This window comes from Mesoplodon densirostris, chromosome 2, assembly GCF_025265405.1.
Source record: "Mesoplodon densirostris isolate mMesDen1 chromosome 2, mMesDen1 primary haplotype, whole genome shotgun sequence".
Taxonomy (NCBI): Eukaryota; Metazoa; Chordata; class Mammalia; order Artiodactyla; family Ziphiidae; genus Mesoplodon; species Mesoplodon densirostris.
In genome coordinates, this window is record NC_082662.1 from 9,012,586 (window position 1) to 9,073,533 (window position 60,948).

The window sequence follows — 60,948 nt, forward strand, 5'->3', positions numbered from 1 at the left end:
CACTCCAGAGCCCCCTGATCCTAGGGCAGCGGGAAGGCAGAGGAGCCCGAGTGGACAGAGACAGCAGCCTTAACGGACTGCAGTTAACACCATCGACATCAGCAGATTTTATACACATGCTTGACTGTGGGGACACAATGCTCAGGGAAAGGACCTGCGCGGTAGAAAGACCCTGAGCCTTGAGTGCCAGAGCTTGGGGCACATTCACACTTGCTCCATTCAGGTAACTCAAAGCAGGCGTGGTGCTTGTGGCATAGAAGGCCTGCAGGAGTGGTGGGGGCGTGAGGAGGGCCAGGGGACTGGAGCCGGACCAGCCGGACCAGCCGGACCTTGAAGCTCAAAGCAGGACCTTGAACCCATCTGATCCCCCATTGGTGAGCAGGACAGTGAAGCTGCTGGGGGCAGAGTGGGCTGGAGGGGTGGGGAGCTGGACGCTGGGAAGGTTATTTCAAGAATCCCAGGAAGGGGCTTCCCTGGCGGTCCAGTGGTTAAGACTCCACGCTTCCACTGCAGGGGGCGCGGGTTCGATCCCTAGTGGGGGAATTAAGATCCCACATGCCACGTGGGCGGCCAGAATCCCAGGAAGAGGACGTGGACAATGGGGAGGGGAGAGGAATAGGGGGGCTGCGTTGGGAGAACCACTTAGAAACTAGCAGCCGCAAGACTTCAGGACAGATTGGAGGTGGGGCTTGAGGAAGGGGCAATGTCCGAGTGACTCCAAGCTTCTGGTTGAGGGATGGGAGGACTCAAGGAGGCGGGGCGGGGCGGGGCTGTGAGCAAGGAGAGGGGCCCCGAGTTCCTACCTCCCTTTTCCACCCCCGGCCCACGGGGCAGAGAAGGGAACACCTTCCTGACCTCCCCTGCAGCCACCAAAACACCACACTGGGAAGAAACTGAGAACTTTCCAACACGCTACCCCTACCTTGCGACCCAGCGCCTCAGCCCAGGAGGCGGAGCAAAAATCTTGCGAAATGAGAAACAGGGCTCGCTCGCCATGGACCACGCAGCCTCCCAGGCTCCCTCAGTACCCCACCCACTCCCCAGCCGCCACGTGCTCATCCCCACCTCTCAAGCCCCCGCCCCCAGCCCTCTTGGGGTCGCCATTCCCCAACCCCAACTCCCAAGCCAAACCCAGAGTTGTTGCTAGTGCTTATTAAGCCACTAATGAATTGAATTTTTCCCCCTCATTGCATGCTGTTAATTAGTTTCTTGTAGTAACAGAGACTATTATTCTTGGAAGTAATAACTTGGTTCAAGAGGATACGGGGAGGGGGAAGGGTAAGCTGTGACAAAGCGAGAGAGCGGCATGGACATGTATACACTACCAAACGTAAAATAGATAGCTAGTGGGAAGCAGCCACATAGCACAGGGAGATCAGCTCGGTGCTTTGTGACCACCTAGAGGGGTGGGAGGGAGGGAGACGCAAGAGGGAAGAGATATGGGGACATATGTATATGTATAACTGATTCACTTTGTTATAACGCAGAGACTAACACACCATTGTAAAGCAATTATACTCCAATAAAGATGTTAAAAAAAAAGAGAGAGAGAGGCAGTTTTAAGATTACTTATACTTGCTGGAGGAGGTGGGGGTTTGGGCTCAAGTGGGCGGGGCTAATTCAGGAAAGGAAGGGAGTAAAGCTGACACAATTCCCTTATCTAAAAGATGACTTTTCCTTTGTCTTAATATTCTGCATTTTCCAAATTTTCTCCAATGGAACGCATTATTTTTATCATATCAAAAGTAAAACAGAGGGCTTCCCTGGTGGCGCAGTGGTTGAGAGTCCACCTGCTGATGCAGGGGACGTGGGTTCGTGCCCCGGTCCGGGAAGATCCCACATGCCGCAGAGCGGCTGGGCCCGTGAGCCATGGCCGCTGAGCCTGCGCGTCTGGAGCCTGTGCTCTGCAATGGGAGAGGCCACAACAGTGAGAGGCCCGCGTACCGCACAAAAAAAAAGAAAAAGAAAAAGAAAAAAAAAAAGTAAAAAAGAAAAAGATTAAGTCAGGGAAGGCCTTAGAGTGTCTAGGAAAATTGTACCTGGGAGAATCAAGCCACAGAGTGCTGGGCTGGGGGCCAGAGGGCGGTGGGTTTCCTCTGCTCCCAGAGCTTCTGTTCCAGGCTGTCCTTTCCGTTCCTTCCCCATGAGTCCACAGCTAGTCAGCCCCAAAGCCGGGGTGCAAAATCAGGGCTCTGCCACCAAGCCCAGGGACCTAACGCGGATCCAAGCTAAGTTATGAAAACAGCTGGGAGTGGTGTCCACCCCAGATCAGGAATCAGGAGGCCACAGTGAGGAAATGCCGAATAAAATCATCCAAAACCGCTTGCCTCGGTTTCCCATCTTCAGAGAGCTTGCATTCTAGTGAAAGAAACAAAGAAAGAAGTAAACAGAAATTAAAACAGAAGATTTTGGGGGCAGAGAAATGTACTGTAGTTAGGATGGTCGGGGTCTCCTTGAGGAGAGGCCATTTAAGATGCAATCAAAAGGATAAAAGGCGGGGGAAAAACCCAGCCATAAAAAAAGGGTCTTCTAGAGGACGTGTCTGTGTTTACCTCTGAGGAGGGGCCTCAGTGCACTCCCCCCACCAGATTCCTGCTTTGTCCTCAGAGCCCTGCAAAAAGCTATCACTCACACCAATAAAAGCACCAGTTAACCTTGAGTCAGACCTCAATTAGCCGCAAGGTCTTAACTCCATCATTAGCCAGGGGGTTGGAGGGGAAGGTAGCGGGAACCGCATCTGATTCCCAAAACGACCTGTGATGTTGCAAAGCGGCCAGAGGCTGACAACTCCTTTCTCCTCAACGGGAGCTCATTTTGCACTTCCTCAGTTCTCCCAGGACGAAGCAGCCACTTACCGGCAGGAGGAACATCCTTGTCTGCTCCAATATGACCCCCATCCTTTGCTGCTGCTGCAGAGGACAGTATTGGGCAAAGCACTTAGGGGCAGTGGTGTGCTTACCAACCAGCTCTCCAAGGGGGAAAAGCCCTGATGTGCAGCATCTGCCAACTTCCATGCTATAAATAACCCCACCCTGGGCAGTTTCAAACTAGCAACCTGACGTCACCGAAGGCTGGGTTGAGAAGAGATGCAGGCTGGAGCGAGCCTGCCCAGCACACCACTGCTTTAGGTGTGACCCTGTGCAAGTTTCCCCATCTGCACAGTGAAGATTAAATGAGATCAGGTAGGTAACATCACCATCGGGAAGGGCCTGACAGAGGTTGGTGCTGATAAAGTAAGGGTGTCCTTCTCCCACCCAAGGAAGGCAGAGGTGTCCTGGCACAAAGCTGAGAAACATTACTGGAGCATTTAGGGACTGAATATCTTGTTTAACCATCTGAGCAGAGATGAGGTGGGGCGGGTTTGAAGGGGAGCAGCCAGGAAAGAGAACGGAGAATCACTTCCCACCCCCAGCCAGCCTCAGTACGGAGTCTTGCTTACAGCGTGGTAGCAGAGGAATGGGACATATAGCACTACTTAGGGTCCCCAGGACAGGCACCAAGCTTGGCTGGTTCACCCTCCATGCCCAGCCCCCAGTCCAGGGCACAGCAGGAAACACAGATGTCCAATAAATGTTTGCCAAATGAGTGAATGAATGAATCACAGGGTCCTCTCCAAGTGGAGGATGGTAGACTCCTCCCTCTCTCCGTCCACGCATGTGCACAACAGGCAGCCTGAATCCTGGATGGGGCTCTGGAACGGATCACCGGGCAAGACCCCCCGGGACTCTAGGGCCCGCGGATGGGCCTGTGGTGCCGTATGAGAGGAGGTTAGAGACAGCCCTCGGATTCCTTGCAGCAAACGCCCCAGAAATAAATATCATACTGCCCTAGCCCCTTCCCATTGCAGCCTCTACTATCCTTTCCGTGGGAAGAGGCCTTATTATTCAGTGCCTGCGGTGACAGCCAACGAGTAAATCAGTGGCCTGGAGATTGCTCCCTGGGGAAATTGGATGTGGCTTCTGGTGATATCCGCTCTGCAGATGCTTCGTGGGAGGAGGAGGGGTCACTTTGGGGCAGGAGTGGGGGCAGGTGTTGGGAATGGAGAGAAACTCCCTGCCCACCTTCCTGCTTCCCATGAAGCTCACCTGACTGGGGATACCACCCCACCCCCATGCTGTCACTTCCCAGGCTCTCACTGGATTGGAAGTACCCCCAACCCACCCCTGCGCTGTCACTTGCCTTCCTGGGACAGAACCAGCTCACAGGAAATAGAGGCACATTTCAAAGGAAGCACCATATGGTCTTCTGGGCACTAGTCCTTTCCAGAGCCTGCCCCCCCAGGCACTAAATCCTATACCAGTATCCACCCTTCTAGGCTGGAGTAGGTGGGAACCCAATCCACCAGGTACAGTGGTAAGAGATCACAACTGTTTTCCCAGCATTGACACCTAATTCTTTACTATTTGCCTGGTACATAATAGCCCCTCAATAAATATATGTTGAACGAATAGATGAATAAATGAAGGTGTGAAGAAATGGTTACAGAATAGAACACGCAGGGTGTGCATTTTTCATCTATTTCTCTGCCTTGTTATGTTCCTAATCTTTTCAAGGACACACCACCACATTTCATCACGGCAGCCATGTAATTCACTGAGACACGCTAATTTCTAGTCTCTGGCCTTAAGCGCTGCTTAGTTTTTCTTCCTTTCTTCCAGCTGTCAAAATGACACTACCCTGAGGGCTTCCCTGGCGGCGCAGTGGTCGGGAGTCCGCCTGCTGATGCAGGGGACACGGGTTCGTGCCCCGGTCCGGGAAGATCCCACATGCCGCGGAGCGGCTGGGCCCGTCAGCCATGGCCGCTGAGCCTGCGCGTCCGGAGCCTGTGCTCCGCAACGGGAGAGGCCACCGCAGTGAGAGGCCCGCGTACCGCAAAAAAAAAAAAAAAAAAAAAAAAATTTGACACTACCCTGAAGTCCTCTTCCCCCCTCCTGACGGGCATCATAAGCAAACTGGCCCCTGTGTCCACTGACCTCCTGGCCAGCAGCATGTCTTTCTACATTTAAGCAGGCCCCCACGGGATAGCCTTCACGGTCAGTCAGGATTCCAGATGCTAGGCCAGGCAAGGAGCTACTTTGATGGCAGAGGGCTTTCCCGTTGCCTTGAAACTTCATGGGGAAGTAAAGTTCTGGGTAGAGTGCCCATGGAGCCATGAACTTGGTGAGGATTAAAGGCCCAGTTCCAAACTCTCCCCAGGGTCAGCAGGATACAGCAGCACCAGCCCCGCTACCTGCCACTCTGGCAAGTCTTTCTCCTAATTATATCTGAATTATGCAAATCAATACCAATGTCGATATACGATTTCCTCTGACAAGTCAAGAACATGCAAGAAGTGAAGACCTGGGGAGATGGAAACGCATCTAATTAGGAGTGAGTTTCTCTGTTTTTCTCTTGGCTGAGGGAATAAATGGTCGCATGACAACCCCAGAGAAGAGGTCAGGGCGTAGAGCAGGGCAGAGGGCAGACAGAACGTGAAGGTGGGGGGTGGCCAGAGGGGATCGGGAGACTGGGGGCGTGCTGAGAGCATGACGGAGGTAGCATCAGTCACAGAACAAAAATGTGACCTTGGAGACTCTCTTTCCACTAAGCAGCTTAAAATCCCCCAAAGCTGGAAGTTGGGGGCCCAGGAACACAGATCGGGCATGGTCTCTTACCCCTGGACATGGACTAAGAGAGAGAGGGGGAGGGAGGGAGGAAGGAAGGAAGGAAGGAAGGAAGGGAAAAAGAAAAAAAAAGATAGGGAGGGAGGGAGGGAGGGCTATCATACATTGGACCTCTGCTACCTACCTCTGAGAAGCATTGTACCTCCAGGCTCTCATTTAATCCTCAACTATCTGAGTTAAGTACTGTTATGACCCCATTTCAAAGATGAAGACAGGGCTTCCCTGGTGGTGCAGTGGTTGAGAGTCCGCCTACTGATACAGGGGACGTGGGTTCGTGCCCCGGTCCGGGAGGATCCCATGTGCCGCGGAGCGGCTGGGCCCGTGAGCCATGGCCGCTGAGCCTGCGCGTCCGGAGCATGTGCTCCGCAACGGGAGAGGCCACAGCAGTGAGAGGCCCGCGTACCGCAAAAAAAAAAAAAAGATGAAGACAGTGAGGTCAGAGACATGAAATGTCCTGCCAAGTTTCTCTGGCTGTGAGCAGAAGGCTGGGACATCAACTCTGGTTGTCACACTGCACTTACTGCTTTGTTAAATGCAACTGGGGGTCATAGGCAGAGCGTGGGCAGGCAGAGAGCTGCCTTTGGAGGGGTGGAAGAGGGGACAAGGACACCCACCTTGAAGCCATAGGAGCCTTAGGCCCAAGGACCCCTTCCTGCAGGCCCCTCCTGCAAGGAGGAAGCACCAGGGCCTGAGCTTATCATGAGGGCTGGCTTAACTCCCTTTACACTTCATGCTTAATCATTTTATTATGGCTTGTCCTCCCCAGGTAGACTGGAACACACCTAATGAGCAATTTATGTACCCCGTGGTCAAACATGCTCCAAGCTGAGGGCCTGGCATGAGGCACTATGGCATAGTGGCTAAAATCTTGGCCTCTGGAAGCAGACTGCCTCCATCCAAGTCCCAGCTCTGCCACTGGTAGCTGTCTGGCTTATAACAAATGACTCTCCATGCCTTAGTTTTGCCATCTCTAAAATGGGACTGATAACAGTGCTTAATACATGGTAGGAGCTGAATAATGTTGGCTGTTGTGATTTCTCGGGGCAGGGCACCAGGTCTCAAGATGAACAAGGCACCATCTCTGTCCTTGAGGAGCTCATGGTACAAGGAGAATGGGGAAAAGACAGCACCGTGGTAAGTCTTTTTTTTTGGCTGTGCCCCCTGGAATGCAGGATCTTAGTTCCCCGACCAGGGATCTAACCTGTGCCCCCTGCAGTGGCAGCATGGAGTCCTAACCACTGGACTGCCAGGGAAGTCCCAGTGGTAAGTCAGTTACAGAGGTGAGCAAAGGGGCCATGGGAGACCAGGAAGGAAGGCCTTAACCTTGCCTGGCTTGGTGCTTTGGGGAAGCATGGTGTAGTCAGGGAAGGCTTCCTGGGGGTGGTGACACTAGGGCTGAGTCATGCATGCTAAGTGGTGTTCACCAGGTAGACAAGAGAAGCCACAGTTTTGCAGGCAGAGGGCTCAGCTTGTGCAAAGGCCTGGAGTCATTCAGGATGTCTGCAGCAAGCACTGGCAGGCGCTAAAGCTGGAAAAGTGGGCAGGGCCTCACCTTCCAGAGGCCACGAGTGCCAGGCTAAGGGGTTGGGATTTCATCCCAAAGTGCCAGGGAGACCCTGAAGAGGGACAAGAAGAGCCTTGCACTTTGGAAATGTCCTGCATTTGAGTGGAGGCTGGAGCAGAGGTGCCGAGGAGGCGAGGCAGGAGGCTGAGTCCTAGAGCCCCAGCCCCCAGCCCCCAGCCCACAGCCCCCAGCCCACAGCCCTCAGCCCCCAGCCCCCAGCTCCCAGCCCCCAGCCCCTAGTTCCCAGCTCCCAGCCCACAGCCCCCAGCTCCCAGCTCCCAGCCCACAGCCCCCAGCTCCCAGCTCCCAGCCCCCAGTTCCCAGCTCCCAGCCCCCAGCTCCCAGCCCACAGCCCACAGCTCCCAGTTCCCAGCCCCCAGCCCCCAGCCTCCAGCTCCCAGCCCCCAACCCCCAGCTCCCAGCTCCCAGCTCCCAGCCCACAGCTCCCAGCCCCCAGACCCCAGCCTCCAGCTCCCAGCCCCCAACCCCCAGCTCCCAGCTCCCAGCCCACAGCTCCCAGCTCCCATCCCCCAGCCCTAAGCCCCCAGCCCACAGCTCCCAGCCCACAGCCCCCAGCTCCCAGCCCACAGCCCACAGCCCCCAGCTCCCAGCCCCCAGCCCCCAGCCCCCAGCTCCCAGCTCCCAGCTCCCAGCTCCCAGCCAGACTTCCCTCTGTAGGGACCCCTGTGGGAGCCAGATCTCAGTGGGACTAGGGAAGTTATTAATTGCTCCAAGACGCCACAGGCCATGGTCCATTTGCTGCTTTTCTTAGTCTGTTTTGAAACTGTGAAATGAGCCCCAGTCATCAAGGCGGCCATAACAACCATCCTGATTCTGACATTTAAATTACAGATGGCATTTTCAATTAAACAGGCGCTCTCAGCAGGTTTAATTTAGCTATCAGTTCTGGTCTGTTTTTTAAGTGCTTTAAAAAAAAAAAAAAAAAAAAAAAAGGCCAGCAGTGAATTCTAGGTCTCCTTCCCAGGAGGAGGGAGTATCTCTGAAATATGACACAACTCTCATCTTCTAGCTCCCATGGGGATTCATGCAGCCTCCTGCAAACAGACACACCCCACTGAATAATTCACCCTCATGTACTCCCACAGGCACTCACAAAGCTACACATACATACACAGACCCAGACTCCCAGCTACAAATCCAGTGGCTTTGGGGTCATCATTGCCACAGGTGTGCAGAAGCCTGTGGCCTCTCCCATCTGATCAAAGAAACAGTAAGAGATTCTGGAACCATACAGACTTGGATTGAGGTCTGTGTTCTACTGCTAACACACTGTGTGACCTGGAGCAGCTTACTTAACTTTGCTGAGTCTCAGTTTTCTCAGCTGTAAAATGAGAATAAAGATGAGACCAAGCTGGAATTAGGTATTAAAGTGTCCAGCACTGGTGCTGGCTGATATAAGTGCCCAATAATCCTTGTGCCTCCCCTCTCTCCTTCCCTTACTTAGACTGTCACCTGTCAACTTGGAGCTTTCCCAAGTCCGTTGTTTGGGTCTCCAGGCCTAGATGGTGGTGAGGCGCTGTCCACGGGGCTGAACCACACCTAACACTTCCTTTCAGTTCCAGGTGAGTTATCTCCTTCCTCCAGCCTGGTCGGCTTGCTCTGAGAATCTCCCCCCACCCAAGGTCGCTACTGCAAGTGACCTGAGTGGCAAAGGTCCAGATCTTCTCCTAAGGTTCTGCCTCCCCAAATCCCAAAGTGGCTAAAATCCAGGTTGGGAAGCAGAGGCTCTCAAAGGAACAACATGTCTGGTCCCTGACCTCCAGCCCCCACTGACACAGAAACTCCTCAGCTTCAGCCAAGAAAAAGTCCAGCTGCTGGGCTCCATCACGTTGTAGCTGAGGTTTCTGTGTCCCAGGTTGATCCCTGTCTCCTTTTGGGCTCCGGACAGGGTGTAGACAGGCTGCCTTCTCTGGCCACAATGTGTGCCGGTTCCAGTATCGGGGGAAGCTGGCTTTGGAGAAGCTGCAAGTGGCCAGTGACTGTGTATCTGCATGCACTGCCTGTTCCCTCACCCTAGAACAACTTCTGATCAGGTGGAATTAGGGCTGAGGGAAGGATAAAACAGAGATTATCACCCCTAGTTTACAGTCCAGGTAACACAGGCCCAGAGAAAACCAGAAATCTACCCAGTGTATCAGGTCAGGTCTAATTCCCCAGTCAACACCAGGCCAGCAGAGCAAGTGAATGTTCGCCCAAAGAAGTAGAGAGAGATTGGGCGGGGAGGAGGGGATCATGAGGCTGCAGCCTAGAATCTGCTTAAAAAACAGTGTCCCCAAGGCTATGTGTTTGGGGCATGGCTGGATCTCCAAGGGAAGGTTTTATAAGAGAGAAAACTTTTTGGCTCTGGCAGAAATTTGTTTGCAGAACAGTTAAAGTTCACAAAGCACTTTCTCAACCACTCACCTCCTTGGCTCTGGCAGCAGGCCCATGTGCCAAGGACTATTCTCCCATTTCACAGGGAAGGAAGCTGAGGTTCAGAGAGGTGAAGTAACTTGCCCAAGGCCACCCTGGGAGAAAGCAGCAGCATGTGAACTTGAACTCTGGATGTGGGAAGCCCCATGCTCCTTGTTCTCACGCCCCAGGCCACCTTACTCAGAAGGGAAGAGGAGCTGGCAGAAGACAGGGGGGCCAGATGCCCTCTCGGGGCAAAAATGTGGGGGCCTGAGACTGAAGCTATAGGGATTCAGGCCGGACTCAAAGAAGGGAGATGGGTGTGTATACCCACACGCACACACCCCTAAGCCCTGCACACCTGCATTCGGTGCTTTCAAGACTGGGCATATCTGGCCTTATGTAAGGCTGCAGCACCATCTTCCCAGGCAATGCACCAACTCTTACCCTCTTGCCGTCCTTTCTACCATTTCTAACCGAAGCCTCTGCCCTCTGTCCTCCAAGCCTTCAGGGGCAGCTGTGACCAGCAAGGCCCCATATACAGGGAGACACCTCTCTACTATACGCTGGATCCAGTAGGGAATTGGAATGCCTCCCTGTGCACCTCAAAACCACATCAATACGTGGGGTACTGAGCACCTGTGGTGTGTCCGGTGCCTGGCACAGAATAAACTTAACTCTATGGAGTAGGCATTATTATGTCAATTTAAGGGAAAAAAAATATTTTTTTTTTTGGTTTGTGGGTTTGTTTCTTTTTTTTTTCTTTTTAAATTAATTAATTAATTAATTTTTGGCTGCATTGAGTCTTCGTTGCTGCGTGCAGGCTTTCTCTAGTTGTGGTGAGTTGTTCCGCGGCATGTGGGATCTTCCCAGAGCAGGGCTCGAACCTGTGTCCCCTGCATTGGCAGGTGCATTCTTAACCACTGCGCCACCAGGGAAGTCCCAGGAAAAAAATTTTATCAAGATTCAGAGAGGTCAATAACTTGCCCAAGGCCACCCAGCTTGCCAGTGGTAGAAACAGATTTAAACTCAGGTTCTGCCTGTACTTTTTCCAACCACGCCCACTGCTCCAGGCTGGTAGCTGTGAGATGGGGGTGGCCAGAGAGGACTGAAGGGATTCTGGAAAGGTACCCTGGAGGGAGAGCACTTCTGGATTGCCGTGGACCCAGCCTCTGCTCTGCCTTGGGTACCCCACCCTTCCTTAGGTCCATAAGCCCTGCAGGTGCTCCCAGCTCCCACATGCCTGCCGCCCCTTCCCCAAACCCCTGTGAGCCTCTCACCCTGACCCCTCTTCCAGAGGCCTGGAGTACCTTTTATGTATTAGGGGGAAATACTAATAAAATCTCATATTTCTTTTGAGTACTAACTGCCCAGAGTTACACTGAGTGCTTTACATACAGCATCCGATTTCATTCCCATGACTGCCCAACAAGCTGGCCCAAAGTTTCTTCCTATTTGACAGATGAGGCAACAAGTTCAGTGAGGTCTGGAGCCTTGCTCGGCATCATACAGCCAAGAAGGGATGGAGCTGGTCACTCTGCACCCAGGCCTGAGCTGCGGACCTTGATGCTCTGCTGTCTTCCAGAACCCAACTCCAAGTCCATTGCTCTGTTTATCATCACCTCTCCTTCTGGCTCCTGAGATCCCATGTCCCTGGTGGACAGGGGCCAGGCAGTCCAATCAGGCACTTGAGGACCCCTAGAACCCAGGTCTCTGTCAGCTCTGCCCACTTCCTACCTCATTTTCTTTCTGACTCCAGAGCCTTCCCACTGTTTCCACACTCCCTTCCCGGCCTAGGTCCTCCTCTTCCTCTCAGCCCTTCCTCTCCACCCAGAGGAAACAAGGCAGGGATGCTGACCTCCCTCCCCACACCTGCGCACACAGCTGATCCCAGAACCGAGCTGGCTGGACCCAGGAGGCTGACCCTCAAAGAGAAGCACATCCATCCCCTCCCCCAACATGGCCTCAGTTTCCTCATCTGTAACTGGAAAATTGCGAAGTGGGGGGATGACCTGAGTGCAAATCCCTAAGACAGAAGGAGCCAACACTGAGGTGGGTGTGAAACAGGACTCTCCTCCTCTCCATCCTCTTCCTCCTCCTCCTTTCTTGATCCCCAGGGCAGATGTTTGGTTGACAGAGTAGATCTCTCTGGATGAGCTTGGGGGTGGGGTTGTAATATAAAAAGGCAGCTGCAATATTATAACACGACCTTACATTGGGGGGAAATAAAACAGATACCCAGGGGCTTCCCTGGTGGCGCAGTGGTTGAGAGTCCGCCTGCCGATGCAGGGGACACGGGTTCGTGCCCGGTCCGGGAAGATCCCACATGCCGCGGAGCGGCTGGGCCCGTGAGCCATGGCCGCTGAGCCTGCGCGTCCGGAGCCTGTGCTCCGCAACGGGAGAGGCCACAACAGTGAGAGGCCCGTGTACCGCAAAAAAAAAAAAAAAAAGGAAAACAGATACCCAGTGTTCTCACAACACAGTCTACAGATAATCAAGCTTGGCAAAATTGTCTCGGCCATTGGTGGATCAGACTGTGGTGGGGCATGAGGCGGGTAGGGTTACCCGGGGAGTGGGCAGAGCTCCTGTGGGGTGAGAGCCCCCGTCGGCCCCCTCCCCAGGGCCCCACTTCCCTCTCCCCGGTCAGGCCTCCAGCCCCTGCAGAACCCCAGCCTGGACCAGACATGGTCCCCTCCTGGCAGCTCCCTTGGCCCCAGCTCATTAGCCCTGAAAAACCTGCTCAAATCCAGGGGGAGGGTTTTTCAGCTAAAATAGCTCCATCTCAGGCTAGTTTTTTCCTCTCTTCCCCACATCATTAGTGAAAGTGCAGCCTCTGCAGCTCCCGAGCTGTGTGGGGTAAGGAATGATCCCCCCCCCACTGCTCCCTGGGGACCCCTGGCCAGGCTGAGGACCAAAGGCTGGGATCTGGCCGGGGGGTGGGCTGCAGGAGCAGACAGAGCTGCAGACCATGAGGAAGCCAGAGGGAGTCCCTGCAGAGCCCGTCATATCCTGCCCAAAAGGACACTGGGTCCCCCTCAGTGAAAATTGGAAGCCATCGCTGTCAGCAGGGCTGTGGTCAGCTGAGTGCTTGCCCTGCACCAGACACTGAGCCACACACCCACTTGTCCCTGCCCGAGGCTGTTCAGGGTGGGGCTCCAAGTTAGACTTTCATCCCAGCGCCCCGTCCCCCTTCTTCGAGCCCCACAGCGTCTGCCCCTCCTCTCAGCCCTGTGGTTCTCAGTGGGTGACTCCACTCCAGGCCTTTCCCACCAGGATGCCATCCCTCTCGCCATGGTAACTAGCTCAGAAGTGGACGTGTGAACCCACTGGACTTAATGCTGGAAATACATAGGCCTGGCAGGTGCCCAGCCCCTTTTGGGGTGAGCCTGCCTGGGACTAAGCCACAGAGAACTGAGAGACAAAGAGAAAAACCAAGTTCTGAATATACTGTTGGAGCCTCTGGATCCAGCTTTACCTGAAAGAAACCTATCCTGGGCTTTTCTGTTAGGTGAGCCCTCAAGTCTGCTTCTTTTTTTTTTTTTCCAAGTCTGCTTTTTAATTAAACCACTTTGAGTTGCATTTCTGTGATTTATAGCTGACAGAGTAGCAACAAGCGCAAGGATTTTAGCACGCCTCATTTTTTGGATCAGGAAACTAGGCCCAGAGAGGTTATGCTACTTGCCCCAGGTCACACAGCTATGGATGGGCCAAACCAGTGCTCCAGAGTGAAAAGCTCCCAACCGGAACTTGTTCCCCCTGAGGTTCCTGGAGGAAGGGGACTGGGGGAGTCTCTGAAGCCATTTTCAGCAGGACAAGGGACAAAAAGGTAACGGGTTGCCATGGTTACCAGCCCACTGTGTGGTCCCAGACAAGCAACCTCACCTCTCTGAGCCTCAGGCTGGGAACAAAATGTCTCAACCCTGCAGACCGTACGTGGCCCTCAGGCAGGCAGAATGGCTGCCTCTTGGCCCCCTACCCCAGAGGTCTGTAAGCAGCGGGCTTCCCCAGCCAGGCAACAGAGGTTTCCCACAGCTGTCAGGCACTCCCCACCACACACACTCCACCTGGTTTTAAATGTCTCTCAAATACCAAATTCGGGGCTTCCCTGGTGGCGCAGTGGTTGAGAGTCCACCTGCCGATGCAGGGGACACGGGTTCGTGCCCCGGTCCGGGAGGATCCCACATGCCGTGGAGCGGCTGGGCCCGTGAGCCATGGCCGCTGAGCCTGCGCGTCCGGAGCCTGTGCTCCGCAACGGGAGAGGCCACAACAGTGAGAGGCCCGCGTACTGCAAAAAAAAAAAAAAAAAAAAAAAAAATTCAATTTCATATAACTCCAGCAGCTCTGCAGTGCAGAATTCATCAGATGAGGAGCCTGCTTTTCGGGGAATAATTCATTTTTCCGGTGTTGGAGAGGAGAGTAATTGATCCACGGGGCTGATGCCTCCCTCCCTTTCTCTTTCCTCAGGACCATCTGATTCCAAATGCAGCCCTGAGACTGTTAGGTCAAAGTCACAGCAATAAATAGGAGCGGGGCTTCTGCTTTAATATATTGGATTATTCCACTCGGTGGTAACGAAAAACAAGATTTAATTCCCCGAGAAACGCCAGCAGAGAAAATCATTTCCCTGCCTGCTTCTCCCCTCTTTTCTTTTTTTCCTTTTTATTTTTTTCAGGAACAAAATCTTTGTCTTTGTGCAGGTTTTCAGCCTCGCTACACCCTACACGACCAGAGACTTCCCCGCACCTGCCCACCCCATCTAGGATCCCTTCTCCCTCTCTGCCCAACCCCCCCTCAATCATGGGTCCCTGAGGACAGAGGTTTCTCTTTGAATTTAGACAACATTATGGTGCTTAGCACATTGATCAATTACAACAATAAGCCCGGGGAAAAGACCAGTTAGTACCACAGCTCCAACTGATGGGACAGGAAGCTAAGCGCTGGCTAAGAAAGTAATTTACCTTCCTACTACTCCTCAGATCAAGAGTCCACTCACTGCTTCCTCCAGGAAGCCTCCCCTGATTAAGGTCCAAGTTAGCCGCCCCTCCTCTGGGCTCCCAAAATACAGTGGGCTTTCCCCTCACAGCCTTTTTATTATTAGATGGTAGTTGACAGACTTGTGCATTTTATTTATTTAACAAACTCATCATAGCACTTGCTATGTGCAGGCCCTGATCCAAGTGCTTTCCAAATATTAATTCATTTGATCCTCATAACAACCCTATGGTAGAAACCCTATGACTGGCCCCATTTTACATATGAAGAAACTAAAGCACTGACTGGTTATGTGATTGGCCAAGGTCACACAGGTAGGGATGGCCAGAACTTGGAATCCCGGTGTCTCCTCCTTTAGTCTGTGAACTCCCAAGGGACAAGGACCCCGTTGGTTCACAAAACCCAGAGCCCCCAAATCCCCCAACAATCCCACCACTTACAGGACTGAAATCCCCCGTGAAAGTCACGTGGGAAAGCCCCTGGATGTGGAGAGAATTCCAGCTCTGGAGTGAGACAGATGTCAGCTGGATCCCAGCTGTGTGACCTTGGGCGAGACTGCGCTGCTCTGAGCCTCAATTCTGTCACAGTCTCTCAAATAGGAATGAAAATAGTACACAGGCGTGCTAGGAGGATTAAATAAAGCCATGCACCAACGGCGCTTTGAACACACGTAGTGAGCACTCAGTAGGTGTGAAAGATCGCGGACTATCAACTGAGGACTTTGGGGATACTTTTGCCACACTCAGAAAAATAACAAATCCTTATCAATCCAAGTAAATGAAGCAAGCTCTGAGATCTGGGTGGAAGGGTGGATTTTTCTTAATAGTAGTAGTAAGATGGGTGAGTTGCCAAGAATCACCGAGAAGAATTTTGCAAAGCACATGCAATCCATTTGCTTCTGGGAGTCACCGAGATGTGGGAGAGTCTGAAACAGGGACTTACTGCACCTGAAACAGCACTTGATGGGTGTTTCAGTCATTCAACAAGTGTGTATCCAACTCCTTTCAAGTGCGTTGAAGGCTCGTGGTGGTGGGGAGGGGCACGAGCGTTGGGGGCCCTTGGACCCAGGCTTCATCTCAGCTAGCTCTGCAGCTTACAGCTTTGTGACCTTGACCGTGAGATCCACCTCTCAGAGCCTTGGCTTCCTCGTCTATAAATTGGGATGACAAAATGGAGCTTTGCCGGGGGAGCCAATAACGTAGCCAGTGTAGGAGATGGAGAGGGAGTTGTTCCCTCCTGCTTCTCAATGACAGCAGCCCCAGCCTCAGCAGTCAGCCTCACCTCATCAGCCTCCCATCCTGTGCAGGGAACCTCGGCAGCACTGGGGGCTGGGCCTGGAACCTAGTTCCTTGGAGCAGCAAAGCAGGTTGGCAGGTGTGGTTGCAAGTCCCACTTTGCAGATAAGGATTAGGGGCAAAGTCAGGTGAAATCCAAATGTTTCTGCCTCCAAATCCATGCTCTTAACCGTGGACAAGCAGCCTCCCTGATTCCTGGGAGAGGAAGGGAGGAAGGAAAGCAGGGTGGGAAGGAGGCTGAAGACCCCTGCCTGCAGGTTCATTTATCAAAGGCGACCCCAGAATGGAGCCCACAAGGCTGAGACAGGTCACAGAGAGATCCGCTGTGGGAGGAAAAGTAGGGGAGGGTGCCAGGCGGCCTGGGATGGAGATGGGGGAGTGATGAGAGAGCTCTGGGACCTCAGGGAGCACATGCCTGGTGTGTGTAGGGGGTCAGGAATTCCCATGGAGCCTCCGTCTGTGTCTTACAAACATCACCTGGGTGGGTGGGTCCATGCTCTTCATCTCCGCTTCTTTGGCTCCAGCCCCCTCCCTAATCCAGGCAGTTCTTCCTTACATCTAACAGAAGTCTTTCCCGCTGCATCACCAACAGACCCTGGCTGAAGCACTAGGAGATGCCCCCGGCACTGCCCCCGCCATCTGCAGAGCTGGTGGCGGCTCCTGGCTTAGGGCGATAATCCTGCTGACAATTAATTGGCTTTTGTTGGAGGAGAATGAATACCGTCTCATCTTAATCTTCATTATTCTCCTTGTTCAGCAGAGTCAACACAAGATTAGGTTTAATTTATGGGGAAAAAAATAGCCAAGTCATTACTCACCAGGAGATCAGGATTGGATCTGCCTGGGTGTTCTGTGTTCACTGCAGGCAAGGGGCCACGAGGAAGGCCCAGAGTTCTGCTGAGGTGGGGACAGACTCGGGGAGGGTGAGGCCCCCAGACCCGTTTGAGGCTGGATCCCTGGAGACCACCAGCCCTTTCCAGTCTTAGAGGACTCAGGCCTCAGAGGACTTAGCCTCCTAAATGTTTCTCAGGAGCCTCTGGCATAAGAGCAGCCCCAAAGCAGGCAGGGGGCTCAGCTTCTGTGGACCCAGACCTAGCCCCAGTCAATGGAAAGCAATCAGGATTTGGATTCAAATCCTGACTTCTGAGGCCCCTTCCTCTGCAGAGAACTGGGCCTCACCAGCCCCGCCAGGGGACTCCCTTGACAATGCTGACACCTAGTGGTGCTTAGAGGAAGTGGTCCTTCCCTCCCTCCTCCAAGTCCCCAGATAAGCTATACCATGTATACAAAAACCCAGATTTACAAAGTAAACAGATCAGAAAGGGAAAGAGGGACTTTTATCCGTTTCAGAATGGTTAAACAGATTTCCACCAAGAAGTCGAAAAGAAAATTCGGGAATTCCCTGGCGGTCCAGTGGTTAGGATTCCGGGCTTTCCCTTCTGTGGCCTGGGTTCAACCCCTGGTGGGGGAACTACCTGCAAGCCGCACAGCAATCAATCAATCAGTAAAAGAAAAATCATTTTACCTTTCCTGATCCCTTAACCAAAGTAGCTCAGACACAGCACCTCCTCCTTCTGTCCGGGGCAATGATATGCAGAGAAGCCCTGGAGCCCCACAGTCCTTGTCATTTCCAGCTCTTTCCATTCCTCCTGCCCTAGCTCTGTCCTCTGGCACGTGCCCATCTTGGACCCTGTACCACAGAGAAGTGGCTAGGAACAGCTCAACTACTTACTCATCATATGACCGTGGGCAAGGTACCCAACATCCAAGTCTGAGCTCTTTCATTTATAAAATGGGAATATCTCTATCTACCAGAGAGGGCCGTTGAGCAGATTAAACAAGCCTGTGTGCGTAACACAGGAACCGGCACCAGTAAGGCCTCAGCAAATGCCTGTCGTCCTCACTACCATCATCATTATCATCCTGTTCATCCTGCTACTCATGGGAAATTTGGTTTCATCAACGAAACTGTAAGCTTCTCATATCTAACTCCCCAACCCAGCTCCTGCTAGATAAAGGTTTTTCCTTAAAGGACACTGCTATCGCATCTGCTTCTTGTAGTGTTTATATCTTATAAGACAGAGCACACAGTTGGCGCTCAGGAAACCCTCAGGATTGCCTGCCTACATCTCCAACCTCATGTCAAACCACTTCCCCACTTGCTCACTGAGCTCCAGCCATGCTGGCTGCCTTTCTGACCCGTAAGTAAGTTCATTCCCACCTCACGGCCTTTGCACTTACTGCTCCTTTAGTGTTCTTCCACCAGATATCTGGTTTCTCATCATCATTCAAATGTCACGTCCTCAGAGAGATCTTCCCTGATCACCTTGACCAAAGTAGCACTCTCACCCTCTGTCTCTACTTTGTTTACTGTACTATAGAGGTCAAGTGCCTAAGTGGCTGGGTAGAATTCCAGTTCCACCACTACCTAGCTGTGTGGCCTCAGACAACTTGCTTTACCTCTCTGTGCTTCAGTTCTCTCATCTGTAAAAATGGAAGTAATAATGGTTCCCACTTCATAAGATTGTCATGATGAATCCATATATATACAAAGGTCTTGGAGTAGTGCCAGGCATGTCTATTAAGTGCTATATCATGTTGGTAATTATCCTATTTATTTAACTGCACGTGTTTATGTTTCTCCATCTAGACTGTATATTCCAGGAGGACGGAGGCCTTGTCTGTTTTATCCCTGCCTGGCAGAGAGTAGGTGCTCAGAAACATCGGTTGATTAGAAAGGATCTTAGGGGCCACGCAGGCCTCTCTCTCCTGAATCACGTTCTGGTGCCTTTGAGCCATGTGGCCAACCTCTCTGCCATCTCTGGCTTCCACACGCCTCAGGGCCCTGAGGCGCCCCCTGCTGGACAGCGTGTAGGTTTTTCCTCGAGGAAAGGTGATAGCTGCCTCCTGTAACTGTCAAGTTTCCATGCCTGCCTGGCTCTGCCCTCTAGAGTAGGGGACAGTAAAACTGAAGGCTTTGGAGCATGCTCTTTGGAGCCAGATGCACCTGGATCAGAGCTTGTGCTTCTCCAGTTACTCTGGGTGTCACATGCCAGGAAAGTCTCTCGTCCTCAGTCTCCTCATGTGTAGGAGGGGGTAGTGATACCCTTGCCCCCTTCCCCATATCCAACTGGGTTACAGGGGTGGTGCGACAGGACGTACCCCGTGCACAGTGAGCCTTGTGGGCCCCCCTTCCCCCAACGTCAGCCCTCGGATGACCCACAAGAAGCTGTCTCGTGTTCCCAAGCTAAACACCACCAGTGTATCCAGCGGCCCCTCCTGTGACAGACACGCAGGGACGGTTGACACCACCCCCTTATCCAAGCCTCTCAGGTCTCCTCTGTAGGCCCCATGCCCTCGGGAGAGAATCTGGCCTCTGGCCTTCTGGCTCTTTCCTCTGAGAGCAGGCAGTTGGCTGGAGGTGGCCTTGCTGGGCTTGCATCCTCCTACTCACTTGACCCCCACCTCCCTGGCTGCTGTGTCTCCCCCATCGTGGCCCCAGAAGCTGAGGTTTCCCTGGGCCTTCTCCTGATTCACTCCACACTTGTTCCCAGCTCTCACCAGTGCCCTTGGCTTTGACTGCTGGCCACAGACACTGCAAACCCTTGGTCTCCAGCCCAGAGCCGCAGACTCCTTATGGGCCTCTTTCCTGAAGGCCTCCTGGGGAGAGCCCCCCACCACACCTACAGCACCTTTCATGCCCCCCATATTCCCGCCCTGACATCCAGTCCTTTGGACACCTGGACCCAGACTCCTGGCCTCTCACATCCACCGCACCTCTCCATCCAGCCTCCTCCTTCAGCCCAGGTGCGGGCTCTGGTCTTCTCCTGACTCATCCCCACGTGTTTCCCAACATGCTCATCCTAGCCCCTCCTCACCCGAAAGCGTTGCTTTGCCTGTTACTCCTTTACGTAAACCTGGGAGCTCATGGGGGTGACCCGTTTCCTTCATGGCTCCTCATCAAACTGGGCTCCCAGGGCAAAGCATCACTTCTCCTGTCTGATTGGCAACTCAGGTGGGTGTGGAGGATGCCTCTCCCACTGGACTGTGAAAACCCCTAGAAAGGACCAACGGTGTTCGTGCAACAAGGGGCTCTGCCTCCACCATCAGACCGGGAGTTCTCAGGGATTTGTCTTCCCTTGTCTGACTGAGGATGCTCCCAGAGCAGGGACTATGCCTCCACCATTAGACTGGAGGCCCCCATGACACTGGATATATCCCTTCCCCAGATGCCCCATCCTCGATGTGGCCAAGCTGGTGACTCTTCCTGGGACAAGAAGTGTCTGACTTACCCCTGCAACCTTAGGACCCTGTGCTGGGCCTGGCCCCTGGTTGGGGCGTCAGAAATCATGAGTGATTGAATGAACCAATGAACAAATGCAGGCAGGCTCCAGCTTAAACTCTGCAAGCCCACCTGACCAGCAGGTGGCATCAGGGCTCAGAATCAAAGGAAAGCTGGAGGGGCATGGAGATTTTATTGGTCATCCTTTAGGAGAGGAGAGAAGATGTTTCAGACCCTCACCCACCCGCAAGACCAGCAGCTGAGAGTCCTGGGGAGGGGGCTGGGTTTGAGAGCTGCTGGGGAGGCCAGAAAGGGAATTCCTGGTCCAGAGCCTGGCACCACACCCTTCCCTCCACCCCTCCCCTCAAACCAGTACCAGGGACCAGCCTCTGGGCAGGGCTTGGAAAATGACCAAGGAGACCAGATGCTAATGACTCTTGTCCGATCCAATACCAAGCCAAGGAGGACAGCATGAAGTGGGCGTGAACTGAAGAGGGACACCAAGCTGATCCTTCCTGTGCCCCCCAGCCTGTCACCCCACCCCATCCCCCACCTCAAGCCACTGGCATCCATCCCTGGGCCCAGGAGAATTGGTACCCTAGATGAGATACTGCCACCACCCACCATCCTGCCTTCAGGAAAAAAAAAACGGGGAGAGGGATCAAGAGAGGCCAGGAGGGGGGCCCCCCACACACACTCGGTTCTGGCTTCTGGGCAGCTTGGGTGTCAGTCGGGCGCCAGGCCCAGCTCCCCGCTCCCTGGCCTCACAATCCCAGCCTTTGTCCGGCGGGACCAGGCCTGGCTGGCTCTGCACCCGCCCAAGGGCCCCTGGAAACCAGAGCAGCTGGAACCCCACCAAGTATTTTTCCAGGCTGGGCCTGGGGCCCTCAAGAGACAGAGACTGAGCAAAGGGAGGGGAGTTCATTCATCCCCATGTTCATTCATTCCTTCCTCCGACAAATAAGATTTATTGAGCGCCCATTTTCGTGGCAGGCACAGTGTTAGGTGCAGGGGATTCAGCAGCGACGGGCCCAGGGCAGGCCCACGCCCTCACCCATCTTATTTTCTAGATGCAAATATATACCAACAAAACCCATCTTTCCCTCTGAGGGGGCTGGTCTTCGAGCGTGGGAAGGGAGAGGAGTGCGCCGGATGCGGAAGGTCAGGATGCTACCGACTAAGCCCTATCTACCCCCGCGCCTCTGGCCCTCCAAGGCAGCCGGGGGAGGCGGGAGGAGGGGTCACTCAGGGCTCCACCCACACGCTGCTGTTGGTCACCCGGGCCCCGAACCAGCCCTTCCAGTAGACGCAGTCCTGTCCGCCGTGCTCGAAGCGGACGAAGCGGACTCCCGGCCCATAATCGGTGAAGGTGTGGGAGATCTGTGGGTGGGGAGTCAGGGGGAAGGGGGAGGGAGGGTCAGGCTCTGAGCCCCGAGGCCTCCCCCAGCCACCCCACCCCGGCGCTCTGACCCTCGTCTAGCGCCCTGGATTTCTCAGCGCTGCGTCCCTCCTCCAAGCCTCTCGGCCAGTCCAACCCTGCCCCGCCCACACGGGCCTTGGGCGGGCTTTTCACGAGCCCCGCCCCACCGCCCCACCGCCCCCCCCCCCGGGCCTCCAAGCTCACCTCAATCCAGCCACCGTCGTCGCTGTCTTGTGGCACTGCCACCTGCCCGCTGTTGAACTCGGCCAGCACGTCCTCGTGCTCCGACAGCAGCTTCACCGTGAGCTCGTACAGGCAGCCGGCGTCTCTTCGGCCCGAGTACCTGCCCCGAGGGAGGGAGCGCCCGGGGAAGGCTTCAGCCCTGCTGAGCGGGTACTCTGGGCCCAGCCCTCTACAGGAGTTAACCCTGCTGACCGGTAGTACCAATGTTCCCATTTTACAGATAAGGAAACCGAGGCTGGAGAGAGAAAGTGACTTGCCCAAGTGACTTGCCCAAACCCAAGGACTAAACCCCAGGTGGGCCAGACCCAGTGTTGGGACCAAAGCCAACCCACAGGGACACTTTTTGTTGGGACAGCAGGTGGATATTAAAAAACAAAAACAAAAAAACTTGCCAACATTTAAAACTCAGGAGGGGAGATGGATTTCCACCTTCTCCTGAAAACCCATGGTCACGTGACTGCAAGCTCTCGAGTAGGGAGGCAGCGGCCTCTGAAGCAGAGTAGCCGGTTCCAGTTCGCCCCTCAACCCCGCTCCCCTTCCCCCACGGCCGCTCACCAGTCCTTCACCATGATGGCCGGCTGAGTGGTGTCCAGCAGCTCCTCCCAGTAGCCCTCAGCCTGCAGGTCAATGACCTGCGCTTTGCGACACCACCTGGGAGACTGGGGGTTAGGACTGAGTGGAGGTCCCCTCCCCCGCTTCTCATCCATCCCCCTTCTCCTTACTCGAAGGAGGAGGCGAAGTACTTCTTGACACTCTCGTCGTGGATGAATTCCACCCCGCAGTCTCCGGGCAGCTCCTCCACCCTCCAGCCGTCCCCACCGTGCTCCACGTCGCACCAGCCCTCCAAGTCCTCTGTAGGAACACCACAGCCCCACGCTGGTCACCCAGCCCCTGCGAGGGTGTGGCAGGGTGGCTCTTGCCCCTATCGTGGGGGGAGGATGAACGTGGTCCTTGAATGGTGTCGCGGTGGGCAGATGATGGTGGGCGTGAATGGTGAGCACTTCCTGTTTGTCCCCAGATTCTCTCTCCCTCCCAGCAGGGTCCTCCGCGGGGCCTGTCTTGCCCCAGCTCCCTGCGGGGTGGAAGGATCTGGGAGAGAGACAACTCCCGCCCGCCTCCCCGATTTCCCCCGCCCCGGAGCAGGACAGGAGGATAACACTACAGTCTGTACCGGGGCTACTCTGTGCTGGGCGCTGCGCCAAGCGCCTTATCTCATCCACCCCTCAAAGCAGGCTGGCCTTGTTACTGCCCATGGTACAGAAGGGGAAGCTGAGCTCCCCAGGCCGGGGTGACAGGGCGCGACCCCTCACCTTCCCCGCACGGGTTGCGCAGCAGGTTGCGCCGTCTCTTGCTCAGGAAGTAGAACTGCTGCCAGTGGTCGCGCTCATCCTCGGGGCCGCCCTCGGGTACCAGACCCTCTTGCTGGCACTTGAGCAGCCACAGGGGAGAGCCGTCGACCAGCTCCTTCCAGCGCAGGCACACCAGGCGGCAGGCCTGCACGAGCTGGGCGGCGGGCAGCTCGGCCAGCACACGCAGCAGCAGCGGCTCGGGCAGCTCGTCCAAGTACGCTGCCTCCTCCTCCCCCTCGTCCTCGGGCCGCTCCTCCCCGCCGCTCGCCTCCTCCGCGCCAGCCTCCTGCGGCTGCTCCTCCGGGCTCTCCTCCTCCGGCTGGCCCACGCTCTCTGCGGGCGGGCGGGCGGGGCGCGGCTGAGACTCCCCCCAGACCGCCCCGGCCGCCCCCACCCGCGCTCGGACAGTCCTCAGCGGGGGCCGGAGTTTCCGTGACCAGAGCCTGGGACCAGGAGCCCGGGGCCACAGATCAGCTCCAAGTCTGAAGAGTGGCCTCAGAGGCCTCAGTTTCCCCTGCAGTGCCAGTAAACCCCATACCTGAGCCGACAGCAGGAACTGATGATATTCCTGACACAATGAAGCCCCTTAGCCCTCTCGACGGCCCTCTAAGATCCCTGCTCCGGTCACCTCCTCAGGGGAGCCCTCCGCAACTTCCCCTACTACAACATCCTCTCACCTCACCGCTGGGAGTTCCGTCCTTCCTAGCTTTTGTCCAAGGGTGTGACGGTTTATAAACACCTTTCCCAGGGACTAGACTGAGGGAATGAGGGCAGGAACCGGGTCTGGGAAACTCACTGCTTCATCCCCCGTGCCTGGCATCTGGCGCCCTGCCTGGCTCCCTGTCAGCGGCTAATGTTTATTGGGCACTTACTTAGCAAGTGTTAGGCCCCATTCTGAGCATTTTAATTTTTACTCTTTAAATCCTCGCAGCATCTCTTCTAGGTTGTCCCTATTACCATCCCTATTTCGTTGATGAGGAAACTGAGGGACAGAGACGTAAAACCACCCAGGATCACGCAGCAAATGAGTGGTCGGAGCCTGGATTTGAACCCAGGCAGTCTGGCTCCAGAGCCACCTTTAACCACCACAGCCTTGAGAAAATGATTCGTTGAGTTGAGGGTTATGATTTTGATTTCACAGATGAAAATGCTCAGGTTCAGAGATGGGGAGTGACCTGCCAAAGGTCACACTGCTGGTATTCAGGCAGGGGATACGTGGATCTGAGGCCTGAAGGGAAGGGAGAACAGGGGCTTGGGGATGGGGGAGGGAAGCTCATTAAAAGAGAACATGTGTATCAAATAGGGAGATGTAGTAAGCGCTTGGGAAGGAAGGTTTCTTCGCTCCTTTTCCTATTCCTGGCCCTCAGCTTCCTCGTCTATAAAATGGGGGTAATCCCAGGCCAATCAGACAGTCCTGATGTCCACCTCTTCTGAGGAGGGGGCAAGGGCATTCCAAATTATGAGGAGAGGGACTGATATCAGGAGCTGTGGGCTGGACTGTCTCCTGGATCCTGGCTGGCCTCAGCTGGGCCATCGAAGCCTTGAATAAGTGGATACCAAGTGCCCAGTGTCTCCGGAGGAGGAAGAGACAGTGGGGAGGTGATGGAGCCACTCTGGGTGATGGGGGAGGCCACTGCTCTCAGACCTAGGACAGGGTGGGTGGGGGAGTCCTAAGTGCTGGGCCCTGGAAAGCCAAGGTGGTGGTGGAAACAGGCCAGGCACCAGGGGAGGAACAGGCAGGGCCTAGACCCAAGGCTGGGTGTTGCCAGGACCTGGGCAGCCAGCCCTTCACCTCCTCATATGCAGCATTTCCCCACCACCCACACTCTCAGCCCCCTGAGAGCGGAATCAGGGTTTATGTCTTCGGAGCCCAGAGCACACAGTGAGTCCTCAGTAAATCTTATTTAGTGAATCTTATTATTCAGCACAGTTCCCTTCATTGTTAGCTTTTTTTTTTTTGGCCACATCTTTATGATGTGGGGCTTCACACTTCCCTTTCGGCAAGGAGGAAACTGAGGCCCAGAGAGTCTTACTGACTTCTCCCAAGTCACACCGCAGAACTGTGGGATGGCGGAGAGGAAAATGCCTGCCCTGAAGCCGTGTCACCTGCCCATCTTGCTGCCCACAGCTCTCTGGGGAGCTGGGCCCAGTGCCCTCACCTCTCCACCCCTCCCCCTGCCCTGCCCTGCCCTGGCCCTGGTGGACACCTGATGCTCCCCCGAAAGGTGCACCTCGCCCAGTCCCCTCTCCTGGCCCCAGGCCTGGCACTCAAGGCCCCAGATCTGATTACAGGCCCCCCCACCCCCTCTTGAGCACACACAACTCCCCACATTGTTGCCTTCGGAAAGTTATCTGGCCCCTGGAAGCTGCCTCCGAGGCTTATTCACTCACCTGGATTGGGCCCCTGAGTCCAGGGAATAGCTGGGCCCTGGGAAGAAGCAGGAACCCAGTCTGGGGCCCTATAAAGGGTGGGGCAAGGGGGCCATGGATTGGGAGCAAGAGCGGAAGGAGCTGGGATTTTCAGGGCTGGAGGGAGGGGTGGGGATCTTGGCTGCCTGAGTGAGCATCAGTCTGTTTCCCATTGTCTCCCCAAGCAACAGCCACTCTCAGATGGGCCTGGTGAGGAAGGGGTGGGGGCAGGTCTTGTTCCCACCTTGACTCAGCAGGCAACCCCTACAGGCCCAATGGGGAGTTCTAGAGATGGGGAGCAGGGGATCTTTGGTGCCAGAGGAGATGACTGGGCAGTCTCAAAGGGCCCTGAGCATCGTCTAGAGCTGATGTCCCAACTCTCCCTCACCACCAGCCTGGTTCCCACTGGGCATCCAGCCACCCAAATGAAGGACAGCCCCTCCAGACAAGGGATCCCAGGAGGAAGGCTGGGATGGGATGGGGAGAGGCCAGTAACCCCAAGAAATTCATGGGGATTCAGGCATCTCACGGCCCAGAGTTGGCAAATGGAAGAAGCTGATGGAATAAAAAGGCTTGTGGCCTCTTCCATCCCAGATAGGTCCCAGACCCGGGTCCAGTAGACCCTCAGGAGGCGGGAACGTGGGATTACTCATACGCTATTTCCCGGGTAAATGGGACCCAGGAGTCCTCCCTCTCTGCCTGTCATCTCTCAAGGCCTCCGGCAGATCAAGACACCAGACAGAGGACTGTGCTCCTTTGAGACTGTCTCAAGGGCTTTGCTTGGGTGAAAGTGTGTCGCTCTGTGTATCGGGGCCCCCTCGCTCTCTGATGCCCCCTCTCCGTAGCACTCGCCCGCCTGCCCCGGTCACCCCTCTAGGGCTGAGCGAGTGGATCCGGCGGCGGCGGCTACCTGGGTCACCGTCTCCGTCCATCGCTGCAGAGCGCGGTCGCGAGAGGAGGACCCGGAGCGCTGCGGGCGGGCTGTCCGAGTCCCGCGGCGGCGGCGGCGGCGGCGGCGGCGGCGGCGGCGAGTCCAGGCGCTGCTCACGTCTGGGTCGGGTCCCGGCCGGCCGCGCCTCTTAAAGGCCCCCGCCTCCGCCCCCGCCCCGCCTTTGGCCCCGCGCCGGGACTCCCCACAGTCCGGAACGATTGGCCCGAGGCCTGAGGCTCCCGGTTCCTTGGCGGACCCAGGAGGCCAAGAAAGGTCGGGAGTCGTTTCTTTTCTTTTTTTTTTTTTTTTTAATGGGGGCGGGTGGGAGTCCGATTCGGGGCGTCTCCCAGCACCCTCCTGGGGTGGCTGCTGGGAGGAGGCGGCGAGGAGGCTGGGAGAGTCTGGGTCATGCGGAGGGTGTGGGCAGAGGCTCCTCCCGGCACGACACCGTCCCGCCCCAGGTAATTTTCCTACATCTGTGGGGGGCGCACCCCAAGCCGGGTGCTCCCCGCGGGCCGGGAACCGGAGCGGGCCGTGGAGGCGGGGCCGGGGCGGGGCTCGGAGGGCTGGGGCGGGGCCGCATCCACCGGCGACCGCAGGCGGAGGCTGGCTCAGCCCTTGCTGCGGAGCGGGATCGCACAGCGGTGGCAGAGGGCAGGTGACCGGCGGGAGTGGGCGCGGGGAGCGCCGGGGGGGGGGGGGACGCGGGGTGCGGGGACCGGGCGGGCGGGCTCGGCGGTTCCGGGCCCAGCAGCAGTGCGCCGAGGGAGGCCCGGCGCGGACAAGGCCCAGGCGGCGGGGTTGCGCGGCGCGGCCTCGAGAGGCGGCGCGAGCAGGAACCCGAGCTGGGGTCGCCATCGATGCGCAGGGGTCCAAGTCTAGACTTTAGGAAACATTTGAAAGCCACGAGGAGGGATGGGAAGTCGAAGGCGCGCGGGGACACCCGGGGCTGGAGCCCAGCCACGGGGATGGGGATGGGAGTATAGGAAGGCCCGCTCCCCATCGCCCACCCCTTCTCCAGTCCCAGCCAGGCATGGTCTCGACAAAGTGGCTAGAGCCCTTTGGACCTCGGTCGGAGACAATGATAATTATCCCTCACCCCCCCCCCCCAATATCTCCGCTCCTCCGTTTTGAGGTTGGGAGAGAGAATGCGGAAGGTACCAGACAGGCTGCAGGGCTGCGAATTGTTACTTCCATGCTAAAGACCGTCCGACCTATTGAAAAAAGCTGGCTCTAGATTCAGAGAAGGCTCAGGCTCCTTTCCCCGCTGCTCCTGTCTGTGTGACCTTGGGCAGATCCTGCTACCTCTTCTGCCTCCTTAGCCTCCCTTAGAGGCTATTGTGAGGTGCCAGTTAAAAAAATCAGAGCTCCCCTTTTACTGAGCTTCTGCTGTGTCCCAAGCTCCTTGTACCCCCTCTAGGAGGTAAGTACTGTTCCTGGCCCCATTTTACAGAGGAGGAAACTGAGGCTCAGAGAGGCCCAATGACTTTCCTGAGATAGTCAGTGGCAGTGCTGCGAGGGAACCTCCACCAGGACGGGGTGCTGCGAGTACGGGGTCCCGGGGAGAGGATCAGGTCTGTAGTGTAGCTTTTCAACAACCACAGGAGAGCCATGGCGGTGGGGAACATCAACGAGCTGCCTGAGAACATCCTGTTGGAGTTGTTCACGCACGTGCCCGCCCGCCAGCTGCTGCTGCGTTGCCGCCTGGTCTGCAGCCTCTGGCGAGACCTCATCGACCTCGTGACCCTCTGGAAGCGCAAATGCCTGCGTGAGGGCTTCATTACCGAAGACTGGGACCAGCCCGTGGCCGACTGGAAGGTCTTCTACTTCCTCCGCAGCCTCCACAAGAACCTCCTGCATAACCCGTGCGCCGAAGGTGGGGTGCAGACTGGGTATGACGTGCCCCCAAACACACACACTGTCGTAATACCAGCTAACATTCATTAGGCACTTACTATGAGCCAGCCAGGCACTTTGGGGGGTTTAATTCCTTTCTCACAATAATCCTAAGAGGTAGGTACTGTTAGGCACCTGTTTTTCAGATGGGCAAACTGAGGCCAAGAGTGGCATTATTCCACTCTTATTCCACTCTGAAGGTTATTTCCCCAGTGACCTTTCCTAGGAGAGGGAATGTTGGCCAGTTGGAATGAATTGTGCCCAAGACACAAGACCAGGAAGTCAGAGCCATATTTTCTTGGCCTGGCTCCCAGACTCCAGGACTAGGTCTACCAGGACTGCCCAGAAGACAAAGGGGGCTTTGCTTAGGAGAGAATGAGAGATCCAGTCTTCTTCCCAGCACATTCCAACAAAAGGTAAAACAAGACTTCTGCGGTCATCCAGAGCCCCCTCTTTTCCCTTGCTGTGTTGTAAATGATTAAGTAGACACTTTGATGGGATGAGAACCTCAATCTCTATTATGTGGCCAAATTCTGGAGCAAAATGATAGTAAAACAACCCCAAGCTGTCCAGAGCTTTCAGATGCCTGCCTCACTTGACTCCCCAACGGCCATGTTCTTGACCAGCATGTTGACAAACTATGGTCCATAAGCCAAATCTGGCCTAGGAGCTAAGAATAGTTTTTATGGTTTTAAAGGGTTATTTAAAAAACAAACAAAAAAACCAAGACACTATGTGATAGAGTCAATGTGTAGCCCACAAAACCTAAAGTATTCTGACCCTTTATGGAAAAAGTTTGCCAGCCCCTGTTCTTGACCCCAGTTTACAGAGGACAAAACCAAGGCTCAGAGAGAGAAAGCAGCTTGCCTAAGGTCACAGAGCCCAGTATTGGTAGAGCTGGGACTAGACCCAGATCTGTCTGACCGGCACCAGAGCATTCCATCACAGAAGTAGTCTGGTTGTTCCCATCATCAGGATTCCCAGTAGAAATCAGTTACCATGGTGCCTGGCACACAGGCAGCACCTAATACAAGGCAGGCACTGTTGATGTGCAGGGTTCCCCAGCACGGGGCTTGAGGGCAGCTGCTGAAATCCAGGGAGAGGTGCCAGGAGCAAGGGGCACTTGGGAGGCGGCCACTGAGGGGCTTCCCTTTGATACGAACTCTGCTTTCCCACCAGAGGGGTTTGAGTTCTGGAGCCTGGACGTGAACGGAGGCGATGAGTGGAAGGTGGAGGAGCTCTCTGGAGACCAGAGGAAGGAATTCCCCAGTGACCAGGTCAAGAAATACTTCGTGACTTCTTATTAGTAAGATCCAAGGGGTCTCGGGGTGGGGGGAAGCCCAAGTCACTACACCTTGGGGTCTCTCCTGCTCTGGGAGGGGCAGTCCTAGCCCCCCAGTGCCCTAGTGGCGAGCTCCAGCCCCTCCCACCCCTCCACCCACCCCCAGCACCTGCCTCAAGTCCCAGGTGGTGGACCTCAAGGCTGAAGGGTATTGGGAGGAGCTGATGGACACCACACGGCCAGACATCGAGGTGAAGGACTGGTGAGTGCTTGGGGCGAGGGTCTGGGGGGGGGCCCTGCCACTCAGGTGCCCCGCCTCCACCCTGCCCCCCCATCTCCAAGGCCCTGAAGGGCCCTTCCTCTGCCTGCAGGTTCGCAGCCAGACCAGACTGCGGGTCCAAGTACCAGCTGTGTGTTCAGCTCCTGTCGTCAGCACATGCGCCTCTGGGGACCTTCCAGCCAGACCCAGCAACCATCCAGCAGAAGAGCGATGCCAAGTGGAGGGAGGTGTGTGAGCTGGGAGGGGGACAGGGGGCACATTGTCCGAGGCTGAGACTGCAGTCAGACAGGCCCAAGTTGCGATCCAGTTCTGCTGCTTCTTACCTGGGCTTTGGCTGCTCTGAGCTCTCAAAGATTATCAGTGAGATGATGCTGGTAAAGCCATGTTCGAAAAGATTGACTATTATTAATTACTAATATCAGTTATTACTATTATCTAGGTTAGGGTTCAGTGAACTTTTTCTTAAAAGGCCAGATACAAATAGTTTAAGCTTTGCAGGTTTTACTGTATCACAACTACTCAGCTCATCAACTCTGTCGTTGTGATGTGAAAGCAGCTTTAGCAAATGGGCATGACTGTGTTCCAATAAAACTTTATTTACAAAAACTGGCAGCGGGCCCCTAGACCATAGTTTGCCAACTCCTGATCCAGACCAGTGCTCTCCAGTAGAACTTTCTGCAGTGATAGAAATGGTCTGTCTGGGACTTCCCTGGTCTGGACTTGGCGCTTTCACTGCCCTGGTCCCAGGTTCGGTCCCTGGTCAGAGAACTAAGATCCCGCAAGCAGTGTAGCACAGCCGAAAAAAAAAAAAGAGAGAAAGAAATGGTCTGTCTGCCCTGTCCAGTTTGGTAGCCAAGAGCCACATGTGACAATTGAAAACTTAATAAGAGCCAGTTCATAGTACGACTAGGAACTGAATTTTTAATTTTATCCAACTTTAATTAATTTTAACTTAAATAGCCACATGTGCTCAGTGATGACTGTATTGGACATCCTTTGGCAGCTTGCAAAATTTCCTTCGGTTCATCTGAGCTGCACTTAGGTAATCCCGTGGAGTGGACCCAGCAGGATTTTGCTCCATTTTACAGATGAGGAAACTGAGGAGGCACAGACAGGGGAGGTGGTCTGCCCCAAATCAGAGGACTAGAATTCCATTCTGCTGACTCTGGGCCGAGCACTGAGACCTCAGCCCATCCTGGCCCCCTCACCCCCTCAGGCAGTACCCCGCTCAGGGTCAACTGCCCTAACCGCTCTCCTTCCTTCCACCTGCCCCCACCCCCCAGGTCTCCCACACGTTCTCCAACTATCCACCCGGCGTCCGCTACATCTGGTTTCAGCACGGCGGCGTGGACACTCACTACTGGGCCGGCTGGTACGGCCCGAGGGTCACCAACAGCAGCATCACCATCGGGCCCCCACTGCCATGACGCCCCCGAGCCCCCAGCCACCTAACCCCAACTGATAAACTGCTGTCAGAGATGGACTGGGCTTGGGATGGGGAGGTAGAGGCCAGGCTCTCCCAGACTTCCTCGTTCATCCTTGCCCCCCTCCAGTTGCCTCTTCATGGAGCCTCTTCATTTGTACAGCCTTCATACGTTATGGGTAGCTAGCTCTCCACCCGGGGGTCTCAACCTGAATGAGGGGGCCCCTGAGGTTGGGGGGTGCATGATGTTCCCCCAGGCTCCTCCCCCAGATGCCTCTGAGGGAGGGTCTCCAAGCTCTGCTGGTAACCTAGATCTATGTGTCTGCCTTCCCTTGCTGGGTCATTTCTCACTGTCTTCTTTGAGGGCCCTCAGACCTGGGACAGTCAGGACATCTGGCAAGCCTGTGGCTGCCCTGCATAATATAGTTGCTGGGCGATGATGTAGCTCAGACAGGTCTGGGAGTGGAAGGACGGCGCTGCTGGCCCGTCCTCTGCCCCATTCTCTGCCACTCCCAGGCTTTCTCACTCTGTCTGCCTGCTTAGCGAGGTGGCTTTGGTCCAGAGGCTCAGGCCTGGTCTGAGATAGGCAGGCCCAGGGTGGGGTGGGGTCCCGGCCAAGTCTGGACTCTCTTCACTGTCAGTGAAGCCCCAGAAGCCACCTGTGTATTAAGTGAGGGCAGGGCTCTCCAGAAGACCCCCCTGGAATCCTGCACACAGCAACCCAGGGCAGGTGGGGGGCAGGATTGGGCCCTGAGAGCTGGGATGTGTGAGCCCTGGATGAGTGGGATGGGAGGGGGGTTTCAAGGACCACCTGTCCACCTCCATGCCTAGGCCAGGCACTCTGGCTTGGAGAGCATTCCAAGTGCCCACCCTACCCTTGGAACTGCCATTCCCAGGACCTCCCCACCCTGTCGGACCACGTTCCTGCCTCTCCTTCCTGCTGGAAAGAGAGCAGTTCTCCTATCCCTGCTGCATGTGGCCAAATAAAAGGTGTTCCCAGCCCAACCTGTGCCCTGTGCTTTCTGGGGGAAAAGGTAAACTTCATGGGAGGTCTTGCCCCTTGCCTGTAGAAGCTGAAACTTATATGGCTCTGTCCAAGGTACAGAGAGGGGTTGACATTTCAGGAGCCAGACTTCGAAGAATGCGGGTCCTGGGACAGACCCCTGGACGAGCTGCAGACATCTCGCACCCAGCAGCCCTCCAGTACTGCCAGCTTCCTCTGGAGGCCTGGCCGCAGGCTGGCGGTGGAGGTTGCAGATATCTTGGGCAACTCTTGCCATCCCAGGCACTACTTACTGTTGTTTCTTTCACTGCCCAGAGCTTTACTGATAATAGACAAAGCCAAAGAATTTATAATGGTGCCTGGCACACAGTAGGTGCACAATAACTACTGTTAAATTGCATTATCTGACTCAACAGTGCGCTAGATTAGGGCCTCAACCAGGGCAAGGACTGTTACGGACCAGGGTTCTTGGTCTCCTTAATCAATAGAAATTGATAAGAGGCCAGCCAAGAGTTTCAGATAAGGCTTTCCTGAGACCCCTGCTGCAGCAAGAGGGAGTGAAATCAAGCAAGTTTCCCTTGCTGGATCCCTCGCTTACTCTGGGGGAGTGGGGGAGCTGGTTCCTTGTATGGGGTGAGGGGAGGGGTATGTCCAGGGGCCAGGCAGGAGGGGTGGCTTAGGTGGTCAGCCCACCCCTTTGGGGGTGGTGTGTGCAGCGGGCATGTGCAGTACCCTGCTTTTGCTCCCAATGCTCTGTTTTTGGGCTCCTCAGAAGTGGCAGTTGGGTTTTTGGTGTTTTTGTATCTTGTTGTCCATAATTTGCCCCAACTGCACATGCACACAGTTATTCTTAGTCCCTTATAGTTTCTTTGTAGCTTGTCAGCTCAAGGAGATTATCCAGGTGCGAGCACTGCAGCAAAGGGTCCAAGGTCCCAGCCTGTCTCAGGACCACCACCCACTAACTGTATGGCAAGTTAGCAAAACACACTCTTCCTCGGAGAATATGCAGCCCTGAGTTAACAAGCTGGCCTGGATCAGGCACCCTTGGGCAGTGCACACCCTACATGATCCTTTGTGGTTGCCTGAAGTAGGTGCTTGATAATTATTTGTGGAATGAAGAAAGGAATTAATGAACTTAATCCCAGCAAAAACGCAGAGCGGTTTTTACCTCTAAGTAAGTCCTAGGGACAGTACGAACCAGGCTCAAGGCCAGAGTTTGAGCAGTCACCCTCCAGGCGGGGGCCCACCTCCCTCCCTGCGTCCAGGGAACCGGAATAGAGGTCTAAGGAGTGGGCCCCAGAGGGGAAGGGCTAGGTCAGAAGGAGGCTCCGGCCTACCGGAGGGAAGTGGAAGCAGAGAGAAATTGGGTCCCCACTGCTGAGCCGCCCACCGCCTGGAAGGAAAGACTGAACTTCAGGAAACAGGTCTGGAGCTCCCCTGACGCCGCCCCAACCCTGAGGACACCAGATTTCTTTGCTCGCGCCTGGGGAAGTGGTCCCGGCATGGGGCGGGGCGAAGTCGCTGGAGCAGCAGGCTGCGGCCGCGAGGGAGGCGGCCTGAGCGCGGCGCGTGACGCAGGCGCCGGGCGGGGCGAGAGCTGACGGCGCCGCCGAGGCCGTAGGCTCCAGGCAGACCCCGAGCTCAGGTCGCGCCGAACGCTCCGCCCCGCGCCCAGATCTCGGCCCAGGCAGGGGACGGGTAGGGGGGCGACAGGTGCGGGAGGGGGCTTGGATGTTCGGCGCTGGGGGGGCCGTCGGGATGTTAACCGAGCCCGAAGACGCTGTCTCCGGCCGGCCGGGAAACCGGCAGCCGCGGGAGGGGTGCTGGGGGGAGCCGCTTCCGGGCGGGGCGGGGCGCGGGGCGGGGCCAATCTCTAGGGTCTGTTAGCTCGGCGCGGAACCCTTAGCTTACAGTCTTGGCCGTCCCGGAGTATCCTCGGCGTCCGAGGCCACTCCGGCTCAGCCTCGCGTGCAGCGCCCCGGCCAGGGGACAGTCTAGGAACTCGGCACCGTCACCCCCGCAGGGCCTGGGACGAGGGCCTAACTTCCCCAAGCCGCAGTTTCCGTTTTCGGAAATGGGCTTAGTTACAGTGTCTTGAGTGGTCGTAGGGAGGGTCTAAGGAGAAAAGGCCAGGGCGTGGCTCTGGGCCTAGTACGTGGGAAGCCCAGTCGATGCGAGGTGGCTTCTTAGGGCTGATGTGGACGTTTCCACCCCAGAATGCCCCAGGATGACCTTCACCCCTTCCACCCTTCTTCATTCAGGCTGTGGGGATGGAGTCTAGTGATAACATGCGACCAGAGCGAAAGACCAGACTTTAGACGATAGGTCGAGGAGGTGTTTGTACCTAAGACGCCTCTAACTTGGAGCCCAGGGACTTTTATTAGGCCTAGACAATGCTTTTAGAAGTTGCCAACATTTAAAATTTGCCAGATTTCATGTTTTTAAAAAATGTTTAAAATTCCTCCTGAAAAATGGGAAGACCTGGCCGCGTGGAGTATTTTTCCATCATAGCATTTTGCACAAGCTACAAGTACCTTATTTATCTGTGGTGGGTTTTTTTTTCTCTCTGGTAATGGAAAAATACTTCTCCCTGGGCAGGTGCCAGAGTGTGTGCCCACCCTCATTTTTTTTTTTTTTTTTTTGCTGTATGTGGGCCTCTCACTGTTGTGGCCTCTCCCGTTGCGGAGCACAGGCTCCGGACGCGCAGGCTCAACGGCCATGGCTCACGGGCCCAGCCGCTCTGCGGCATGTGGGATCTTCCCAGACCGGGGCACGAACCCGTGTCCCCTGCATCGGCAGGCGGACTCTCAACCACTGCACCACCAGGGAAGCCCCCACCCTCATTTTTTTAATGGGATGAAAGCTTTGAGAAGACTGTGAGCTGTGTGAAAATTAAAAAAGGGAAACCTCACTAAAATGGAGTCAGGAAATGAGGAAGAGGAACACTTGACAATCAGTACAATCCCAACATCAAGAGGCATACGTAGCATACCTGGCAGGAAGTGAGACTATTACTGCCAGCAGGAGGAAAACATGATTTTCTCCTTGCCTGGCAACAGCTCAGCCAATGAGAGACTGTCACAACTCAACCAATGAAAAGCCATTATACTTCCAACTCCCCGTGTCTTCCAATGGGCTTTTTGTTTATAACAGCCCCACCCAACTTTCCCTTCTCCTCTGTAAAAGTCTTCTCCTTTGCTTAAGAGGACTTGTAAGTGGTTCACCATAGTTGCATATCCTGCCTTGCAGTTATTTGCTGCTCCCAAATAAACCTGTTTTGCTAGTAAAATAAGCGGTTATTTTATTGTTTTAGGTTAACATTACACGGAGGTTTCACTGAGATCCAGAGAAGACCCCCAGCAACTCCGAGGCTGGTGAGCAAACAGGTGCTGGTACCCACAGATCCCACAGAACTCACTGCTTTCTCACCAACTTTGCAGTTTGAGGGTAAGTTTTTCTCCTGGATCTGAGCTCCGCTCTTTTTGCGTTTTGAAGCTCTCCAGGTTTTATTTGGGATCTGTTGGAAGGCTTCGTTCTTTTTTGTTAAGGCCTTGTTTGTGAGTACTTGGTTGGCACTTTGGCCTCACTCTTGAAATCAGGCTGTTCCGACTGGAACTGTGCTAGCTTTCAGTCCGACTACTTTTGGAACCAGGCTGTTCCTATTGAAACTGTGCTGGGATTTGGCCTGTGGGCTGTTAAAGAATGATTCTTTTGCTCTAGAGAAAAACCTCTGAAACATGGGATCCCAGTTATCTAAATGTTTTGAGGGTGCCCCCCCCCCCTTTTCAGGGACCCTGGGCAATTTTATGTTTAAAAATCGCTGTCTCTCCTTATATACATTTTTAACTAAATGGACCAATTGAAACAGACGTAATTTAGAACATCAGTGACCAACATGGGGAACTTGTGAACTCCCCAAACTTCCTTTCTTAAAATTGTGTTAGACAGCCACAGATCTGCAGTTGTCAAAACTGAATTGGACACCAATTTTGATTGGTATTGTAAGGCTTCCGAAACGTGTCAGGAGTCTAAAATTGCCTCTTTGCAATATACAATTTTTAAACGAACTGAAGCAAATAAAATATTAAAATAAGACAAAATGGCTTCTGAGGTCTCTTTTTCCCCTACCCCGTCTTCTTTGTCTCTGGATGCTGGCAGTCGTCTTGTGCTCAAGTCCATCCCAGGCGCCATCTTCCTTTCCTTCTGCACCTCCCCAGTCTAGTTCTCTCCCTGAACTTCCCTTTTTCCCTACAGCTCCGCTGACTCTCCCTGTTCCCTCCTCTGAGCCTATCAGAACCTCCTCCTTAAAGGTAGTCTTCTGAGGATTGAAATAAACCCCAAATTACTTATGTTCCCTGGACTAAGACAAATTGTGAGCCACAGTTCAAGAATTTCCTAAAGTAACTGAGGACCCCCATAGGTTTGCTGAAGATTTTTAATACTTGTTCAAACCTACCAGTCTGGTTTCTCAGATTTATATCAGTTAGTCCACGTGCTCGTTGGTGAGGGTCAAGCAAACACTGGATGAAACTAGCCCATGGGAACATTCTGGAGGGGATTTAGAAGAGCAATCCCCTAACTTTTGGCAAGAGGCTAGAACACTCATTGAAAGCCTCCACTGAGCAATTATAGTAGCCTTTCCTAAGCCCGTTGATCAGAACAAAGGTCAGCCTTGCATACAAAAGTCTGATGAACCTGTTCATGGCTATTCTAATCGACTTCAGGTTATTTTTAAAGAAAACTCTGGTCTTCCTTCAGATGTTGAGTCCACTAGGGTAACTGTCACCTCCATGTTTATTAATGGGCTGAACCAGGATCTTTTTCTTTTATTTAAAAGAACCAGGATGGAATGGGAAACTGTGTCCACTCTAGATTCATTTGGCAGATCAGCTCACTTGCACCCTAGATGAGTCACCAAAAAGGAAAACCCACTGCAATTCTTAATCTTCAACTCCAGCAAATGAAGGTCCCTAAATAAAACCAAAAACCTAATTTCTGCTATTGCAAAACGCCAGGGCATCAGAAAAAAGACTGTTACACATTTAAGCGTTCCAGGAGTTTTCAGCCCTCTCAGCCTTTCCAGGGTCCTCCTGATGCCCGATGAGGGGACCCGAGGAACTACAGGGGCTCCTCCCAATCCTCCCTGTTAATCGGCTCGAAGCAACAACTCTCCAGGTTGGGAAGGCATCTCTGTCCTTCCTGACTGCGGAGCCACACTCTCGGTGCTCAGCCCCACTGCAGAGCGCTGATGCAGCTCCGATAGTGGGATCTCTAATCACCTCAACAGGCTCCTGTCCCTGAACCTTTTCCCTTCTGTGTAGGCCCTTTGAGAGATACACACTTTCTCTCCTTAGCTCCTCTCCCTGCATTCACTTATTAGGCTAAGACTTCTTGGAAGAGTATTATGCCAAATTTCTTTCTCCCAAAAGGGGGAAATAATTCTAGAATTTGACAGTAGCCATCAGAATAGCCAACCAGGTAAATTAAAAGACCCTTCGACATCTTTTTTTTTTTTTTTTTTTTTTTTTTTTGTGGTACGCAGGCCTCTCACTGCTGTGGCCTCTCCCGTTGCGGAGCATAGGCTCCAGACGCGCAGGTTCAGCGGCCATGGCTCACGGGTCCAGCCGCTCCGTGGCATATGGGATCTTCCCGGACCGGGGCACGAACCCGTGTCCCTTGCATCGGCAGGCGGACTCTCAACCACTGCGCCACCAGGGAAGCCCCGACATCTTTTATTTGTTCTTTTTCTGGCACTGCTGGGGCTGATTCTTGAAACACTGATCATTTGTCCCTATTGAATCAGCTACCACCCTCCTTATAGGCAAAAATCTCCAACTGATATTGGCAAAATTCACAGTGTACCTCCCATTAAGATTCAAATAGATCCCTCTAAACTCTCTTCAGAATTAATCAGTACTTGGGCTTCCCTGGTGGCGCAGTGGTTGAGAGTCTGCCTGCTAATGCAGGGGACACAGGTTCGGGCCCTGGTCTGGGAGGGTCCCACATGCCATGGAGCAACTGGGCCTGTGAGACACAACTGCTGAGCCTGCGCGTCCAGAGCCTGCGCTCCGCAACAGGAGAGGCCGCGATGGTGAGAAGCCTGCGCACCGCGATGAAGAGTGGCCCCTGCTCGCCTCAACTAGAGAAAGCCCTCGCACAGAAACGACCCAACACACCCAAAAAAATAAAATTAATTAATTAATTAATTATTTTTTAAAAAAGAATTAATCAGTACCCTATAAGTAAAGAAGCCCTTCAGATAGAAAACCCATGATAGAAGATTTCAAGGCTCAGGGCCCCATTATCCCTTGCACAAGTCCCTGTAATTCACCTGGTATACCTGTGAGAAAACCCAAGGACTGAGGATGGAGGTTTATCCAGGACCTCTGAGCAATAAACATTGTTATCTCTCAACACCCATTTGTTCCTAACCACTGCATGCTACTGACATCCATTCCACTTGAAGCAAGTTTTTCACTGTGACTGATCTATGCAGTGTATTTTTCAACTTATTCTAGTTGATAAGGCTAGCCAATATCATTTTGCCTTCACCTGGGACGGACAACAATATACTCGTATAGTAGTGACCAAAGGTTTCACAGAAAGTCCTTCTTACTTTTCACAAATCTTGAAAGCTGATTTGGATGATGTGAAGTCTTCTGCAGGTTCTACTTTGTTACATTATATAGATGATTTGCGCCTATGCTGTCCTTCTCAAACCTCCTCACAGGAAGACAGCATCCACCGGCTAAAATTTTTGGCCTTAAAGGGACATAAAGTCTCCAAAGAAAAATGGCACTTTGCTCAAACTCAGGTTCAGTATTTAGAGCCCGTGGTCTCAGAACAGGGACTACTGGATCTAGATAGACTCCATGACATCCTGAACTGCCCAGAATCAAAAACTAAGCTCCTAAGGTTTTCTTGGGCTATCTGGCTACTGTTGAAATTGGATCCCAATTTTCTCTCTTCTGGCTCAGCCCTTACATGCTTTATTAAAAACCAGCAAATCTGACCCCATTAACTGGGGAGATGAAGATGACACAGCTTTTGAAGACTTAAGGAAAAGCTTAATGAGACTACCTGCCCTTGGGCATCCTAATTACCAGCCTCCCTTTTCCCTCTTTGTATGTGAGAAGGCAGGGAATGTCCTCAGAGCCCAAAAACAGGGGGACCATCAACGACCCGTAGGCTATTGTAGCCAACAGCTGGACCCTGTAGCACAGGTGTATCCCCCTTGCTTCAAAGCCATTCCTGCTACTGCCCTTCTGGTTAAGTCCACCAAAGAGACAACCATGGGATCCCCTTTAACCATCTTCGTACCCCATCTTCGTACTGCATGCTTCCATGCGGTGGAAGCCCTCCTAAATTCTCGTCCACTCAACCCTTTTCAGTCAGTTGCCTCACCTCTCATGAAATCCGTTTGCTAACTGCTCCTCACATAGCTCTTTCACATTGTAATGACCTCAACCCTTCTACTCTTCTCCCCTCCTTCACTGACGCAACCCCTCACCACTGCCTGACCCTTACTGGTCACCCTTTGACTCCGTGTAATAATAGAGAGGAGATTCCTCTAACCAATGCAGATTTTTCATGGTTTACTCATGGTTCTTATTTAAAGGGAGAAAGTGGTAAATATTGTGCTGGGTATGCCACTGCAACTCCTTTTGATATTGTTGAAGCAACGCCTTTACCTATGGCTTAATTACGCAACAGGCTGAATTATATGCCCTCACTGAGGTTTGTACTTCAGCCAAGGGCAAAACTGCAAACATTTATACTGATAGTCAGTATTCCTTTGGAGCAACCCATGACTTTCGAATAACATGGAAACAACAAGGTCGCCCTACCTCTAATGGGGAAAAGATGAAAAATGGCTCTTATATCCAAAATCAGTTAGGTGCTATACTCTTGCCAGCTGCCTTGACTATTATTAAGATCCCTGGGCATTCCAAGCTTGAGTCCCTATAGGCTGAAAGAAACCACCTTGCTGATATTTCTGCCCAAAATGCTGCTCTCAAAGGAACCAATGACCAAACTTCCGGTATGACCCAAAAGGATGCTTCCCAAGATAACAATCTAGAAATGCCCAATGCCCCAGAAAAGGAAAAACAGTATTGGGGGTCTAGGAACTGCTGGTTCAATAGAAAGAGAAAACTCTGATTTGGGCCAAATAACAAACTGGTCCTACCAGAAGTTCTGATTCCCACACCTCACCACTGTACATGCAGTGAACTCTTGGTCCAGTGACAGAATGATAGCATTCATGAATGAATGTTGGTGGGGAAATATTAATAAGGCCACAAAAAGTACCTCCCTTCTTGTCCCACCTGTCCAAAATACAATCCAGGGAAACCTGTTTGCACTGCTCCCAGACACTTTGAATTGCCTAATGGGCCATTCAAAGTTTGGTAGATGTAGAGGGGAAGGGGGGAGGGATAAATCAGTAGATTGGGATTGACATATATATACTACTCTGTATAAAATAGATAACTAATAAGGACCTATTGTATAGCACAGAGAACTCCACTCAGTACTCTGTAATGACCTATATGGGAAAGAATCTGAAAAAGAGTGGGTATACATATATGTATAATTGATTCACTTTGCTGTACACCTGATACTAACACAACATTGTAAATCAACTATATTCCAATTTTAAAAAGTTTGGTAGATGGATTTCACATGGCTGTCCCCATCTCATGGATATAAATATATTTTATTACATGGTCTGTATGTTTTCTCATTGGATTGAAGCCCTCCCTTGCAGACAGGCCACTGCTTCTTCTGTGGCTACAATTTTGACTTACTATTCTCAATCCTCAGAGTTAGTGGAACATACTAATGGCACTATTAAGACCTAGTGGGCAAAATTCATAGAAACCCTCCCCCAAAAAAGCATTGCCATTGGTCCTTCTAAATCTCAGATCCACCCCTTTCAGAACTCAAACTCTCGCCCTTTGAGGTAGTCACAGGACACCCAGTGTTCTTTGCCCCACCCACTTTTGACCCACAGCTGATGAAAGGAGATATATTTCAATATTGTAAAGGCCTGATTGCTTCTATTAAAAATAACAGTGCTTGGTAGAGCAGTCTTCTTCATAGTGCGCTCTTGGGAGACAAAGACCTTAAGCATCACACCTTGCAACCTGGAGATTTCATGTACTGGGAAAGATACCTCAAGAAGGACTCTCTTCAACCTCACTGGAAAGGCCCCATCAGGTACTGCTAACCTACCCTTGTGCCTCCAGACTTCAGAGAACAGACTCTTGGATTCATGTGACACATCTAAGAAAACACCAGACCCTAACTGGACCTGCACACCATCTGGTGACCTGAAGGTAAAGATTTCCTGGATTTGAAGCAGATGACATCTGATGAGACAGCTTGCCCAAGATGTCTAGACAAGGCCTGTTAGAAGGTTTAGAATTCACAGAAGTGTCTTTCTTTCATCTAGACTATAAGACTGACTCTGGATTCTTATCCAAATTCAGTTTCTTGAATTTTCAACCTACAGTCTGTGTCATTGATAAAACATCTGATTCCAAACAGTTTCTTTTGAGATAACAATCCTGTTTAATTACTACATGTTTATTCCTACACTGTGTCATTCCAAAATTCTTTTTTTTTTAATTTTTTTTATACAGGAGGTTCTTATTATCTATTTTATACATATTAGTGTATATATGTCAATCCCAGTCTCCCAGTTCATCCCACCACCACCACCACCACCCCCTGCTTTCCCCCCTTGGTGTCCATACGTTTGTTCTCTACATCTGTGTCACTATCTCTGCCTTGCAAGCCGGTTCATCTGTACTGCTTTTCTAGATTCCTCATATATGTGTTAACGTACGATATTTGTTTGTCTCTTTCTGACTTACTTCACTGCGTATGAGTCTCTAGGTCCATCCACGTCTCTACAAATGACCCAATTTCATTCCTTTTTATAGCTGAGTAATATTCCATTGTATATATGTACCACATCTTCTACAAAATTCTTGTTTAATTCCTTCAGTCTTGAGTGTGCCCTTGCTGTATCCACTATTCTAAGATACAGACTTTTGGATGGGAAATTCCTGAGAGATCTCCCTCCTACCCCTCCCTGTTACTCAAATGTGACCACAATAGGTTTCCAATCTGTGCACTTTCCCTCTGACATGGGACAGGACACCCAGAAAAGATCCTTCCTGGCATCAAGGGACAAAAGGCCACTGAATGCTGATTAAAAAAACAGACAAAAACCCTGACTCTTGATCAGTGATGCTTTTGGAGAAAGATCTTGATCAAAAGGGGGAAATGTGAAAATTAATGCAGGGAAACCTCACTAAAATGGAGTCGGGAGGCCAGAAGGGGGGAGTACTTGACAGTCAATACAGGAAGAATCAATACAGATCTCTGGCAGGAAGTAACACTACCAGTGCCAGCAGGAGGAAGAAAGATTTTCTCCTTTCCTGGCAACAGCTTAGCTAATGGTAGACTGTCACAACTCAGCCATTGAAAAGTCACTGTATTTGGAACTCCCAGTTTCCTCCAGCAGACTTTTTGTTTATAACAGTCCCTCCCAACTTCCCCATCTCTTCTATAAAAGAATTCCCTCTGCTTTGCTTAACAGGACTTACAAGTGGTACACCAGTTGCATGTCCCAAATTTCAATTCTTTGCTGCTCCCAAATAAATCTGTTTTGCTGGTACAATATCTGGCTGTTTTATTGTTTTAAGTTAACAGCTGCTTCTTTGGCCAAGTCACAATGAAAAATGAAAAGTCTTCCCAGTGTCCCTACATGTCCCAGGAGAATATTCCCTTCCCCACCCATAAGTAGATAAGGCCCATCTGCTCCAGCCATCTTGAGTGACAGTGGCTACAGGCCCACTCCCACCCACCTGAGGGAATCCCCTTAGACAGCTGGATAACCAGGATTCCCCCAGGCAAGATTCAGGCCAAGGTGGTGGCACTGTAATTTTCCCAAAACCCTGTGCAATTCAGATGTAGAGGGAGGAATGTGTTCTTGGGGGCCGGTACCTCTGCAACTACTGGAGAGTTGTTTTGCTCTAAGGCTAGGAGTGTGGCTAATGATGCTGTGGAGCACTTCTCAACCAGCCCTGTGCTAAATGCTTTGCTTGTACTAACTCAGTCCTCCCAGCCCTTCTGAGGTCGGGACAGTTACCACCCTTTTCTGGGGGGGACTGCCTTCCCAGCGAGTCACTCCAGGCCAGGATTCAAACCCAGGCAATCTTGCTTCTTCACCTTCAACGTGCTTTTCCATTTCTGGGCGTTTCAGAGTGGCCTGATGCCCAACCCAGAACTGTGTGGGGAGCCTCCTCACTGGGATGTTTTATCACAGCTAAAGTGGGCAATTTGGGGAGAGAAAGTTTGTTTCTCAGCCCATCACTTAAGTTGTGAGCTAGTCTGTGGATGTAATAAAGATTTTACGTTCTTTTTTTTTTATATACATATTCTTTCCCTCACACTTTTTTTTATTATTATATTTTTATTTTTGGCTGCATTGGGTCTTTGTTGCTGTGTGTGGACTTTCTCTAGTTGCAGCGAGCGGGGGCTACTTTTCCTTGTGGTGTGTGGGCTTCTCGTTGCAGTGGCTTCTCTTGTGGAGATCGGGCTCTAGGCGTGCAGGCTTCAGTAGTTGTGGCACACGGGCTTAGTTGCCCCACGGCATGTGGGATCTTCCTGGACCAGGGCTCAAACCCGTGTCCCCTGCATTGTCAGGCGGATTCTTAACCACTGTGCCACCGGGGAGTCCCAAGATTTTATGTTCTAACGGTGAATTCATAGTATTAAAATAACATCACTGAAAGCCTTTGCAGAGCTTACAGACAACAGCATGGCCTTGGCAAAATCTTACAGTTCTCCAGGCCCAAGTGAAAATTAAGCAATTTTTTACTGGGGGGTGGGGCCTCTTAAAAAATTAGTCCCTGAAGACTTTATCAGTATTTTTATTGCACTCTTCCAAAGTTGCATAACATGTGGCCACTCTTTGAGGGTCTACCATGTACTGGAAAGGGGCTCCGGTGTTCCCTGGCCCAGGTCCCTGGGGATCTAAGGGGTCCACCTCCTTGGTCAGAGCTCATGACCGCTGTTGCTCCCCACAGGCCTGTGCATGCTTCTCACCCCACCACGGCCATGGCCCTGGTCAGCATCAACCAGCTGCCCGAGAGCATCCTGCTGGAGGTGTTCACGCACCTGCCCGCCCGCCAGCTGCTGCTGAACTGCCGCCCTGTCTGCAGCCTCTGGCGAGACCTCATCGACCTTGTGACCCTCTGGAAGCGCAAATGCTTGCATGAGGGCTACGTCACTGAGGACTGGGACCAGGCCGTGGCTGACTGGAAGGTCTTCTACTTTCTGTGCAACCTCCGCAGGAACCTCCTGCGCAACCCGTGTGCCGAAGGTGGGCCGGGGCCTGCTGCTGGGCTGGTTCCGTCCCTTCCCTGAACCTCAGGGCCTTTGTACTTGCTGTTCCCACACTACCTGGAATGTTCTCTCATCACCAGCACTCCCCCCAACACCTGTCATGCTCCCGTGGTCCCTCTCCTCATTCTTCAGGCCTCAGTTCAGAGATGTGCCCTGATCCCCCATCTGAAAACAGTGCTCCCCGCGTCTATCACATCGCCCCATTTCCTTCCTTCATAGCACTGGTCATAACCTATAATAACTGAATCTTTTTTTTTTTTTTTTCCTCTGCCACAAATTTCAAGTTCCTGGGGCCTGACACATCTTGCCACTCTGCACCCTGTGTCCACATAGCATGTGCTCAGGAAACGTTTGTTGAATGAATAAACACACTACAGACCCCCTGCCCTTTAGTTCAGTCTGTGCTGCCTAACGTTGAGGGAGGGCTTCCTGTGTGCCAGGCACTAGTCTGAGGCCTTAGCCATGTCATTATCCTGCCGTCACCCCATGATACAAGGAAGAAAATGAGGAATTTGAGAGGTAACTATGATCATGTGGTTTGAGGCTCCTATCTTGCTTATGTTCTCTTATATATTTGCCAGGCTTTTTTTTTTTCTTCATTTAGCATCTTCATTTAGTACCAGGCATCGTGCTTCCTGTTTGGGTATAGCAGCAGTTGATTAAGAGGCATAGTTTGTACACTTAGATAATCCCTTCCTCTCTTTATCCTCATGAAGATCCCGAGAGTTAGCCACATAAGAAGGGTTTGGCTCCATTTTATAGATGGGGAGCATGAGACCCCCAAGATGAGTGTCTTTCTCAAAGATCTAGAACTGCCCAGCTTCTGGGGTCCAGTCCTGACTGCCGAAGGCCCTTAGGCCCCTCTTAGAGGCCCCACAGGCAGTGCCCCAGACACTCAGTCTCCTGGCCTGCCCCAAATTCTGCTCAGAAGCTGCCCAGCCGGGCCGGGCCACCAGCTCAGCTCACACCGCCCTGCAGAGCCGACCACCCAGCCTTGCTCAGCTCTCCCCCTGGGCCTGCCCTGGGCACTGGCCCACTCTGGATTTCTGAATTCCTCTTCTGGTTCTCTACTGGGGGGCTCCTGGGGCACCTGGGGAATAGATGTGGGCTCCTAGTAGAGGGAGCAAAGGAATAATTGGGAAAAGCTCTCCTGGTGATTGTTCTGGAAAGCCTGGGTAGAGAAGCACTGTTTCCTGAGGTCCTCTCAGCTCAGTCTGAAGGGGGAGATGGGAGGGACAGCCTTACGCCTACAAACCTGCCAAGGCAACCTGGTGGGGACCCTTCCACCAATACGGGGTTACTACATGCCACCAACCCAGAGGATGCCCAGCCCCCCAGTCCTCCCTCCTGCCCTGGGCAGAGGGGGTCCGAGTGGGCACAGTAGGTTCCCACGACCCACCAGCAAAGCCCCTCAGATCCCAGTACGTAGTTAACCTCCTGGACATCGATGTCAGGGGAATGCCAGTCGTCTAGTAAGTGGCCTGAGTTGGGACAAACTCACATTAGCCATTAAGAACAGAATTACCGGGGACTTCCCTGGTGGCGCAGTGGTTAAGAATCCGCCTGCCAGTGCAGGGGACGCGGGTTCGAGCCCTGGTCCGAGAAGATCCCATGTGCTGTGGAGCAACTGGGCCCGTGCGCCGCAAGTACTGAGCCTGTGCTCTGGAGCCCACGAGCCATAACTACTGAGCCCCCGTGCCACAACTACTGAAGCCCGTGCGCCTAGAGCCCATGCTCCGCAACAAGAGAAGCCACGACAATGAGAAGCCCGTGCACAGCAACGAAGACCTAACACAGCCATAAATAACTGAATAAATAAATAAATAAATTTATTTTTTTAAAAAAAGAACAGAATTACCCATATAGGCCCTTCATAATTTAATGGTTCAAGAACTGAAACTTGGGTATTTCCAGAGCCCCTGGGCAACGTAGAAGTGAGGAAAGGTTCGTTTAGAATTTCTGGTCATACTCTTTTTTTCTTTTTTTCCAGCTTCACGTTAGGAGTTGACCGGCTCAGGGACAAAGTAGGAGGCAGGGGGCCCAGATCAGAATTAATGTGGTGGGCACAGGTGGGAACGCAGGGAGGGGGGCTTTGTAGGGCGGCTCCAAGGTGCCATGGGTGCATGCCTTGAGATCTGAGCCTTACCCGCTCCCCCCCAGGACCAGGTGGAGAGGGCCAGGCTGAACACCCAGAGGGTCTCACTGCCGCTTCTGTTTTTCCTAGAGGATATGAGATCCTGGAAAATCGACTCCAATGGAGGGGACCAGTGGAAGGTGGAGAGCCTCCCCGGGGCGCATGGCACAGACTTCCCTGACCCCAAAGTCAAGAAGTACTTTGCCACGTCCTATGAGTAAGACGAACTGAACTGAGAAGCTGTGTGGAGGGAAGAGGGTCCGGACAACCTTTTGCCAAATCCCAGGCCTAAGTGAGGGCCTGTGTGTGAAGCTCCAGAAAGGGGGTTCCAAAGCCAGCTCAGCATCTACCGCTTCCTGGGGCGGGAGGCAACTCAGTGGCTGGGTTAATAGGCAGTGGGGGAGGCGAGCAGTTTGAGGAGGCTGGGAGCCCGTTAGGTGGTTGGGGTAAAGTCAGGGGTGGTGGAGGTTGTCCCCAGTCTAGGGGCCTGAGTTCACGGAGGCGCCCTCCTTGGGTGCCCGGGACACTGGGCCTAAGGACTGGGATGAACGCCACCCAGGCACGAGTGGGTCAAACTCCCTGCACGTTCCCCGCGGGCCTGCACGGAGGCAGGAGCCAGAGTCCTGTCCTGCAGCCCCTGCACCGCCTCCCTGGGGCCGGGCCACGCCTGGGAACGCACGCCTCGCCTTCTGCTCCGCAGGATGTGTCTCAAGTCCCAGCTGATAGACCTCAAAGCCGAGGGCTACTGGGAGGAGCTACTGGACAAGTTCCGGCCGGACATCATGGTTAAGGACTGGTGAGTGGGGCCCACGCCCGAGTCCCACACTCTGCATCCCTCCCTCTGCTCTTCCTGAGAATCCCTCTCGGGAGGTGCCCACTGAACCCCGCGGAGTCCTGGGGCAAGGGCTGCCCCCCTCCCTACCGACAGGCCCAGCACTTATTCAACACTGCCCCCCGCACCAACCCTGCATCAGCAGATGTTAACCCCAGTTTACAGATGGGGAGACTGAGGCCTACAGATGCGTTGTCACTGACAGGCGCTGGAGCAAGAGACACCAGGACCCAGCCTCCCTGGACCTCGCAGATACTCACATGCCTGTCTGCCTCCCCTACCCCTTTCACTGTTCATCCCACGACTCTATCCCAAGCTCCTACTCTGTGCCCAGAACTTTGTCCGGCCTGGCCCAGGGCAGAAGCAGGACCCTAATGCGAGCTAGGCCCCAGGGCCGCTACTCTGAGGGTGGGGGGGGGTCGGGGCTTGAGAGGTGTGCAGGGCTGCAGTAGGGCTGACCAGAGGGTGAGCTCTGTGCAGCCCCCATCACACAGGCCACCCCTCCCGAAGCTCCATTGTAATGTACAGGCGGCGACACAGATCCGACAGCCCAGGACTTTATCTCTGTAGAGAGCCTTTTGCTTTTTATGGTGACATCTTCACTGGAACACCCAGAAGGGTTGCCCCTTTTCTCAGATGGGATTATTGAGGCCCAGCGCAGATAGACTGCTTACCCCAGGGGCACAGTGGGGCACAGGGAGCACTGAAGCTGGCTGGGCCTCATGGGCAGAGCAGGGAAATGAAACTCGGGGCTCCAATTTGTGGGCCTGCTACCTGCCCGCCTCCAGAGATGGTGGCCTCCAGGGCCACCTCTGTATTGGGGTACACAGTTCCAAGCCCTCCCCTCCCCCAGGTTCGCCGCCAGAGCAGACTGTGGCTGCACCTACCACATCCGAGTACAGCTGGCCTCGGCCGACTACATTGTCCTGGCCTCCTTCGAGCCCCCGCCCATGACTGTCCATCAGTGGAACGATGCCAGGTGGAGAGAGGTGAGGCCTTACCTGCTTGCCCCTCGCCATCCACTTCTCCCAAGGCCAGGATGGCAGGAAATACGGGGCAGCCCCAGGGCCCAGAATGTACCAGTCCTCTGTCTGGAGTTCCTGCCTTCTGGCCAGGAGGCTCTCCCCTGCAGGACCTGACTCCAGCCGTCCCCTCTCCAGCTCAGTGGTCATCCTGTCTCGTCCCCTCTTCAGTCCTGGTGGTCACTTCCTTTCCCCTCCCCCCCCCCAGGTCTCCCACACCTTCTCGGATTACCCTCCAGGTGTCCGCCACATCCTCTTCCAGCACGGGGGCAAGGACACCCAGTTCTGGGCAGGCTGGTACGGTCCCCGCGTCACCAACAGCAGCATCGTCATCAGCCACAGGATGACCAGGAACCCGGCCCCCTCCGTGGCTCCGCCCTAGACCGTGCAGGGGCCAGAGGAGGTGGCCCGCCTGCCCTCCCCCTCCCCAGGCCCTCCTGACAGCCTGTCCTCCATCGGGGCCAGCCAAGTGCCAAAGGTCCCCTCCAGGCAAGGCATGAGCCTGTAGGGGGCAGCGAGGCCCCCTGCCCCAGTTCCCACCTGGGGCAAAACCCACCAGTCTATGAACTGAACTGTCACGTAGCTCTGACATTTTGTTGTAATAAATGTTTTCGGTAAAACCAGCCTGGGGTCGGGTCTAGGGGTCAGGGTACAGGGTCCTCGGCACTTTGGTAGAGAAGCAGCCTCCCTCCCCTCCAGGGAGTGACAGCCCAGCTCAGCCCTGGGGGCTCTTTATTGAAACAACTCGGCACAGTATTTGAGGCAGCGTTGGCCAGCTGAATCCCAGGAGGCTGAGAAACTGAGGTCCCAGCACCCTTCCCTGCCCTCCTGGGGAGGATTCCTCCGTGAAGGCAAGCAAGCCTGAGCAGCCCCGGGCTGGAGGGTGGGTGGTCCACACATAGAGGCAGTAAGAGCACCTGGAATCAGAGTGACCCTGCGCACTGCCCTAGGCTGGGCCCCCGAAGTCCGACGGTTGTGGCATCCACGGTGGGCAGGCACACCCTCAGCTGCTTTTATGAGCTCGCTCTTCCACGTAGAGCTGCATCTAATGGACAGGAACGAACACCATGGTCAGGTGGACAGCCAGGGCAGCTACTCTGGAGAACCCATGGGGTCTCCGACAAGGGTGGGCTATGTGGCCCCAGCCAGGGGTTAAGGGAAGGAGGGAGTTGGGAGCCTAAAGCCAGGCATGCCCTGGTCATCTCCCCCGAGGCTTGATCCACAAGCCGCCTGACAAGGCTTCAGCACACCCTAAATAAAGCACACTCGGGCCCCAAGCAGCTTACCTTTAAGATGTCTGAGGTCATGGTTTTCAGGGGTATCAGTCGGGGGTCGTGCATGTGGACGTCCTGCTCATCTGCCAGGATCCAGGGGAAGTCCTAGGGAGGGGACAAGGGAAGGGTGGCAGGGGGCTGGTCCATGGCCCGCCCTCACTTGGCTACCCTCTCCCCTTCCAGAGCTGGCATCCTCAGACTTCGGGGAGCATCAGAATCACCAGGGAGTCGCTGGCCGTGCAGATTGCCAGGTTCCCCCACCGGAGAGAGGCTGAGTCTGTAGATCTGAGCTGGGCTGAGAGCCCCGGTGATTTAACAAGCCCCAAACACCAGTTCTGAAACTGGATCAAGGATCCCCTCCCTTGAGAACCCCCAGTGAGCTGGTGGCTCTCCCTGTTCTCAGTGCCAGGTGCCCAGGTGGGGCGATGACAAGCAGGTGGCCACAGAGCTAGCGCACAGTGAGCCTACCGATGCCAGGCGCTGCCGTAAGAAGTGTAATGAATGCCCTGCCATAGGCAGCGCCCTCGCTCTCATGGAACTCTGGTTTTCAGCCTCCCAGCGGTCTCCCTGCCCCTCCCCACCCCCACCAGTCTCATCTCACCTTGATGACCTGGATCTTCTCCATGTTGCGAGTGGCGGCTTCTCTCGTGTGCACCAAGACTGTGAAGGTACAGCCTAAAGAGGCCAGAGTTTGGTCAAGCCTGGGCCACCCCATGCCTGCCGCGTGGCACAGCCTCTTCCCACCTCCCTAGCTGGCTCACGCCCCGCAAAGCAGAGTGTAAACCCAGTGCTCAGACAAGTCACAGTCAACAGGGAGACTAAAGCCCAGGTGGAGTCCATCAGGGAAGCTTCCTGGAGGAGGTGGGCTTTCAGAAGAGTTCTAAAAGGCAGGAAGGAAGAGAGGAGGCTTGGTGCAGCCAAGTAGGGACCTGAGGACACAGACCAACACAGGTAGCCGTGGAAATGCCCGGGGAAGAGGGGGTGGGAGTGAGCACACCTGGGGGGTTGTGGTCCAGGACAGCATCACATACACTGATCTTCAGGATGAAGGCTCGGAGCAGCTGCTCCACGTGGGACAGCAGGGAGTCTGAGCTGGGAAGCAGAGAAGAGGAGGGTCTCCCAGCACATGGGTGTCCCCCTCCCACCAGCAGGCAAGCACCCCTGGAAGCAGCCCTGGGGGTGCAGAGTCCCCCTAGTTCCGAGGCCCTGGCTACCTGTCTCTACACAGCTGACATCATCTGGGGAGTTTAAAACCAAAGCCGAGTCCCATCCCAGGCTAATTAAGTCAGAATGCGGGGGGGGTGGGGGGAAGGGGCACAGGGAACCCCTGTAGGTGGTTCTAATGTGCAGCCCAGTCTGAGAACCGGGACACCAAGCCGGGAAGGGACAGGGCTTGCCCGAGGCCACATAGCAAGTGGGGACAGATTCTAGTGCCCTGACCTCACCACACGAAGCTGGCAGCTGACCAGCCCAACACGCCCATCCAAGGTCAACTTCTAGTTGACTAGGGGCTGGATGGATGCTTGACTGGGAAGTCAGGAAACTGGGTCTGTGTCCTGGCTCTGGGTGACCAGGTCAAGATCATCTCTCGGGACCCTGGTTTCTCCATCTATAAAATGAGGTTGGGACTAGCCATTCACCAACGTTGTCATTTTCCAGGTGTGATACTGGAGGGTCTCCGTGTAACCTGTGTGATGTCCACAGAGACCACTGGGCGGCCGGCTGTGACTCAGACACTAACAGGCCACGTTAGGTCAGCACACCTTGCCATGTCTCCTCTCAGGCCTTTACAAGGCATTCAGGGGCTGCCTTAAAGGGGTGAGGGTGGCCGTGTTACTAGGGACCTCACACCAGCGAGCATGTGGATGGGGGGCGAGGCAGCGTACCTGATGGACAGCAGCGGAGGCTGGGTGATTTCAAAGACGAATTTCTCCACTGGGCGGTGCTCTTTGTCCAAGATGACTACCACCACTTTCTCCACATCATTCTGCAAGGACAGGAGCCCCCTATTCCAGAACTGGACACCTGCCTCCCCCTTACCCCACCCCCCAGCCCCTGCTCCCTGCCCAGGGAAGAATGGGAAAGGTACACTCACAGCCCTGCTCAGCTTCTAGGCCCAGAGTCCCTGAGAGCCCAGAAAGAGGTTTGAGAAGTTGAAGTAGGCGCCCCCAGACATGAGTGGTACGCGCAGAGAGGAGAGGATGCCTGGGCCCCGCAGGGGTACCAGGATGTCACAGGGAGCAGAACAAGGTAGAATAAGGAAGCCCTGAGGGGCCAAGCTCAGACAGAGCTTGGGGACAAAGGGGGAGAAAAGAACAGGTGAGAAGGACCCAAAACCCTCTGGGCAGGCTCCAGTCAGCCAACTCCACTAACCAGGGCTCCCGGGCCCAGCACGCCCTGAACGTGCCCACATGCCCTGGGGCCTGTCCCTGGGCAGGGGTGGTCTCCAGAGTGCAGGGAACAGGCTTCTGGGTGTTAACAGTCATGGGGACCCGGCATGGTCCCAGCATCACCCCATCCTGGAGCATGGAGGAGCACTGGGTGTGGGGTGGGCCAGGGACCTGGTGCCCTCACCTTCTCCAGAAGCGGCTTGACGCAGTGCAACGTGTCCTGGATATACTGGTTCAGCTCCGGGTGACAGGACATCTGCACACAACCCCATGATGGCTGGTAAGGCTGCAGCACTGATGGGGGAGCCGTCGGAGACCCCCCTCCAGCAGCCCAAGGGCCTGTCTGCCTTCGGAGAGTGGCGCAGCAGTTCCCTAGGGCTCCCCACCCAAGAGACAGACTTCCCACCACGAGGCTAAGAACTGAATTATCCACAGAGGGAGAGAAGTTAGAAGATCCTAAGAATTCAGTCTCAACATTAGCATTTAATATAGCATTAGGAGTTCCTAATGCAGGGTCACTGAGCTCCTCCAGAGTCTGAGAAGTCTTTAAATTGTGAGTGTTTGAGCATACAGGCATTTTTCCAGAGACGGGATCCAGAAATTTAATCCATTTTCGAACATTAAGAATCTGGAACGGACTTCCCTGGTGGCACAGTGGTTAAGAATCCGGCTGCCAATGCAGGGGAGAGCCCTGGTCTGGGAAGATCGCACATGCCACGGAGCAACTAAGCCCGTGCGCCACAACTACTGAGCCTGCGCTCTAGAGCCCGCGAGCCACAACTACTGAGCCCGCGAGCCACAACTACTGAAGCCCGCGCGCCTTCAGAGCCGGTGCTCTGCAACAAGGGAAGCCACCGCAATGAGAAGCCTGCGCACCGCAACGAAGAGCAGCCCCCGCTCACCGCAACTAGAGAAAGCCTGCGCACAGCAGCGAAGACCCAATGCAGCCAAAAATAAATAAATAAATAAATTTATTTAAAAAAGAATCTGGAACTAAGGAGTTGTGTGGCCTCAGGCTTAACTTCTCTGTGCTTTAGTTACTTCATCTGTGGAAGATCTCATTTAAAAAAAGTGAGGATTAAGTGAGATAAGTACCTACTACACGGTGGGTGCTCAGTAAGTGCTGATTCTTTTTTTCTTTTTCCTTGTATATCTTTTTGTTTGTTTGTTTTTTGGGGTTCCCCCCCCTCTATATCTTTTAAGCTTCCATCACCTTCCAGTATTCGGTCATTTATTCTAATATTTGCTGAGTGCTTTCTAAGGGACAGGCACTTCTCGAGGCTGGGGATAGAGTAGCATATATTTACTGCTTTGTCTGCCTTTTAACCTAAAGCAACCCGTTACAATTAGGGTAAATGAGGGGACAGGGAAGGTGCCTGAGGTTTATAGGAATCCTCTCCCCAAACCAACCATTCACCAGCTTCAGGAGACCTTTAAAATACAAAGATGGGGGGCTGGGGGGCTCTAATCGGAGGGCCTGGTCCCTAACTTCTAGCAAGGGGAACTCCCAGTTCAGAGGGGACAGAGGAAACGCCACTGCGGTGAGGGGTGGGAGGTTGTCGGGCTATCAGCAGCTGCCGGGAACTAGAAGGCAAGGCCAGGCCGCTGGGGACTGAGAGGGCTGAGCCTGAAGAAGGAAGAAAGTTAAAAATCTCCTCTCTACCCACTCTGTGATACGGGGGTGACCCAGTGCACCCGGTCTGGATGTGGGGCTCACCTGGACAGGCACGTTGTACTTCTTACGCTTCTGGAAGATGCCCACCGGGTAAACCTCACGCACGTAGAGGATCAGGTGCACCGCCACCTCCAGGAACTCGCAGAGCACGTCGGCCACCACTGCGAGGGGGCAGAACCCGGTGCGCTCGGGGAAGTCCGCCAGCCCAAGACCTCCCTCGCCCCCCGCCAGGGTCTGCAGGTCCAGCCTCTCTACCTTGACCAAAGTTGAGGTCCTGTCGCGTGAGCGTGGTCATCCTTCCCGATACCTAGGGGGTGGGGCAGGAGCGGGAGCTAGTTCCTAAGGCCCCTACAGCCGCAAGGCCCGCCCACCTCCACTGCCCCTCCCCTCCGTCTGGGGGGAATCTGGGCAGGACCGCCCCTCCCTTCACACAGAACCGGAGCAGCTGGGAAGGACCCCCCACGCTGGCGTTAGAGCTCGGAGGCATCAGCTGCGCCGCGATCAGCCTCTGTGCACTGGCCACCTCGCCTCCTGGGAGTAGATAAGGCCAGAGCTGCGCCCGCATAAAAAGGGCACCGCCGCAGAGGGAACAGCTGGATGCGCAGGACCGGTAGCGTGAAGCCGGACACGCGGAAAGCGAAACTAGGCTGGAATAAGCCTTCACCTCCTGCCAGGCTGGATTCTTCCCCTGAGGGAATCCCGCCCTTCTCCTCTTCCCCGGTACCGGCTCCGGCCTCGATTCCGGACTCGGGGCCAGGCCCCCGCGAGGGAATCCACCGACCGATCACTCGCGCCTCGCGCTCAACCAGAGGCCCAGGCGCCGCTCCGTGACGTCCGCGGCGCTCCGACGGGTCCTAGCGCCGGCTTCCAGCCACGCCCACCCCCCGCGCAGCCAACCACGGGTGCAGGAGAGAGAGACGGCCAGAGGGGCGGGGCTTGGGAGGGGCGGGGCCCTGCCTGGGCGCCGGTGTGATCCCAGGGCCGATGCTGCACCACGCCTCTTCCTTTCAATTTTAGGTGGGCGCGAAAAGAGACAACTTTGGTCTCCACATCGGATCGCAACGTTATTTCCCCCCCACCCAGGGCATTTCTTTAGGAGGCGCGGGAAGAGGTAGTGTACGTGTTGCTGGTGAGAGCCAGCTCGAGGTCACAGCTGGGCACTATGGACAGCGACATCTACCGCTAGCTCCGCAGTCACCATCCCCGGAACCTCAGCTGCCCAACCGAAAGCGAATCCGCCGGCTCCGGGGCGGGGACAGGGGAGGGCCGCGAGCACCGGGGACGTCCCCGTCCCCACCCCCACCCGGAGCCTAAATGTAGCCCGTCTTTACCTCCCAAGAAGGTAAAACTTCCCGGGCCGTGCATCATAACAATAGCTGACATTTATAGAGGTCCAGCCATGTGCCAGGGACTGGGCTAAGTGTGTTCGTGGATCAGCTCACTAAATCCTCAAAACAATTCCACGCGACAGTTGCCATGATTGTCCCCGTTTTACATATGAGCCGAGTGAAGTTCAGAGGGGTGAAGTAACCTGCCCGAGTTACCCAGCTATTGGGGGAGGCGGTAGGCATAGTTGTCTTCTGCCACTACACTTTGTAGCTCGGAAGTCCCTCAGAGGCATGGACTCTGGAAGGGCTGAGAGGACCCTGGGAAATAATAATATTAATATTAAAATAATTACTAACATGCATTGAGCACTTATTATGTTTCAAGCACTGATTTCTTTAATTCTCTCATTAACCCTAGGAGCTAAGCCTTCATTTTACAGTCCCACTTTATAGATGGTAAAACAGGTTCAGAGATGTTCCCTAATTTGCCAAAATCACACAGTTGGAATACAAACCCAGTTCTGACTTCTACTCTAACTCCAGGGCTTCACCTTATTTTCAGCCCCTTTATTTTATAGATGGAAAAACTAAGGTCAGAAGTGGCTGAGGAGTTATGGCAACAAATCAGGGCCAGAAGTCCGGGGATCTTGTCTCTGACCTCCAGGGACACAAAAGCTTGTTAGGAGTCATGCCCATCTGCTGGTACACAGATATAGCTAGGAATGTTTACCGTTTACTGCTTAGTACTGGAGACCTGCATCTCCTTCACCCCAGATGCTTTCAAACCTGCATTTACACACTTCTGATGGGGTGGGGGCAGGGGAGAGAATAACTAACCTAGCCCATTAAGCCAAGAATGTCAGCAGAGCATTTCTCAAAAGCAGTCCTAGAAAATCTGCATCAGGATCCCCAGGGAGCCCATTAAATATCTGGAACCTGGGCTTCCCGGACCTACCAGATCAGTTGGGGTGCACAGCAGGGCACTAGCCCTTTAACAAGCTCCCAGGGGCCCTGATGCATAAGAAAGTGTGGGAATTGCAACCACAGTGGTTTGGGCTTTTCCAGGGAAAGTCTGCATTTCATAAAACTGCAATGCTTTACCCAATGGAATGGATGATTTATTTCAGAAATGGATGCACCTGGCAGCACATTTTGGGTACAGCAATCCTTTCCAAGACCTGGGGACCCTGCCCATGTCTTATAGAAGAGGACCATTTCCATATGGAAAGAGCTGAGCAGCTCACTTGCTTGTAGACAGGTGTCCCCTGGCTCCTTTAGATTTAATCACTGAGGATGCTTTGGAAACTGGTGAGATTTGAGGGTCCCTCTTTGCCCGTCCCTGGAGCCCGCTCAAGCAGCATTTTCACTGGTAACAGAAAAGTAACAGTCTTAAGGGGGCAATTCCTTGTAAAGGGTCCCTTAGGATTGGGGTCTAGGGTGGAGAAACTCAGAGCCCAGCTACTCCTGTGGAGTGGCCTCCGAGGCACAGTGTGAGCGACCTGGGGGCTCATGCCAGGCATTCCTTCATGGGCCCTAAGCCCCAGCCCCCACCCCCCACCCTGAGATGACACAGTGCAAGCCACCCATAGGTCTCCTGCCACACAGAGCTAAAGAACTTCAGAGAAACCTTGGTGGACATACACCCAAAAACTCTCATTTTTCCAGTGAGGACACTGAGATCCCAACAGCTTTGTTTGACACTGGGGTACCCACCCTGTCAACTGTAACCTGGATAAAAATGCCTAAGTTTGGGGCTTTGGATTCGGAGCCAGCCACAAACAGAGGAAGCGGGGCTAGGAGACAGATAAGGAGGAATCAGATTGATCGACCTCAGCCCCCAAAAGGCCTCCATCTCATTTGTGAAATGAACAGGCTGGACAGATGTTCCCTAAACCTCTGATGGCCTCGGGTTCCATGGGGGCCAAGAAGCTGGGCATGGGGCAGGGGTAGGGGGCTGAATCAGCATGGGGCCATGGGGGAGCTCTGTGAAAAGTAATCTGTTACTTCCATCCATTCAGCATCTGGTTTTTCATATATTAATTGCATCAGCATGACGGAGGGTCACGGGACCCAGATTATATCATGGGGTTAATTTATTACATTTTTGAATACCCACTTGCTGGGAGACTGTTTTCCAAAGGTATTTGCATATTTTTCAACATAACGACAATGTGTAGGAGGGCATCTGGGAGGTAAGGATGGATGTTTAGGAGGAGAGAGCTTATTTGCCAACTGAAGCAGGTTCCTGAGGGTCTGCAATGGGAACGGAGAGCAAATCACTCCCTAGAGACATTGAAATTGAAACTAAGAGAACGTGAGATGCAAGAAAGTTTTGCAAAGACTGCATGGGTGGAGGAAGATTCCTGGGGTTCACTGAACAGCACACAATGAGTGAATGGGGTATAATAACAAGCAATGAAGTGTCCAGACCCCGAAGATCCTTCCAGAGTCCCTACCATTCTCACCATCCTGATCACAGGACATATTATCCATCCCATCCCTGCCTAAGGTTCCCAGGACACCAAACACAGGGAGGTGGGAGGAGCCACAGTCAGCACGTATAGCCTGGTGACAATCCCACTGATACCACGATATTCAGGAACGCAGCCAGCTGGGATGCCCCCTGAGCAGAGGCCCAGCCTCACTCATTCTCTTAGTTCAGCACCTCACCAGTGCCTGGCCAAATCCAGGTTCTGAATGAATGTGTGTCCAATGAGCGAATGAAAGAATGAAGGCATGAAATGATGGTGGGCTGTGTCTCATTGCCCCTTGCCTGACGTGAATCCTAATTTAGTCTAGATGAGGAGCAAAGACCTCTGATTTCAGTGCTTGGGCTCTAGGTGGTGGTGTGCAGAGAAAAGCTGCTTTCACAGATGAAGCAAGAGCTGCGGATTGCTCACTACGGTGTCCCTCACACCCACTGGGCTGCTGCTTCTCTCCCCACCACTGCCCCTTAACCAGCTGTGAGGCCTTCCCTCTTTGATTCTAAGTTTCCTCATCTGTAAAATGGGATCATGGTAGCACCAATTCCATAGAGTTGAGTAAGAAGTAAGTGAGATAATGCTTGTAAAAATATAAAGTGCACAATGCCTGGCACATAAATGCCTAATTACTGGCTGTTATGACAATGACATTAAGATTGACACACACACTTGCTAGCTTCGGCAGCACATATACAAAAATTGGAACAATACAGAGATTAGTGTAGCCCCTGTGCAAGAATGACATGCAAATTTGTGAAGCGTTCCACGTTTTTCTAAAAAAAGAGTGGATATATGTGTAAGTATAACTGATTCACCTTGCTGTACACCTGAAACTAACAACATTGTAAATCAATGTTATTATATGCCAATAAAAATTCTAAAAAAAGATCGACACACACACACACTGTCTAAGCCCCTAGAGCAAACACTCTGAACCAGCCATCAAGCTTTTCAAAACTCCATCCAAGGGCTTCCCTGGTGGAGCAGTGGTTGAGAGTCTGCCTGCCGATGCAGGGGACACGGGTTCGTGCCCCGGTCCGGGAAGATCCCACATGCCGTGGAGCGGCTAGGCCCGTGAGCCATGGCCGCTTAGCCTGCGCTTCCGGAGCCTGTGCTCCGCAATGGGAGAGGCCACAGCAGTGAGAGGCCCGCGTACTGCAAAAAAAAAAACACAACAACAACCATCCAAAACATCCGTAGCTGTGCCCCTCCTGCCATTTCCATTTCCCAAGGCAGCAGGCAGCCCCCAAGATGCCTTTAAGGTGGGCATGCATCCTCATGGCCCAAGATGCCTAAAGACAAGTGGCTGCAGCTGAAGACAGCTCCTCTCCCCGCTCATCTAGTCTTCTGGTGTGAGGCCTGACCTGCCCAGCTGCCCCAGATCCTGGGGTCCACTGCTGACCTCAGACCCAGGTCAGAGCCGTGACCTTAGGCCAGTAACACTGGACGGTTTCCAATAGTTGAACCAGGGCAATGCCCCCATGCCATTCCGTCACTGAAATTCTGCTGACTCCGCGGTCTCATTGACACCTTGTTGGTCAGGGGGACCTTACAGGTCATCTCTTCTTAAACTTTGAACTTTTATCCACAGAAATGCACAGAGACACTAAATGTTTTCCACCATTTTAGGGGTTGCCAGGACCTCTGAAGTCATCCTCAACCACAGGGTAAGAACCCTTGATCCAACTCAACTGCCACTTTTTAAAAATAACTGCTTTATTGAGATATAATTCACACACCATAAAGTTCATCCTTTTAAAGCATGCAATTCAGTGGTTTTTAATATAGTCACAAAGTTGTGCGTCAATCACCACTATCTAATTCCAGAACATTTCCATCATCCCAGAAAGAAAAACCCCCACATACATTGGCAGCCAGTTCCCCAATCTCGCCTTCTGCCAGCCCCTGGCAACCAACCACTAGTCTACTTTCTGTCTCTATGGACTTGCCTATTCTGAACATGTCGTGTAAATCATACAATATGTGGCCCTTTTACGTCTGGTTTGTTTCACGTAGCATTCGTGTTTTCAAGGTTCACCAAAATTGCGGCATGTACTGGTACTTCATTCATTTGGTGGCCAAATAATATTCTGCTGTATGAATATACCACATTTTTTTTATCCACTCATCAGATGATGGATATTTGAGTTGTTTCCACTTTGGCCATTCAAACATGGGGAAACTGAGACCCAAAGTCACCGTAACCTAGATGGGATAGGAGTCCAGACCTCTCTCCTAACATCCACCTTTTCCTGCAGCATCGCTCTGGGAGGACCCAGAGAACAGAGAGTCCAGGCATGACAAACGATCGCCCCACTGGCAAATAGCCATCGCAACAGCATTTGAACCAGAGGATCCAATAACTTGCTTCTGGTTCAGTAAATGCTGGGCCACAGCTTCATCCTTGACAGAGAGAATCATACCCACTGTCCCCCTCCCAGGCCCAAGCCACCATATCTCTTCTCTGCCACTGTTCCTAGCTGGTCTCCCTGCTTTTGTCCTTGCCACATGCAGTCTACTCTCAACTTTGGGAATCAGAGTGAATTTGTTAAAACCTAAGTCAGATCATGTCTCTGCTCTGCTCACAACCCAATCCATCCTGGTGCCTGCCCGTCAGGCTGATAATATTACAATAGCAATAGCAGATAATTTTTCTAGAGCATATCCTGTGGGGTCAGGACCTTAGGAACATTACCTCCGTACACAGGCCACTGCACTTAATCCTTGAACCCTGAGAGTTATGGATAACGGTGAGCTCAGAGAGGTTAGGCCCCTTGCCCGAGCATGCGGGGACTGAATGACAGCAGAAGAGGAGCCCAGGCATCAACCCGACTACAGAGCGGAGCTCTTAAAACTCTGAGCCATAATTTGCCACACTGGAGAAAGAAGAAAACGGTCGAAATGGAAGCCGCTGGGCCAGCTCTGGGCGCCAGGCAAGACTGCTGC

General features: G+C 53.7%; 4 protein-coding genes and 1 non-coding gene across 13 annotated transcripts; 3 read left to right on the plus strand and 2 right to left on the minus strand.

Moving 5' to 3' along the window:
* Positions 1 to 21,190: 21,190 nt before the first annotated feature.
* On the minus strand, positions 21,191 to 26,561 carry FBXO2 (F-box protein 2). The gene is made up of 6 exons (XM_060079779.1): positions 26,540 to 26,561; positions 23,182 to 23,553; positions 22,594 to 22,723; positions 22,427 to 22,522; positions 21,833 to 21,971; positions 21,191 to 21,588 (listed from the first exon to the last, which is right to left on the minus strand). The coding sequence occupies exons 1-6, from the start codon at positions 26,559 to 26,561 to the stop codon at positions 21,454 to 21,456; spliced, it is 894 nt and encodes a 297-aa protein (XP_059935762.1). The 3' UTR covers positions 21,191 to 21,453.
* A 576-nt stretch (positions 26,562 to 27,137) lies between these two features.
* FBXO44 (F-box protein 44) lies at positions 27,138 to 32,435 on the plus strand. 3 transcript variants are annotated; one of them, XM_060079782.1, is made up of 6 exons: positions 27,138 to 27,218; positions 28,165 to 28,436; positions 29,636 to 29,762; positions 29,905 to 30,000; positions 30,090 to 30,245; positions 31,302 to 32,435. In XM_060079782.1, the coding sequence occupies exons 2-6, from the start codon at positions 28,172 to 28,174 to the stop codon at positions 31,468 to 31,470; spliced, it is 813 nt and encodes a 270-aa protein (XP_059935765.1). In that variant the 5' UTR covers positions 27,138 to 27,218; positions 28,165 to 28,171; the 3' UTR covers positions 31,471 to 32,435. The 3 variants fall into 3 exon arrangements, with proteins under 3 accessions (XP_059935765.1, XP_059935770.1, XP_059935778.1); XM_060079787.1 differs by having other exon boundaries at positions 30,110 to 30,245; XM_060079795.1 differs by lacking the exon at positions 29,905 to 30,000 and having other exon boundaries at positions 29,636 to 29,733; positions 30,110 to 30,245.
* Positions 32,436 to 34,015: 1,580 nt separating this feature from the next.
* On the plus strand, positions 34,016 to 49,475 carry FBXO6 (F-box protein 6). 6 transcript variants are annotated; one of them, XM_060088970.1, is made up of 8 exons: positions 34,032 to 34,142; positions 35,758 to 35,891; positions 41,693 to 41,782; positions 44,546 to 44,841; positions 47,089 to 47,215; positions 47,699 to 47,794; positions 48,684 to 48,819; positions 49,061 to 49,475. In XM_060088970.1, the coding sequence occupies exons 4-8, from the start codon at positions 44,577 to 44,579 to the stop codon at positions 49,232 to 49,234; spliced, it is 798 nt and encodes a 265-aa protein (XP_059944953.1). In that variant the 5' UTR covers positions 34,032 to 34,142; positions 35,758 to 35,891; positions 41,693 to 41,782; positions 44,546 to 44,576; the 3' UTR covers positions 49,235 to 49,475. The 6 variants fall into 6 exon arrangements, with proteins under 6 accessions (XP_059944954.1, XP_059944953.1, XP_059944952.1 ...); XM_060088971.1 differs by lacking the exon at positions 41,693 to 41,782 and having other exon boundaries at positions 34,016 to 34,089; XM_060088969.1 differs by lacking the exon at positions 41,693 to 41,782 and having other exon boundaries at positions 34,032 to 34,157.
* Positions 49,476 to 49,567: 92 nt separating this feature from the next.
* MAD2L2 (mitotic arrest deficient 2 like 2) lies at positions 49,568 to 55,020 on the minus strand. Of its 2 annotated transcripts, none has more exons than XM_060088975.1 (9): positions 54,916 to 55,020; positions 54,447 to 54,498; positions 54,234 to 54,352; positions 52,701 to 52,772; positions 52,013 to 52,113; positions 51,124 to 51,218; positions 50,728 to 50,801; positions 50,139 to 50,231; positions 49,568 to 49,897 (listed from the first exon to the last, which is right to left on the minus strand). In XM_060088975.1, exons 2-9 carry the CDS (start codon positions 54,484 to 54,486, stop codon positions 49,856 to 49,858), a joined length of 636 nt encoding a protein of 211 aa, XP_059944958.1. In that variant the 5' UTR covers positions 54,487 to 54,498; positions 54,916 to 55,020; the 3' UTR covers positions 49,568 to 49,855. The 2 variants fall into 2 exon arrangements, with proteins under 2 accessions (XP_059944958.1, XP_059944957.1); XM_060088974.1 differs by having other exon boundaries at positions 54,856 to 55,020.
* A 3,651-nt stretch (positions 55,021 to 58,671) lies between these two features.
* LOC132484725 (U6 spliceosomal RNA) lies at positions 58,672 to 58,775 on the plus strand. Its single transcript, XR_009531283.1, has one exon. It is a non-coding gene; the product is annotated as a U6 spliceosomal RNA (small nuclear RNA).
* The last annotated feature ends 2,173 nt before the right edge of the window (positions 58,776 to 60,948 follow it).

Excerpts from the sequence above, each read along its gene's own strand:
- FBXO2 (XM_060079779.1), bottom strand. The coding sequence starts at position 26,561 with ATGGACGGAGACGGTGACCCAG. Across the intron at positions 22,724-23,181 it reads GCGCAACCCGTGCGGGGAAG|AGGACTTGGAGGGCTGGTGC; the intron begins GTGAGGGGTCGC and ends GTGTTCCTACAG. Across the intron at positions 21,589-21,832 it reads ACGACGGTGGCTGGATTGAG|ATCTCCCACACCTTCACCGA; the intron begins GTGAGCTTGGAG and ends CCCCACCCACAG.
- FBXO44 (XM_060079782.1), top strand. The coding sequence starts at position 28,172 with ATGGCGGTGGGGAACATCAACGAGCTGCCTGAGAACATCCTGTTGGAG. Across the intron at positions 29,763-29,904 it reads TACTTCGTGACTTCTTATTA|CACCTGCCTCAAGTCCCAGG; the intron begins GTAAGATCCAAG and ends ACCCACCCCCAG. Across the intron at positions 30,001-30,089 it reads GACATCGAGGTGAAGGACTG|GGCCCTTCCTCTGCCTGCAG; the intron begins GTGAGTGCTTGG and ends AAGGCCCTGAAG.
- FBXO6 (XM_060088971.1), top strand. The coding sequence starts at position 44,577 with ATGGCCCTGGTCAGCATCAACCAGCTGCCCGAGAGCATCCTGCTGGAG. Across the intron at positions 44,842-47,088 it reads GCGCAACCCGTGTGCCGAAG|AGGATATGAGATCCTGGAAA; the intron begins GTGGGCCGGGGC and ends TGTTTTTCCTAG. Across the intron at positions 48,820-49,060 it reads ACGATGCCAGGTGGAGAGAG|GTCTCCCACACCTTCTCGGA; the intron begins GTGAGGCCTTAC and ends CCCCCCCCCCAG.
- MAD2L2 (XM_060088975.1), bottom strand. The coding sequence starts at position 54,486 with ATGACCACGCTCACGCGACAGGACCTCAACTTTGGTCAAG. Across the intron at positions 52,773-54,233 it reads AGTACAACGTGCCTGTCCAG|ATGTCCTGTCACCCGGAGCT; the intron begins GTGAGCCCCACA and ends GGTTGTGTGCAG. Across the intron at positions 51,219-52,012 it reads CCTCCGCTGCTGTCCATCAG|CTCAGACTCCCTGCTGTCCC; the intron begins GTACGCTGCCTC and ends TCTGCTTCCCAG.